Below are 72,089 nucleotides of genomic sequence, written 5' to 3' on the forward strand. Positions count from 1 at the left end.
CTAGAGACTTCAACCAAACCCGATGATTTGTTGAAGACTCTATACGCCTTTGTATTTGAGTCATAACCTAACAAAAACCCTTCTACAGCTTTGGGAGCAAACTTAGAGTTTCTACCCTTCTTCACTAAGATGTAGCATTTACTCCCAAAAACACGAAAGTATGATACATTGGGTTTGTTACCGGTTAGTAGCTCATATGACGTCTTCTTGAGGAGGCGGTGAAGGTAGACCCTGTTGATGGCGTGGCAAGCCGTGTTCACGGCTTCCGACCAAAAACGCTCGGGGGTCTTGAATTCTCCAAGCATAGTCCTCGCCATGTCGATTAGCGTCCTGTTCTTCCTCTCTACCACACCATTTTGCTGTGGTGTGTAGGGAGCGGAGAACTCGTGCTTGATCCCTTCCTCCTCAAGGAACTCCTCCACTTGAAAGTTCTTGAACTCGGACCCGTTGTCGCTCCTTATCTTCTTCACCTTGAGCTCAAACTCATTTTGAGCTCTCCTGAGGAAGCGCTTGAGGGTCCCTTGGGTTTCAGACTTATCCTGCAAAAAGAACACCCAAGTGAAGCGGGAAAAATCATCAACAATAACTAAACCATACTTACTTCCTCCTATGCTCAGATAGGCGACGGGTCCGAAGAGGTCCATATGTAGCAGCTCCAGGGGTCTTGATGTTGTCATCACATTTTTGGTGTGATGAGAGCCTCCCACCTGTTTCCCTGCTTGACAAGCTGCACAAGGTCTATCTTTTTCGAAATGAACATTGGTTAGACCTATCACGTGTTCTCCCTTTAGAAGCTTGTGGAGGTTCTTCATCCCCACATGTGCTAAGCGGCGATGCCACAGCCAGCCCATGCAAGTCTTAGCCATTAGGCATGCATCTAGACCGGCCTCTTCTTTTGCAAAATCAACTAAATAAAGTTTGCCGTCTAATACACCCTTAAAAGCTAGTGAACCATCACTTCTTCTAAAGACAGACACATCTACATTTGTAAATAGACAGTTATACCCCATGTTGCATAATTGACTAACAGATAGCAAATTATATCCAAGAGACTCTACTAAAAACACATTAGATATGGAGTGCTCATTAGAAATTGCAATTTTACCTAACCCTTTTACCTTGCCTTGATTCCCATCACTGAATATAATTGAATCTTGGGAATCCTTATTCTTGACGTAGGAAGTGAACATTTTCTTCTCCCCCGTCATATGGTTTGTGCATCCGCTATCAATAATCCAGCTTGAACCCCCGGATGCATAAACCTGCAAGGTAAATTTAGGCTTGGGACTTAGGTACCCAACTCTTGTTGGGTCCTACAAGGTTAGTGCAAATATCCTTAGGGACCCAAATGCAAGTTTTGTCTCCCTTGCATTTTGCCCCTAACTTCCTAGCAACTATATTCCTATCCTTTCTACAAATAGCAAAGGAAGCATTTAGGGCATGATAAATTGTAGAAGGTCCATGAACTTTCCTAACAACATTTCTCCTAGGCATATTGTGAATAACATTTCTTCTACCAACCTTTCTATCATGCATAACATGAGAACTAGAAGCAGTCATAGCACAAGAATCATAAGCATGTGAATTAAAAGCATCATAACTTCTAAAAGCATTTCTAGAATTTTTCCTATCATGATACAAAAAGGCATGGTTCTTTTTAGCACTAGTAGCCATAGGGACCTTCCCTTTCTCCTTAGCGGGAATGGGAGCCTTATGGCTTGTTAAGTTCTTGGCTTCCCTTTTGAAGCCAAGTCCATCCTTAATTGAGGGGTGTCTACCAATCGTGTAGGCATCCCTTGCAAATTTTAGCTTATCAAATTCGCTTTTGCTAGCCTTAAGTTGAGCATTAAGACTAGCCACTTCATCATTCAATTTAGAAATTGAAACTAGATGTTTACTACAAGCATCAACATTAAGATCTTTACACCTAGTGCACATTTCAACAATTTCTACACAAGATGTTGATTTACTAGCTACTTCTAGTTTAGCATTTAAGTCATCATTAACACTCTTTAAAGTAGCAATGTTTTCATGACAAGAAGATAATTCACTAGAAAGCACTTTATTTCTTTTAACTTCTAAAGCATAGGATTTTTGTGCCTCTACAAACTTATCATGTTCATCATACAACAAATCCTCTTGCTTTTCTAAAAGCCTATCCTTTTCATTCAAGGCATCAATCAATTCATTGATTTTATCAATTTTATTTCTATCCAATCCCTTGAACAAACTAGAGTAATCTATTTCATCATCACTAGACTCATCGTCACTAGAAGAATCATAAGTGGCATCATTACTAGTGATTACCTTCTTCTCTCTTGCCATGAGGCAAGTGTGACGCTCGTTGGGGAAGAGGGATGACTTGTTGAATGCAGTGGCGGCGAGTCCCTCATTGTCGGAGTCAGACGAGGAGCAGTCCGAATCCCACTCCTTGCCAAGATGAGCCTCGCCCTTTGCCTTCTTATAATTCTTCTTCTTCTCCCTCTTACTCCCTTGGTCCTGATCACTATCATTGTCGGGACAGTTAGCAATAAAATGACCAAGCTTACCGCATTTGAAGCACGAACGCTTCCCTTTGGCCTTGGTCTTGCTTGGCTGTCCCTTGCGACCTTTAAGCGCCGTCTTGAATTTTTTGATGATGAGGGCCATCTCTTCATCATTAAGTCCGGCCGCCTCAATTTGTGCCACCCTGCTAGGTAGCGCCTCCTTGCTTCTTGTTGCCTTGAGAGCAAGGGGTTGAGGCTCGTTGATCAGACCATTCAAGGCGTCGTCCACGTATCTTGCCTCCTTGATCATCATCCTCCCGCTTACGAATTTTCCGAGTACCTCCTCGGGCGTCATCTTCGTGTACCTGGGATTCTCACGAATATTGTTCACGAGATGAGGATCAAGAACGGTAAATGACCTTAGCATTAGGCGGACGACGTCGTGATCCGTCCATCGCGTGCTTCCGTAGCTCCTTATTTTGTTGATAAGGATCTTGAGCCGGTTGTATGTTTGCGTTGGCTCCTCGCCCCTTATCATCGCGAATCGTCCGAGCTCGCCCTCCACCAACTCCATCTTGGTGAGTAAGGTGACATCATTCCCCTCATGAGAGATCTTGAGGGTGTCCCAAATCTGCTTGGCATTGTCCAAGCCGCTCACCTTGTGATACTCGTCCCTGCACAAAGAGGCTAGCAACACAGTAGTAGCTTGTGCATTTTTATGGATCTGTTCATTAATGAACGAAGGACTATCCGAGCTATCAAATTTCATTCCACTTTCCACAATCTCCCAAATGCTTGGATGGAGAGAAAATAGGTGTGTACGCATTTTGTGACTCCAAAATCCGTAGTCCTCTCCATCAAATTGAGGAGGCTTGCCAAGTGGAATGGGGAGCAAATGAGCATTTGAGCTGTGCGGAATGCGCGAATAATCAAAAGAAAAGTTTGAGTTAACCGTTTTTTGTTTGTCGTAGTTGATAGTCGCCTAGAGGGGGGGTGAATAGGGCGAAACTGAAATTTACAAAAATAATCACAACTACACGCCGGGGTTAGCGTTAGTAATAATAAATGAGTCCACTAGAGAGGGCGCAAAACAAATCGCAAGCAATTAAGGAGAGTGACACGCGGATTTGTTTTACCGAGGTTCGGTTCTTGCAAACCTACTCCCCGTTGAGGAGGCCACAAAGGCCGGGTCTCTTTCAACCCTTCCCTCTCTCAAACGGTCCCTCCGACCGAGTGAGCTTTCCTTCTTCTCAATCAACCGGGAACAAAACTTCCCCGCAAGGGCCACCACACAATCGGTGCCTCTTGCCTTGGTTACAATTGAGTGTTGATCACAAGAACACAAGAGAAAGAAAGAATGCGATCCAAGCGCAAGAGCTCAAAAGAACACGGCAAATCACTCTCTCTAGTCACTAGGGTTTTGTGTGGAATTGGAGAGGATTTGATCTCTTTGAATGTGTCTAGAATTGAATGCCTAGCTCTTGTAAGTGGTTGAGAAGTGGAAAACTTGGATGGCAATGAATGTGGGGTGGTTGGGGTATTTATAGCCCCAACCACCAAATGTGGCCGTTGGGGAGCCAGTCTGCTCGATGGCGCACCGGACAGTCCGGTGCACACCGGACATGTCCGGTGCCCCTGCCACGTCATCAGTGCCGTTGGAATCTGACCGTTGGAGTTCTGACTTGTGGGCCACCCTTGATGTCCGGTGGCGCACCGGACAGCTCCTGTTCATTGTCCGGTGCGCCAGTATGGGCAAACCTGACGTCTGCGCGCGCTGCGGCGCATTTAATGCCTCTGCAGGTAGCCGTTGGCGCGGGATAGCCGTTGCGCTGGAGTCACACCGGACAGTCCGGTGCACACCGGACATGTCCGGTGAATTATAGCGGACGAGCCGTTGGCTTTTCCCGAAGCTGAAGAGTTCCTGAGGCCGCTTCTCCATGGCGCACCGGACACTGTCCGGTGTACACCGGACAGTCCGGTGAATTATAGCGCGAGAGCCCCTGGAAATTCCCGAAGGTGACGAGTTCGAGCTGGAGTCCCCTGGTGCACCGGACACTGTCCGGTGGTGCACCGGACACTGTCCGGTGGCACACCGGACAGTCCGGTGCGCCCAGACCAGAGGGCCTACGGTTGGCTCTTTGCCCTTTTGTTGAACCCAACACTTGGTCATTTTATTGGCTATGTTGTGAACCTTTGACACCTGTATAACTTATACACTAGAACAAACTAGTTAGTCCAAAGATTTGTGTTGGGCAATTCAACCACCAAAATTATATAGGAACAAGGTGTAAGCCTAATTCCCTTTCAATCTCCCCCTTTTTGGTGATTGATGCCAACACAAACCAAAGCAAATATAGAAGTGCATAATTGAACTAGTTTACATAATGTAAGTGCAAAGGTTACTTGGAGATGAGCCAATATAACTACTTACAAGATATGCAAGGAATGTTTCTTTCTTATATAACATTTTGGACCACGTTTGCACCACTTGTTTTGTTTTTGCAAAACCTTTTTGTAAATCCATTTCATAGATCTTTTGCAAATAGTCAAGGTAAATAAATAAGAGTTTGCAAAAGCATTTTCAAGATTTGAAATTTCCTCCCCCTATTTCAAATGCTTTTCCTTTGACAAAACAAAACTCCCCCTAAAAGAGATCCACCTCTTAGTGTTCAAGAGGGTTTTGATATACCATTTTGAAATACTACTTTCTCCCCCTTTTGAACACAATAGGATACCAAATGATAAAGACTTTTGGAAAGCACTAAGTTTTTGAATTTGGTGGTGGTGGTGCGGTCCTTTTGCTTTGGGCTCATTTCTCCCCCTTTTTGGCATGAATCGCCAAAAACGGAACCATTAGAGCCCTCGAAGTGCAATCTTCCCCTTTGGTCATAAATAAGTGAGGTAAGATTATACCAAAGACGAAGTCCTTTTGCGTTTGAGCTTTTACTCTTTCCCCCAAGGATGAAGTCCTTTTCCTTGATGCTCATTTCTCCCCTGAAGAAGAGAGAGTTGCTCGGAGTGGTGGCGAAGTATGAGTTACGGAGTGGAAGCCTTTGTCTTCGCCGAAGACTCCAATTCCCTTTCGATATACCTATGACTTGGTTTGAAATAAACTTGAAAACACATTAGTCATAGCATATAAAAGAGACATGATCAAAGGTATTCAAAAGAGCGATGTGTGCAAGCTTAGCAAAAGAAGTTTCTAGAATCAAGAATATTGAGCTCATGCCTAAGTCTGGTAAAGGATTGTTCATCAAGTGGCTTGGTAAAGATATCGGCTAATTGATCTTTAGTATTAATGTAAGAAATCTCGATATCCCCCTTTTGTTGGTGATCCCTAAGAAAATGATACCGAATGGCTATGTGCTTAGTGCGGCTATGCTCGACGGGATTGTCGGCCATTTTGATTGCACTCTCATTATCACATAGCAAAGGGACTTTGGTTAATTTGTAACCGTAGTCCCGCAGGGTTTGCCTCATCCAAAGCAATTGCGCGCAACAATGTCCTGCGGCAATGTACTCGGCTTCGGCGGTGGAAAGAGCGACGGAATTTTGCTTCTTTGAGGCCCAAGACACCAAGGATCTTCCCAAGAACTGGCAAGTCCCCGATGTGCTCTTCCTATTGATTTTGCACCCTGCCCAATCGGCATCCGAATAACCAATCAAATCAAACGTGGATCCCCGAGGGTACCAAAGCCCAAACTTAGGTGTATAAGCCAAATATCTCAAGATTCGTTTTACGGCCGTAAGGTGGGATTCCTTAGGGTCGGATTGGAATCTTGCACACATGCAAACGGAAAGCATAATGTCCGGTCGAGATGCACATAAATAAAGCAAAGAACCAATCATCGACCGGTATACCTTTTGATCCACGGACTTACCTCCCGTGTCGAGGTCGAGATGCCCATTAGTTCCCATGGGTGTCTTGATGGGTTTGGCATCCTTCATCCCAAACTTAGCAAGAATGTCTTGAGTGTACTTCGTTTGGCTAATGAAGGTGCCCTCTCGGAGTTGCTTGACTTGGAATCCTAGAAAATACTTCAACTCCCCCATCATCGACATCTCGAATTTCTGTGTCATGATCCTACTAAACTCTTCACATGTAGACTCGTTAGTAGACCCAAATATAATATCATCAACATAAATTTGGCATACAAACAAGTCATTTTCAAGAGTTTTAGTAAAGAGTGTAGGATCGGCCTTGCCGACTTTGAAGCCATTTGCAATAAGGAAATCTCTTAGGCATTCATACCATGCTCTTGGGGCTTGCTTGAGCCCATAAAGCGCCTTAGAGAGCCTATAGACATGGTTAGGGTACTCACTGTCTTCAAAGCCGGGAGGTTGCTCAACATAGACCTCTTCCTTGATTGGTCCATTGAGGAAGGCACTCTTCACGTCCATTTGATAAAGCTTGAAGCCATGGTAAGTAGCATAGGCTAATAATATGCGAATTGACTCAAGCCTAGCTACGGGTGCATAGGTTTCACCAAAATCCAAACCTTCGACTTGTGAATACCCTTTGGCCACGAGTCGAGCTTTGTTCCTTGTCACCACACCATGCTCATCTTGCTTGTTGCGGAAGACCCATTTGGTTCCTACAACATTTTGGTTAGGACGTGGAACTAAATGCCATACCTCGTTCCTCGTGAAATTGTTGAGCTCCTCTTGCATCGCCACCACCCAATCCGAATCTTGGAGAGCTTCCTCTACCCTGTGTGGCTCAATAGAGGAAACAAACGAGTAATGTTCACAAAAATGTGCAACCCGAGATCGAGTAGTTACCCCCTTATGAATGTCGCCGAGGATGGTGTCGACGGGGTGATCTCGTTGGATTGCTTGGTGGATTCTTGGGTGTGGCGGTCTTGGTTCTTCCTCATCCTCCTTTTCTTGGTCATTTGCATCTCCCCCTTGATCATTGCCGTCATCTTGAGGTGGCTCATCTTCTTGATTTTGCCCTTCATCAGCTTGAGCCTCATCCTCATTTTGAGTTGGTGGAGATGCTTGCGTGGAGGAGGATGGTTGATCTTGTGCATTTGGAGGCTCTTCGGATTCCCTAGGACACACATCCCCAATGGACATGTTCCTAAGCGCTATGCATGGAGCCTGTTCTTCACCTACTTCATCAAGATCAACTTGCTCTACTTGAGAGCCGTTAGTTTCATCAAACACAACGTCACATGAGACTTCAACTAGTCCAGTGGACTTGTTAAAGACCCTATATGCCCTTGTGTTTGAGTCATAACCAAGTAAAAAGCCTTCTACAGTTTTAGGAGCAAATTTAGATTTTCTACCTCTTTTAATAAGAATGAAGCATTTGCTACCAAAAACTCTAAAATATGAAATGTTGGGCTTTTTACCGGTTAGGAGTTCATATGATGTCTTCTTGAGGATTCGGTGAAGATATAACCGGTTGATGGCGTAGCAGGCGGTGTTGACCGCTTCGGCCCAAAACCGGTCCGGTGTCTTGTACTCATCAAGCATGGTTCTTGCCATGTCCAATAGAGTTCGATTCTTCCTCTCCACTACACCGTTTTGTTGTGGCGTGTAGGGAGAAGAGAACTCATGCTTGATGCCCTCTTCCTCAAGGAAGCCTTCAATTTGTGAGTTCTTGAACTCCGTCCCATTGTCGCTTCTTATTTTCTTGATCCTTAAGCCAAACTCATTTTGAGCTCGTCTCAAGAATCCCTTTAAGGTCCCTTGGGTTTGAGATTTTTCCTGTAAAAAGAATACCCAAGTGAAGCGAGAATAATCATCCACAATAACTAGACAGTACTTACTCCCGCCGATGCTTATGTAAGCGATCGGGCCGAATAGATCCATGTGTAGGAGCTCCAGTGGCCTGTCAGTCGTCATTATGTTCTTGTGTGGATGATGAGTGCCAACTTGCTTCCCTGCTTGGCATGCGCTACAAATCCTGTCTTTCTCAAAATGAACATTGGTTAGTCCTAAAATGTGCTCTCCCTTTAGAAGCTTATGAAGATTCTTCATCCCAACATGGGCTAGTCGACGGTGCCAGAGCCAACCCATGTTAGTCTTAGCAATTAAACATGTGTCGAGCTCAGCTCTATCAAAATCTACTAAGTATAGCTGACCCTCTAACACACCCTTAAATGCTATTGAATCATCACTTCTTCTAAAGACAGTGACACCTATATCAGTAAAAAGACAGTTGTAGCCCATTTGACATAATTGGGAAACAGAAAGCAAGTTGTAATCTAATGAATCAACAAGAAAAACATTGGAAATGGAATGGTCAGGTGAAATAGCAATTTTACCCAAACCTTTGACCAACCCTTGATTTCCATCCCCAAATGTGATAGCTCGTTGGGGATCTTTGTTTTTCTCATATGAGGAGAACATCCTTTTCTCCCCGGTCATGTGGTTTGTGCACCCGCTGTCGAGTATCCAACTTGAGCCTCCGGATGCATAAACCTACAAAACAAATTTAGTTCTTGACTTTAGGTACCCAAACTGTTTTGGGTCCTTTGGCATTAGATACAAGAACTTTGGGTACCCAAACACAAGTTTTGGAGCCCTTGTGTTTGCCCCCAACAAATTTGGCAACTACTTTGCCGGATTTGCTAGTAAGCACATAAGATGCATCAAAAGTTTTAAATGAAATGGCATGATCATTTGATGCATTAGGAATTTTCTTCTTAGGCAACTTGGCACGGGTTGGTTGCCTAGAACTAGATGTCTCACCCCTATACATGAAAGCATGGTTAGGGCCAGAGTGAGACTTCCTAGAATGAATCTTCCTAATTTTGCTCTCAGGATAGCCTGCAGGGTATAAAATGCAACCCTCGTTATCCTGAGGCATGGGAGCCTTGCCCTTAACAAAGTTAGATAAGTTCTTTGGAGGGGCATTAAGTTTGACATTGTCTCCCCTTTGGAAGCCAATGCCATCCTTGATGCCAGGGCGTCTCCCATTATAGAGCATGCTTCTAGCCAATTTAAATTTTTCATTTTCTAAGTCATGCTCTCTAATCTTAGCATTTAGTTGAGCTATGTGATCATTTTGGTTTTTAATTAAGGCTAGGTGATCATGGATAGCATCAACATTAATATCTCTACATCTAGTACAAATGGAAATATGCTCAACATTAGATGTAGAGGGTTTGCAAGATTTTAGTTCAACAACCTTAGCATGCAACATATCATTTTCAGTTCTAAGGTCGGAAATAGTAGCATTGCAAACATCAAAATCCTTAGCCTTAGCAATTAGTTTCTCATTCTCATTTCTAAGGCTAGCAATGGAAACATTTAACTCATCAATCCTAGCAAGCAAATCAACATTATCATTTCTAGGATCAATGCAAACATGAGAATCTACCTTAGCAATTAATTTAGCATTTTCATTTCTAAGGTTGGCAATAGTGTCATGGCACATGCTTAGCTCACTAGATAATTTGTTACATTTTTCTACTTCTAGAGCATAAGCATTTTTAACCTTAACATGTTTCTTATTCTCCTTGATTAGGAAGTCCTCTTGGGAGTCCAAGAGATCATCCTTCTCATGTATAGCACTAACTAATTCATTCAACTTTTCTTTTTGTTGCATGTTGAGGTTGGCAAAAAGAATCCTTAAGTTATCCTCCTCATTTTTATCATCCTCATCACTAGATGTTTCATATTTAGTGGAGGACCTTGATTTTACCTTCTTTTTGCCGTCCTTGGCCATGAGACACTTGTGGCCGACGTTGGGGAAGAGAAGGCCTTTGGTGACGGCGATGTTGGCGGCGTCCTCGTCGTCGGAGGAGTCGCTTGAGCTTTCGTCGGAGTCCCACTCCCGACAAACATGGGCATCGCCGCCCTTCTTCTTGTAATACCTCTTCTTCTCCTTTCTTCTTCCCTTCTTGTCGTCGCCCCTGTCACTGTCACTAGACATAGGACATTTTGCAATGAAGTGACCGGGCTTACCACACTTGTAGCAAACCTTCTTGGAACGGGGTTTGTAGTCCTTCCCCTTCCGTTGCTTGAGAATTTGCCTAAAGCTTTTGATGATTAGGGCCATCTCCTCATTGTCGAGCTTGGAGGCGTCAATTGGTTGTCTACTTGGTGTAGACTCCTCCTTCTTCTCCTCCGTTGCCTTAAAGGCCACCGGTTGCGCCTCGGATGTGGAAGGCTCGTCAAGCTCGTTGATCTTCTTGGAGCCCTTAATCATGCATTCAAAACTAACGAAATTCCCGATGACTTCCTCGGGGGTCATTAGTGGATATCTTGGATTACCACGAATTAATTGAACTTGTGTGGGGTTAAGGAAAATAAGAGCTCTCAGAATAACCTTAACCACTTCGTGGTCATCCCATTTTGTGCTCCCGAGGTTGCGCACTTGGTTCACCAAGGTCTTGAGCCGGTTGTACATGTCTTGTGGCTCCTCCCCTTGGCGAAGACGGAAGCGACCGAGCTCCCCCTCGATCGTTTCCCGCTTGGTGATCTTGGTGAGTTCATCACCCTCGTGCGCCGTCTTGAGTAGGTCCCAAATCTCCTTGGCGTTCTTCAATCCTTGTACTTTGTTGTATTCCTCCTTGCTTAGGGAGGCAAGGAGGATGGTTGCGGCTTGGGAGTTGAAGTGCTCGATTTGGGCCACTTCGTCCGTGTCATAGTCCTCATCCCCTATTGATGGTACCTGTACACCATACTCAACAACATCCCATATTCTTTTGTGGAGAGAGGTTAGATGAAATCGCATCAAATTACTCCACATAGCATAATCTTCACCATTAAAAGTTGGTGGTTTGCCTAATGGGACGGAAAGTAAAGGTGTATGTTTAGGAATGCGAGGGTAGCGTAGGGGGATCTTACTATACTTCTTGCGCTCTTGGCGCTTAGAAGTGACGGAGGGCGCATCGGAGTCGGAGGTAGAAGTTGATGAAGTGTCGGTCTCGTAGTAGACCACCTTCCTCATCCTCTTATGCTTATCGCCTTTCCGATGCGGCTTGTGGGAAGAAGATTTTTCCTTCTTCTCTTTGTGGTGAGAAGAAGATTTCTTCTCCTTCCCTTTGTTGGAGGAGCTCTTCTTCTTCTCCCTCCTTTTGGTGCGGGACTCTTCCGATGAAGTGCTCCCGTAGCTTGTAGTGGGCTTTTCGCCGGTCTCCATCTCCTTCTTGGCGTGATCTCCCGACATCACTTCGAGCGGTTAGGCTCTAATGAAGCACCGGGCTCTGATACCAATTGATAGTCGCCTAGAGGGGGGGTGAATAGGGCGAAACTGAAATTTACAAAAATAATCACAACTACACGCCGGGGTTAGCGTTAGTAATAATAAATGAGTCCACTAGAGAGGGCGCAAAACAAATCGCAAGCAATTAAGGAGAGTGACACGCGGATTTGTTTTACCGAGGTTCGGTTCTTGCAAACCTACTCCCCGTTGAGGAGGCCACAAAGGCCGGGTCTCTTTCAACCCTTCCCTCTCTCAAACGGTCCCTCCGACCGAGTGAGCTTTCCTTCTTCTCAATCAACCGGGAACAAAACTTCCCCGCAAGGGCCACCACACAATCGGTGCCTCTTGCCTTGGTTACAATTGAGTGTTGATCACAAGAACACAAGAGAAAGAAAGAATGCGATCCAAGCGCAAGAGCTCAAAAGAACACGGCAAATCACTCTCTCTAGTCACTAGGGTTTTGTGTGGAATTGGAGAGGATTTGATCTCTTTGAATGTGTCTAGAATTGAATGCCTAGCTCTTGTAAGTGGTTGAGAAGTGGAAAACTTGGATGGCAATGAATGTGGGGTGGTTGGGGTATTTATAGCCCCAACCACCAAATGTGGCCGTTGGGGAGCCAGTCTGCTCGATGGCGCACCGGACAGTCCGGTGCACACCGGACATGTCCGGTGCCCCTGCCACGTCATCAGTGCCGTTGGAATCTGACCGTTGGAGTTCTGACTTGTGGGCCACCCTTGATGTCCGGTGGCGCACCGGACAGCTCCTGTTCATTGTCCGGTGCGCCAGTATGGGCAAACCTGACGTCTGCGCGCGCTGCGGCGCATTTAATGCCTCTGCAGGTAGCCGTTGGCGCGGGATAGCCGTTGCGCTGGAGTCACACCGGACAGTCCGGTGCACACCGGACATGTCCGGTGAATTATAGCGGACGAGCCGTTGGCTTTTCCCGAAGCTGAAGAGTTCCTGAGGCCGCTTCTCCATGGCGCACCGGACACTGTCCGGTGTACACCGGACAGTCCGGTGAATTATAGCGCGAGAGCCCCTGGAAATTCCCGAAGGTGACGAGTTCGAGCTGGAGTCCCCTGGTGCACCGGACACTGTCCGGTGGTGCACCGGACACTGTCCGGTGGCACACCGGACAGTCCGGTGCGCCCAGACCAGAGGGCCTACGGTTGGCTCTTTGCCCTTTTGTTGAACCCAACACTTGGTCATTTTATTGGCTATGTTGTGAACCTTTGACACCTGTATAACTTATACACTAGAACAAACTAGTTAGTCCAAAGATTTGTGTTGGGCAATTCAACCACCAAAATTATATAGGAACAAGGTGTAAGCCTAATTCCCTTTCAGTAGTCGTCGTCCTTGTGGGAAGAAGTAGACTCGTCGCTGTCGTAGTAGACGATCTCCTTGATACGTCTTGTCTTCTTCTTCTTCCCATCTTTACGTCTGTGGCCCGAGCCAGAGTCGTTGGATTTGTCATCTTTTGGCTCGTTGACGAAGGACTCCTTTTCCTTGTCGTTGATCACGATTCCCTTCCCCTTAGAATCCATCTCTTCGGGCGGTTAGTCCCTTTCTTGAAGAGAACGGCTCCGATACCAATTGAGAGCACCTAGAGGGGGGGTGAATAGGTGATCCTGTAAAACTTAAGCTTATAGCCACAAAAAACTTGTTAAGTGTTAGCACAATAAATGCCAAGTGGCTAGAAAGGAGTCTCAACAAAACACAATACCACAAGAGATCAATCACAGAGATGACACAGTGGTTTATCCCGTGGTTCGGCCAAGACCAACGCTTGCCTACTCCACGTTGTGGCGTCCCAATGGACGAGGGTTGCAATCAACCCCTCTCAAGCGGTCCAAAGACTCACTTGAATACCACGGTGTTTTGCTTGCTTTTTCTCAATCCCGTTTGCGAGGAATCTCCACAATTTGGAGCCTCTCGCCCTTACAATTGAAGTTCACAAAGAAGCATAGAGTAAGGGAGAATGAGTAACGCACACAAGACTTCAAAAGATCAGAGCAACAACACGCACACAAGTCGCAACAAGAGCTCGCAACACAACTCCAAGAGTTCGCAACTCAACAAGAGCTCTAGATGCTATCACAATGAAACGAATGCGTGAGATCGATGTCTTGGTGCTTAGGAATGTTGTAGGAATGCTTGGTATTCTCCTCCATGCGCCTAGGGGTCCCTTTTATAGCCCCAAGGCAGCTAGGAGCCGTTGAGAACAATTCTGGAAGGCTGATCTTGCCTTCTGTCATCGGGCGCACCGGACAGTCCGGTGCACACCGGACACTGTCCGGTGCCCGATTTCTTTCCTTAAATGGCGCAGCCGACCGTTGCAGATCTGGGAGCCGTTGGCGCACCGGACAGTCTGGTGCACACCGGACAGTCCGGTGCCCCCTTCCGACCGTTGGCTTGGCCACGTGTCGCGCGCAGAATCCGCGGCCGACCGTTGGCCCGGCCGACCGTTGGCTCACCGGACAGTCCGGTGCACACCGGACAGTCCGGTGAATTTTAGCCGTACGCCGTCAGCAAATTCCCGAGAGCGGCCTCTTCGGCCGAGGCAGCCTGGCGCACCGGACACTGTCCGGTGCACCACCGGACAGTCCGGTGCCCCAGACCGAAGCAGCCTTCTAGCCAACTTTTTCTTTTCTTTTTCCTCCTGTTTCCAATACTTAGACAAGTATATTAGTACACAAAACCAATGTACTAAGACTTAGAAACATACCTTTGCTCTAGATTTGCACTTTGTTCATCCATGGGCATTGATTCACTTTTAAGCACTTGAGTTGGCACTCAATCACCAAAATACTTAGAAATGGCCCAAGGGCACATTTCCCTTTCAAGAGGTTGAATCTGACCACCCACTAAAAATCAGAGGTTTATATAGACTTATTTCAAACTAATTTTGTATAGTAGACAATGTTTTTTTATAAGAGGAGATCTCCAATTCTATTATTTTTCATAATAGAAATACAATAGTTCACATAGAAAGGACTAGACCAACAGACTAACCCCTTAAGTCAGAAACCGGTTACCATAACCTAACTGCTAGTTTGGGAGTCATAAAATTGAAAGGGATTTTAGCCCCTACAACCTGTTTCGGTTTTATGGCTCCTAAACTAGCACTAAATGCTATTTTGGAAACTCAAATTCTCTTCGAGATTGAAAGGATGTAATAGGAAATTAGTTTATTTTCAACTCAATCTCCTCCAATAACGAAAGAGATTTAAGGCTTCCAAAGTAGCCTTAAGGGTATTGTCGAGAGGAGAATAGACCCTGATTCAGGGCGCCAAAAAATCACGACAAAGTCTAACTAAGTTTTTAAAGTGCCACGTCCACATGAGACAACATGCTGTTCAGCGGTTATCACTAAATTTCTCCCCCTATATGCCACTCACATGCCACGTCAGCGTTCTCTTCCCCCTATATCTCCACCCTGTACAACGATTCCCCCTAAATCCTTCCCCTATACCCCACTATAATCATAAAATACCATTTTCATCTCTATTCACCATCTATTATCAATTTTTTCCCAACTAATAAATACTTCTGTGCACAGAAACCGAGTCAAGAGGAGCGCTTGTGGTATCTCTTCATCTAGCGTGCACAACACCCATCCGCTACTACTGTAGTAGCCGTAGGGGGCACCGTTGAAGTAGAGGCAGTACTGGCGCCGTCACAGGGAGGGGAGAGGCCACCGTTGAAGCCAGTCTAACTGAAAGGCTCACACAGGAGCTAACCAACAACATGCAAAAGAGAAAACTCCACGACCACCATCCATCCAGCAGGGGAACTACTCTTCACTTGCTTCATGTTCTTCAATGTCCCCATAGTCAGACAATAATGGTAGATTCATGCGACTATGGAATGGAGGACACGTTCTTAGATTCTTTTTTTTCCTATTATAAAAAATGGTTTGTGAAATACTTCGACGCGGCATGCAGTTTTCTGATTTTTCTGCTGTGTTTTCACGCTGTCGATTCTGGATTGAATGAAACTGTTCGGTGCCCAGCTACAGCTGCTGCCTATTGGGTATTGGCCTACTGTTCGTCGGGACAATCAATGAAAGAGCAATGAACAATGGTTTGAGAAGAGCATCGTTTTCAAGCAATTCATATAAGCATTGGTTTCATCAAATTAATTCGGACTCCATCTACATTTTGCGTTCTTTTATTGCTTACACCACATATAGATAGGCCAAATTCTCTCTATTCATTTCACAACTCATTTTTATCTCTTATGTCCATAAGAAAAACATAAATAGTTTAAACATGCAAGCTCTATTTTTATAGTGTTAAACATACAAATAGACACATATTTTTTTACAAAAGAAGTTTAGATTTAACTGTTAAACTTCAAACCTAGGTATCTTCAACATAGAGCTATTAAAATTTAGATATACTTGGTTCACCAAAAGACCTTCAAATATACTTCATATGTTCCTTTTTATTTGACGTGGTTGTTTTTTTAAAAAAACTTCAATCATTTGTCTTATTTAAAAAACAATATGTTCTATAAAAACTACTCCCTCCGTCTGAGTATATAGTTTTGAAGTTCAATTGTTAAATCTAAACTTTCTCTTTTACAGAACATCTGTGTTTATTTGTATGTTTAACACTATTTTTAATAATATAAAAATAGTGCTCATATATTTGTTTGTATTTATGTTGTTCTTATGGACTGAATAGATAAAAAATAAGATTGGGAAATGATAGGGGCAATTTAGTCCATTTTCTTGTGAGCTGAGAAATAAAAGAATGAAAATTTTAGATGAAGTGTTGTTTTCTGAATTCATTTAATGAAACTGATACTGTTTTTGAATTACTTGAAAACAAGTGTTATTTTTCTGAAAACTGTCTCAAATTAGTGCTCTTCCGTGGATTCCCCCACTGTTCGTCTGTTCATACCTTTTGTTCCTCCCGCTTCCTTCCCTACGCGCAGGTAAGGTAACACCCAAGATGCCAAGACCCAATCCCCATGGAGTCATGGACAAGGCAGGCTCCACGTCCTTTGTCCCTGTCCACGCCGAGGACAAAGTCACGACACCAAATCCCTCCCAGGCATCACAGACCCCATTCTCCCCCCACATCAGCACAGCTCAGGAAGCTTCCCATCCTCCATGGCCTAAATCATGTCTGACACTTGACAGTTCACAAAAAGGTCCCGTTTCGTGGACCAATGTCTTGCTTCGGTTGAAAGGCGCGGTATCTGCTGCTGCTTCTGTGGAGTTATTAGGCTTCGATTTGGGGGTGGGGGCCGGTGGTTTCAGCGTGGGAGGACCGCGAAAGGCGATGCTTTCAGCAGCATGATCCAGGAGATGAAGGGCGAGATCGGCGCCATCTCGTCGCGCGGCGTGCTACGGCTCCGGCCGGGGAGCCACGCCGGGGCCGGGCGAGCGCCGGCAGCCGAGCCGGACGAGGCGCCGCGGGAGGGCTGCTGGGCGCAGTTGCCTCTCGAGCTTCTGCGTATGGTGCTGGTCAGGGTCGAGGACCAGGAGCCGCGGTGGCCGGGCCGCAGCGCCGTCGTGGCGTGCGCCTGCGTCTGCCGCTGCTGGAGGGCCGCCGTCAAGGAGATCGTGCGCGTGCTGGAGGCGTCTGGGAAACTCACCTTCCCCATCTCTCTCAAGCAGGTTGTTTTGGTTCCCTCTCATCAACTCTGAACCCGAATAAAAAATTGTGATTTTGCCACTCACACACCTTTGCTATTATGCCATCTGAGTGGGCAAATTATCCAATGCACATAGACTACTTATGCTGTCATGCACATATGCACACATAAAATCCAGATCCTCCATCTAGAATCCAACGGCACCTGACTCTTTTACAAAAAGAACCTCCCCCAACAGCTGCCAACGGTTGTTGCAAAAAGAACCTCCCGTACCGTTCGATTCAATATGTACGATCTGGATGTTACGTGTGCACATGTGCATTTCTTGGCTATGTGCATTCGATACTTTGCCAGTGTGTATGATTTGTTTGGGCCTGGAATTCTATTCATCGATTTATTCGGGTTTTATTAACTTGCAATTTCAAATCTGTAACCTGCAACCTGGCCCAAGGGATGCCCCTCTCAAATGTTTCATCAGGAGGAACCGGGCTGCTCAGTCGTATTCTTTGTGCCTTGGAGTCACTGATGGTATACTCTTTTCACCCCCTATGTATGCAATGTCTGTTGGGCAAAACACGGCGTGGATGTGATCATCGTCGATGGGGCGCTTTTTTTTCTCTCTCTCTTGCTCTGCAGGGTTAGCTGATGATGGGAAATTTTCTACTTGCTGCACGCAAATGCCGTAGGCCTGCATGCACTGAATACCTGATCTCGCTTGATGCGAAGAACACATCAGCTGGTTCCTACATTGGCAAGCTAAGGTGAGCATTCAAGAAAGCGTCTAGAAATCGTAACTTGTTTCGTGCGTCAGATAAAAAGTATCAAATTATGACAGAGACCTTGGTTTAACATTTTCTTCTCTGTTAATCAGATCAAACTTCTTGGGAACAAAGTTTACCGTCTATGATGCCCATCCACCTTGTGCCAGAGCTGCGGTTTCAAAGGGGTACATGATCGGCTCAGCCCATGTTTCTCCTGGGGTACCTGCTGGGAATTATCCGGTTTCTCACATTTCTTACTATGCGACTTTGGGTTCTAGGTATGGCAAGGCATTTTTTATTCTTCCAATGTTAGGTTCATGTTTCTTTCCAAGAAAACGTAATACACACCATCATGTGAATACATTTCCACCCCCTTGAGAATTACAGATTCAATGGGAAATACTGCTAAACTTTTTTTTCCTACTGATTATTATTGCATCCCCGTTTTTATACTGTTAATCTAGAAGGATGTCTGAGTTTATGTGAACCTAATAATTTATGCGGATTCAAAGCCATATATTGGAACAGTTATATTCCAGGACCTGCTTAGGATTATACATGAGTAAACAAAACCTTATATATATATATATTTTTTTTTTCTTCTTATAGAATGTAAATCCAGAACTTGGTGTTTAGAAAGTAGCTATGGGTTTAATGCCGAAAATTATATTAGCGGCTGACTGCTGGTCTATATATTACAATGAGAGGTTACAGTTTGTCTGACTACTATCCTTTGGCACACTCAAAAATGTTTTGCAGGGTGCCAAGAAAGATGAAGTGTGTCATGGACAGCATCCCCGTCTCAGCGATTAAAGGAGGAGGGACTGCTCCCACGCAGACCGAGTTCCCATCCATGAGCTCCAGCTCCTTCGCATCGGTTCCATTCTTCACTAGGAAACCAGGCCACCGTCCGGACAGTTGTCCAGGTGTTCCGCCGGGTACCCAGAACGAAACCAAGACGGTGCTGAAGAACAAGTCCCCCAGGTGGCACCAGCCGCTGCAGTGCTGGTGCCTCAACTTCCACGGGCGGGTCACGGTCGCGTCTGTGAAAGAACTTCCAGCTGGTGGTGGCTTCGGGCGAGAGTAAGGCTAGCTGCAGCGGCATCCGCCACACTCGCACTCCTTAGCCCTGTAGCCATTTAGGATGACGCCTGAAGCTCTGTAGCCATTTAGGGTGACGCCTGAGCTGTAACGGCGTGCGCTAAACGGGTCCCTACCTGCTACAGCCGTAGGTGAAGACGCGCACGTCCCCCAGATAAGGGAAGCACTGTAGCGCCCCCACAGTGCTCTCCTATTTAATAGTTGAACAAAAATAGAAATAAAAGATGAATAGGGTTAGATAATAATATTTTATAGTTGTAGTGGGGTATAGGGGATAATATAGGGAGAACCGCTGCGGGAGATGAAAATTTAGGGGGTGAAATGTTGATGATGTGACACAAAAAAGTGATATAAGAGGAAAAATTTAGAGAAAGCCGCTGCGGATAGCCTAACCAGGACGACGACGTGATACTCCAGTTCGGGAAGGACCTGTTCACCATGACTTCCGGTATCCGATCTCCGCGTTCCAGGCATTCGCCATCTGCCTGAGCAGCTTTGACACCAAAATCACTCGCGAGTGAGTTTGTCTCCCAGAGAGACACGCTCTAGCACCCTGCTTTGACACAGAATGTCCGTATTGGCACTGATGATCTGCGCTGTTTACCACTGTCCTCCACTAGTACTTTTCAGGGGTATCCAAGTCATTTATTACTTTTGATCCTATAGTGTCTTGTCTTTTATTCGTGGGAGTGTGTTCAAGCTGCACCATTTTTGTTTACTTCCACGTCTCATTTCTCAGCAGGTGAACCAGCTAGCAGATACAGCAAGGAATTAATAGCCTAATATAGACTTACCTGAGCTTTATGCCGGAGAGTTTGGTGATCAAGTATACTTTTGTTCAGTACAATCGTGATGTAAATAGCAATCTAGCTGGACCAGATCATACTTGTATCTATCTATGCAACCCTACAGTTGTATCCTAAAGCATTTATTTTGTACAGTTCTTTCTTAAAATGACCCTTCTGAGGCGCCAGACGAGTATATACATACATTTGCAAGTATTTTGGCACTCTAAAAAAAATACTGAGACGGCTGGCTAAGGTGGCATGGTGGTGATGAGTTCAAAGTTGAAGCTTCAAACGGCCTCCTGGCCTGGCTGCAGATGATTGTGATATAGAGTAATGAATTTTGCTAACAAGTATATAATATTATTTTTAGGGTAGAAATTTAGAGTAATATGAGTGAGGATAGTCTAAGTATCCTAGATTTATTATCTTCCTATTTGACTACAGTCAGTTATGCACAAATTTGAAATCGAGATGAAACTTGGTGGTGGATCGGAGCTGAATGTGCAAGAGTAGACGACGACAACATAGGTCAGGGCCAGCCAGCCAAGGAAGCCGAATGTACTCAACGCAGACTAGTAAGTAGTACAGTGCACTACAGTACGTCGTGGATTTATTTCTGCTGCACAGAGAGAGGAGGACAGTGAAGTATCGCCGTCCTCGCGAGCGACCGGCCGGCGGCAACAACACGTGCGAGCAGCGACCGACCTGCAACACCAAACCAACCAAGCAACCCACGAGACGAGACGAGAAGCACATGCTGCGCTGTCGCCCTGGTAGAGCGAGCGAGGCACGGGCCACGCCACGGTCCCCCTACTCCTCCGGATCGATCGGGGGAGTAGTGTCTCAGACCTCGCCGGACTTGGCGAACCGCCCCTTGATCCGCATCCGGCCGTCAGCGCGGGCCTTGCGCGACTCGTACCGGATCTGCTTGCCGAACCTGTGCGCAAGCAAGAGCAGCGAGAGCTAGCGACGTGAGAGCGACTGTGGTGTCGATCGGAGCTACCACTACTCCGGCTCGCCCGCTCACCTCCTGTTCTTCCGCTTCTCCTTGTAGCGCGAGATCACCGTGCCGCGGTCGGGGTGGGCCACGTCGTAGCCGCCCTTCTTTTCCGTCACCGGCACCAGCGCCGTCGTGGCCAACAGCTGCGGTCGCGGGGCCGTTTCCTCGTCTGGCTTGTTGCCGCTATTGTCCACGTCGCCGCCGCTGCTGAGCGTGACGCTGGCGGGGAAGATCTCCGACATGTCCACGAACGAGGACAGGCACGGCTCGTCCGGCGCCGGAGCAGCCTGCTCGCGCGCCTCCTCCACCTCCACCTCCGCCCGGCGCGCGTCGACGTCACAGGCGGTCGCGATCCACGCCTCCTGCTCCTGTCACCAGTTCATGCATGTCGTTGCTTAGAAATTTGATGAGATCCTGTTGCCCTTGGAAATATGTAGTTTAGAATTGCCATATATAAACTAGTAGATGCTGTAATGTGTGCAGCTGCAGCAGAGAAGTGACTGAACACTGAACCAAACCTCGTGGGAAGGCACTGCTGCGAAAGCCATGGTCGCTGCATCATGCCAGGCGGCGTCAGCGTCAGCAGCGTCGAGAGCCCCGAAGTCTGCGGCGGCTCCAATGTCGAGCTCCGGCGACGCCCATGGAGGCAGCTGCTCGCCGTCACCCGGCTCCAGCTCCGCGTAAGACGCCGCCACGGCCGCCGCCTCCGACTTGGCGAGCTCCTCCAGCTGCCGGATTACCACGTCAGCCAGCTCACCGCCGGAGCTCCGGTTCTAGGTCGCCATATCAAGACAACCATTAGAGAAGAGGAAAAAGAATCCCGTTTTTTTTTTGTTTGGTTTCATTTAACAATGGCTCTTGTAGCAGGGCAGCAGCCGAAGCAGCACCGTACCTTTGGGGACGGCGGTGCGAGGAGCGGATGGAGGCCATGACAAGATGTGGTAGGAACGACCACGTCCTCCAAGCACACCACCTGGGGCTCCTCCCAGGTGGACCACCAACCGACGTCCCCGCCCGCCGCCGCCGCCTTCTCGTCGTACCCGGCGACGCCGAGGATGGCCGCGAGCTCGGCGATCGAAGGGCACCCGGCGTACTCTTCCACCGCGTCATGGTCGTGGTGGAGCGGCCGCGGGTCCCGGTGCTCCTCCCCCTTCTCCTCGTCCTCCTTCTCCAAGCAGTAGCAGTCGGCGCAGACGAAGCCGCCGCCGCCGCCGCGGGGGGACGCGACGGCGGTGGCGGCGGCTGCGCGGCACCTGGCGCAGAGCGGCGCCCGGGCGTGGCGGGTGGACACCGTGTTGGCGCCGTGCACGTGGCGGTCGCACGGCAGGCACAGCCTCGCGGAGTCGGCCCGGCAGTACACCACGGCCGGCAGGCCCATGCAGTAGTCGCATCTCGGCGCCTCCTTGCTGCCGGCCGCGTCCGCGTCGGACATGGCTTCCGCCACCTGCGGCGGATCACGGCAGCGGACAAGACCCCGGGGGATCTGGTTGGGACGAGCGCGATTTGTTGCAGTGAGGACGGAGGAGGCACAGGATTGATGGCGCGAAAGGGAGAGGGGACGATAGAGGCCTACAACTCGCACGGTCGTCACCCTCACTCGTCGCTACTGTCTTGTAGTTGTTGTAGGTCGATGGTGGGTGCCAGTACAAAGACACTCTGTAGTCTGTAGATGGCCATGCAGCAGCAGCAGCACGCCGCCCCGTAGTTGAGCGCGAAGCCCGCTATTTTGGCTCAGCGTTTACCAGAGCTGTATGTATTCTACATATATGTCTACTGTTGATATTTGATTTTCTAAAGGTGTCGAAAACAAGTTAAGTATTTGGACCTTCGTCCTTTGATTTAATGCGTAGGATGAAGGTTCTTAAAGGAGATGGAAATAAAAACGATAACATGCCATATAAGCCAAAAAGATAATATGTCATACAATTTAATGAAGAGAGATATAAGAGAGTTTAACGAGAGATGTGAGAGTACGATAAAACCCTCCAATAAAAATTGCCTTAGACCGTCTCCAGCAGGCGAGAAAAAATAGTGAATACGAAACTGTAGATGACATTGTTTACAGAGTGAAGTTTAAAATAAGAAATAAAATTGTGGAGGATACTGTTTACAAAGTGAAGTTTAAAATAAGGAATGAAATAGAAAATCTGCTGGAGATATCCTTAGTAACAGCTATTGACAGAGACGTAGGAGTGTGCAACTGTCAGCCGAGGACCCAATTATACAGTGGCTAAGCTAAATAGTTTAGCAGGCTTTTCAGCTCCAACTAACAACTATACTTGGGTAGACAGACCCATGTCCACACAGCCTGTCTGTCCATCCGTCGTTGAAAGAGTTTATTTATATCGAAAGAAAGGAAATACCTCAAATAGTCCCTCCATTGTGAAAAAAAAAATGTGCCGGAAGAAAGAGTCGCCCTGCTTTCATGGTGAAAAAGTTGATGTCGAAAGAAAAGAGGAAGACCGCGAATCGTGTTACAGTAAGTGTTAACAGTTGAAAATTGGGTCACAGGAAGTGTTGATATTTAGATTGGGTCTCGACCAATTTTAAAAAGACCCATGTTTAATTTTGGTCGGATCTAACAAAAAACTCTATAAACGCCTCACAGACATGGCGTGCGGTTATGTATAGTCATGAACTGCTGAAACAAGGCTTGATTGCGACTAGAACAAGAATCCTCATAAATTGCAACAGAAACCGTAGTGTAGGGGCTAGTGGTCACGACTCACCAAGGGAGTGAGGCGGCATATGCAATGCTCCAAAGTGGAGACACATCAAATTATTGCCCAGCCACCCAGTCCCAGGAAGTAAATCGATTCTGGACAAAGAAACAAGACAATTTAGCATTGATGTTGCCAGCTTTCAAGTCCTGCAACAAGGTAAGTATTGTTGTAACGGGTAAAGAGGGTTCAAGAATCCTATGACAAAAATACCAAAGTCATCAGACGCCTGTGCGGCTGTGCCATGCATAGATATCTTTGAAAACATGATGCATCATCGTCACAGGCTGATAGCACATGTCTCAAATCTCAAATCACATGGCATGCCTGAATGAGAAAAAGTTGCAGCATGACTGCATGAGGAGAGTCTGAGTCTGAAACAGAGCATGCTGATTAACAACAACAACAACTTAACAAAGACTTCGCTAAAATGCCAGTGATAACTGAATAATAACTTAGCATCACCCCAATTGATGCTGGTCATTAAATTAATTGATCGTTTCACATTATTCTCTGGCACCAGCAAGATATTGAACACGTACCTGCTGTGCAAACACGAATGGTTGTGGTGGAATATATTGCTAACACACATGCATATGCAAATGATCAGCAAATTGACACGGAAATTCTCTATTCTAATTTTAAGTCAACACCCCAAGAGAAACAGTTTGATAAAACATTAATTTAAGTTAATCCTATGGCCACATCTGCTCACCACAACACTGTAGCATAACAAAGCACTTTCTTGTCAGCAGGGACTTCCATAAGAAAACATGAATACTGATTGTAAATAAAAAACATTACACCCCCGCCTGGTGATACAATTCTAGTTTGACCATGGCAGACACTTTCAAACTGACATAGAATACGAGTTTGACATCGGTGACAAAGTATATATATAGTACTTATGACAAATTGAGCTAGTTAAGCTGAAGCATTCAGCAAATACCCGCTTGATGTAACTTGTGGGAAGAAGGACAAGAATTCGAGAGAGGAAGAGAAATTATCCCTCATGTAATCAACTTTGCATCTCGGGAACCATAATATTTGTCAAAGAAAAGATAAACAGAGTCCTGAATCCTGTAATGCACAAATCCAGAAGCTTATGCCATATATGGATATATGATGTGTCATCGTAATAGGCTTACATGAGGGGGGAAAAAGATGGTATGCTAAGCTGAGCATATGGAGTATTTAAATAAGTGCATGACGTATACAAAACTTAGCTTTAAACACTAATGATAATTGAATAACAGATGTACACCATCCCAAACCTAATGAAACGATAAGAGACTAGTGGTCCACCTAGAAATAATATTCCCATTAATCTTTTGTACCATTCAGTGTTATTAAAACTACGTTTAAACGATGTTTAAACTACGTTTAAACGTCAAAACTCTAATTAGAGGTTGAAACCACGTTTTTGCGTTTTCGCGTTCTAAACTGTAAAACGCAGTGTTTTATGCATTTTAGACTATTAGCTACTTTTGGGCCCAGTCTATTAGTTACTTTTGGGGTTCAATCCAACTCATGGGTGAAGTTTTGGTAAGCCAGTAACCTCTCTATTTTGGTATTTAACTTCATATTATTGTCTGAAATTATGATGTATTGGTATTTTTCCTATGTTGTTTAAAACTACGTTTAAACAAAGTTTAAAAGTTTAAAAGTCAAAATTTCACCCATGAGCGTTCCAACGTTTTATCGTTTTAATAACCTTGGTACCATTATAATTAAGGTAAAAATATATCCTATATGCAAACACAAATGATTCAACTCAAATATATTGACAACTTGCATATGGAAGTCCTATGGCACCAGGAAAAATATGACGATTGACACAATTGAAGAAACAATTTGATAAAAACACAAGGTATACAATGGACAGGGATACACTGTAACTGTAAATTGACAAAATCATATGCCTGCAAATACTCACCAGGATACAGCAGCATAAAAATGTGCATGCTCTATAAAATGCAAAAACAAGACAACCAAAGTTATCCTTGTTACAGCTTACAAAACCATGTGTGCTCGTAAGAGTCTATTTTGGCCACAGCCCACAGAGGTAGCTTTCGGAATAGAAGCATGTATCCTACTGCTTTGACATCAGCTACCCACATAGTTTCTACCAGAAATGTTACTGAAGTTATAGAACATACAGTAATCGGTGCTAATAAAAACTAAAGCCTTCATCCACCACTCACCGAATGAAACTGGGAAGACACACTGAAGCACCACAGCATTGCTCAATCATGACTTTTGGTGTATATGCATATGCTTGAATTAGGCACCGAGCGAACATCAATCTCAATCTCAAGTCAGGTCCCAGTAGTGTTCAAACAGTACAAGGCATGGCTTAATCTGTGCTTGAAACTGCCAAAATTGCATCACAGAAGCCAACCACTCTCTCTTTCTGTACCATCAAGATCTAAACTTTTGGCCTGCGGAATTCAAACCAGACCTCGTAGTGGTTAAACAACAAGCTATCATGAGTGTGCTTCCCCACATACTCAAGGCCCAATTTGGCAAGCCGTCGTGTGCACTCATCGCCTCCCAGTCTTGAGCAAAACTTAATGTTATGTGAGACAAAAATCCGGCCTCTATGTGGCCTCAGCTTCCCCGCAAGCCTCTCAAGCCCAGTCCAAACAAGCTTGTCTGGGATATGGAGGAACACGGCGCTCGCATAGATGAGATCATACATAACTGTGTCCCCAAACTTGCTGAAGTCCATATCCTCCCCTCTCACAATCATCGGCCGCTTGTAAAGCAGCCCCTGCGCCGGCAGTTCGTACCGGAGCGCAGCCATGAGGGACAGCTCGTCCCGCTCCAGGCAGTGGAACCTCCCAGCCTCAAGGTACCGGATGAAATGCAGGCCGACACGAAGCGTACCACATCCGATTTCAAGGACCTGCTCCGTTGGCGTCAGCACGGAGGCGTTAGCGAGGAACTCGAAGACGTCACGGCCACCGGCCCAGGGCTCGCCGTAGTTGCTGTGGTGCTCTTCCACAAGGAGCTCGCCGGGGCACGGCAGCGCGGTGTGGTTGGTTGCCTCTTCGTCCGGATAGTGAGAGATGCCATGGTGTCTACAGTGCGGTTGTGCAACACTAAGATGTCAACTCCACGGACAAGAGTAGCAGCGATTCGGGACTAGGAGTGCAGGTGCAGGCCAGGCATACCTGTTGATGTCGAAGAGCTGCTGCTCTCGTGTGCGGGGGTTGATGCCCTTGCGCAGGCGGTGCCAGGCGTCGTGGCCGCCGCCAGCGGCGAGGAGGAGGGAGTTGGACGCGAGCTGGGCCTTCAGCCAGGCGACGTCCGCGGGGGAGGTGGTGACGGGCGCAGGGGAGGCGGTGGTGGTGGTGGTGGTGACGGTGGTGGTGGTGTGGGTGGCGGGGGGCGAGCAGGCACAGAGGTGCCCGGAGGCGGCGGAGGAGGAGGCCGAGGAGGGGGAGAGCGAGGGGAGGACGAGGAAGACGAGCAGCGCGGCGGAGGACAACAGCAGAAGCAGCGCCGGCACGGTGAGCAGCCGCAGCCGCGCCGAATGCGAGGCGCTCGACGGCAGCGCCATCGGCGGCGGAAGGGGAGGGGCGACTCGGAGTGGATCGCGAGGTTGGGATCTCGTCTTGTGCGCTGCTACCTGGTCTGGTTCCACCGTCGCCCACCGACTGAGAACGAGGGGCTTATTTGAAAATATTTGCAATGAATATTAAGGGGTCTCTTCTTTTTAGTCCTTTTTATCTAAAAAAATAAAGATTCCACTCAATATGGAACCTCATCAAGTTTATTTTGGCTTTCATTTCGACTCAATATGGAATGTCATCAAGTTTACTTTTATTGTTGAACTTTTGGTACATTTCCAATGATTTAACATTTCATATTTTCATGTGTATAATATATAATCAAATTTCTACTTTAATTATACTTAACAAACTTATTAGTATTTTAGCCGTGTTGTCATTTAATCAACCAAAGCCCACTAAGGCTAGATGCAATTAGAAAGGAGAAGCTAAGTGCTAAAGAGAAACATGAGTAAAATTGCTCTATGCTCATTGGCAGAAGTTCTGGCTCCCCGAATCCCTGAATGTCCCTATAAATCCCTTTATGCCGAACAACCCTTAAACCTTTATTCGGTTGTATATGGATTGGATGGGATTGCGTGAGATTAAATCCCTTTCTATTTGATTCTGTAAGGGATTCAACCCCCTCCAATACCCTTGAACCTTCTTATAACTGAACAAGCCTTAGAAATACTAACATGTACCCTATGTTCATTGCCAAGTAAACATATCCAAGATACCCCAAGTGGAGATGTCCCCGGTGTCTTGATGTGCTATAGTAAGATACAACATCCATCCAATTGACTAGTTATATTGGCAGAGCCACCAATATTTTGACTGAATGTTTGACATGTTGGATGAACTATTTATCATAGAATCGATGACTCAGCACATGTAATGTCATCATCTTCTGCACCTTTGGCACTACATGTGAAAGGGAAATAGGCTTACACCTTTTCCTAATTGATTTTGGTGGTTGAATTGCCCAACACAAATAATTGGACTAACTAGTTTGCTCTAGATTATAAGTTTTACAGGTGCCAAAGGTTCACAATTGACCAATAAAATGACCAAGAAAGAGTTCAAACAAAGAGAGCAAAAGACAACCGAAGCGTGCCCTGGTCTGGCGCACCGGACTGTCCGGTGTACCAGGGAACTCAGCTCCAAACTCGTCACCTTCGGGAAAATCAGAGGGCGCTCCGCTATAATTCACCGGACTATCCGGTGGTGCACCGGACCGTCCGGTGTGCCAGCGGAGCAACGGCTACTTCAGCGCCAACGGTCGACTGCAACCGCATTCAATGCGCTATAGTGCGCGCCAGAGTCAGAGCAATGTCAGAAGGCGCACCGGACAGTCTACAGTACTTGTCCGGTGCACCACCGGACAGCTAGAAGACCCCACCTGTCAGAGCTCCAACGGTCGAACCCTAACGGCCGGGTGACGTGGCTGGCGCACCGGACAGTGTCCGGTGGCACACCGGACTGTCCGGTGCGCCATTCGACAGTAGCCTCCACCAAACGGCTAGTTTGGTGGTTGGGGCTATAAATACCCCAACCACCCCACCATTCATTGCATCCAAGTGTTCCACCTTCCAACCCCTTACAAGAGCTATAGCATTCAATTCTAGACACAACCAAAGAGATCAAATCCTCTCCCAAGTCCGGAATCACTCCAAATCAAATAGTGACTAGAGAGAGTGACATTTGTGTTCATTTGAGCTCTTGCGCTTGGATTGCTTCTTTTCTTTCTCATTCTTTCTTGTGAACAACTCAATTGTAACCAAGGCAAGAGACACCAATTGTGTGGTGGTCCTTGCGGGGACTTAGTGTCCCGTGTGATTGAGAAGAGAAGCTCACTCGGTCTAAGTGACCGTTTGAGAGAGGGAAAGGGTTGAAAGAGACCCGGTCTTTGTGACCACCTCAACGGGGAGTAGGTTTGCAAAAACCGAACCTCGGTAAAACAAATCCTTGTGTCTCACTCTTTATTTGCTTGCGATTTGTTTTTCACCCTCTCTCTCGAACTCGCTTATATTTCTAACGCTAACCCGGCTTGTAGTTGTGCTTAAACTTTGTAAATTTCAGATTTGCCCTATTCACCCCCTAGGCGACTTTCAATTGGTATCAAAGCCGGTTCTTCATTAGAGCCTAACCGCTCGAAGTGATGTCGGGAGATCACGCCAAGAAGGAGATGGTGACCGGCGACAAGCCCGCTACAAGCCACAGGAAGGCTCCATCGGGAGAGTCCCGCAACAAAGGGAAGGAGAAGGAATCCTCCTCACAAAAGTCGCATCGGAGTGGCGACAAGAAAAAGAAGATGAGGAAAGTGGTCTACTACGAGACCGATTCTTCATCGCCATCCACCTCCGGCTCCGACGCGCCGTCCATAACTTCTAAGCGCCATGAGCGCAAGAAGTTTAGTAAGATTCCCCTACACTACCCTCGTATTTCTAAACGTACTCCTTTACTTTCCGTTCCATTAGGCAAACCACCGGTTTTTGATGGTGAAGATTATAATATGTGGAGTGACAAAATGAGGCATCATCTAACCTCACTCCACACAAGCATTTGGAACGTTGTTGAGTTTGGTGTACAGGTACCATCCGTAGGGGATGAAGACTATGATTCGGATGAAGTGGTCCAAATTCATCACTTCAACTCCCAAGTCACTACTATACTCCTCACCTCTCTCAGTCGAGAGGAGTATAATAAGGTGCAAGGGTTGAAAAGCGCAAAGGAAATTTGGGACGTGCTCAAGACCGCGCACGAAGGAGACGAGGTGACCAAGATCACCAAGCGGGAGACGATCGAGGGGGAGCTCGGTCGCTTCATGCTTCACCAAGGAGAGGATCCGCAAGCCATGTACAACCGCTTGAAGACCTTGGTGAACCAAGTGCGCAACCTCGGGAGCACCAAATGGGATGACCATGAGATGGTCAAGGTTATTCTTAGATCCCTCATTTTTCTTAACCCTACGCAAGTTCAATTAATTCGAGGTGATCCTAGATACACGCTAATGTATCCCGAGGAGGTTATAGGAAAGTTTGTGAGCTTTGAGCTAATGATTAAAGGCTCAAAGAAAATCATCGAGCAAGGCACCTCCTCCACGCCCGAGGCACAACCCGTCGCATTCAAGGCAACGGAGGAGAAAAGGAAGAGTCTACATCAAGTAGGCTCCCCATCGACGCCTCAAAGCTCGACAATGAGGAGATGACTTTAATCATCAAAAGCTTTCGACAAATCCTCAAGCAAAGGAGGGGGAAGGACTACAAGTCCCGCTCCAAGAAGGTTTGCTACAAGTGTGGTAAGCCCGGTCACTTTATTGCAAAATGTCCTATTTCTAGTGACAGTGACAGGGGCAACGACAAGAAGGGGAGAAGAAAGGAAAAGAAGAGGTACCACAAGAAGAAGGGCGGCGATGCCCATGTGTGCCGCGAGTGGGACTCCGACGAGAGCTCCACCGACTCCTCCTTCGACGAGAACGCCGCCAACATCGCCGTCAACAAGGGACTTCTCTTCCCCAACGTCAGCCACAAGTGCCTCATGGCAAAGGATGGCAAAAAGAAGAAGGTTAAAACCAATTCCTCCACTAAATATGCAACCTCTAGTGATGAGCATAATTCTAGTGATGATGAGGACAATTTGCTTACTCTTTTTGCCGATCTTAACATGCAACAAAAGAAAAAATTGAATGAATTAATTAGTGCTATTCATGAGAAGGATGAACTCTTGGACTCCCAAGAGGACTTCCTAATTAAGGAAAACAAGAAGCATGTTAAGGTTAAAAATGCTTATGCTCTAGAGGTAGAAAATGTGAAAAATTATCTAGTGAGCTAAGCACTTGCCATGATGTTATTGCCAACCTTAGAAATGAAAATGCTAGATTAATTGCTAAGGTTGATTCAAATGTTTGTGATGATTCATATGCCAATCTTAGAAATGATCATGCTATTTCTATTGCTAAGATTGAAAAATTAAATGCCTCTCTTGCTAGTCTTAGCATTGAAAATGAAGAATTGATTGCTAAGGCTAAAGACTTAGATGTTTGCAATGCTTCCATTTCCGATCTTAGAAGTGAAAATGACATTTTACATGCTAAGATTGTTGAACTAAAAATTTGCAAACCCTCTACATCCACCATTGAGCATATTTCTATTTGCACTAGATGTAGAGATGTTGACATTGATGCTATTCATGATCACATGATTTTAATTAAACAACAAAATGATCATATAGCAAAATTAGATGCTAAAATTGCTGAGCATGAACTAGATAACGAAAAATTTAAATTTGCTCGTAGTATGCTTTATAGTGGGAGACACCCTGGCATCAAGGATGGCATTGGCTTCCAAAAGGGAGACAATGTCAAACTTAATGCCCCTCCTAAAAAATTATCTAACTTTGTTAAGGGTAAGACTCCCATGCCTCAGGATAACGAGGGTTACATTTGTACCCTGCCGGTTATCCCGAGCATAAGATTAGGAGAATTCATTCTAGGAAGTCTCACTCTGGCCCTAATCATGCTTTTATGTATAAGGGTGAGGCATCTAGCTCTAGGCAATCAACTCGTGCTAAATTGCTTAAGAAGAAAACTCCTAGTGCATCAAATGAACCTAGCATTTCATTGAAAACTTTTGATGCATCTTATGTTTTGACTAACAAATCCGGCAAAGTAGTTGCCAAGTATGTTGGGGACAAACACAAGAGTTCAAAGACTTGTGTTTGGGTACCCAAAGTTCTTGTATCTAATGTCAAAGGACCCAAAACTGTTTGGGTACCTAAAATCAAGAATTAAATTTGTTTTGTAGGTTTATGCATCCAGGGGCTCAAGTTGGATCATCGACAGCGGGTGCACAAACCACATGATAGGGGAGAAGAAGATGTTCTCCTCCTATGAGAAAAACCCGAATCTTCACAAGCTTCTAAAGGGAGAGCACATTTTGGGACTAACAAATGTGCATTTTGAGAAAGACAGGATCTGTAGTGCATGCCAAGCAGGGAAGCAAGTTGGTGTTCATCATCCACATAAGAACATCTTAACGACTGACAGGCCACTCGAGCTCCTCCACATGGACCTATTCGGCCAGATCGCTTACATAAGCATCGGCGGGAGTAAGTACTGTCTTGTTATTGTGGATGATTATTCTCGCTTCACTTGGGTATTCTTTTTACAGGAAAAATCTCAAACCCAAGAGACCTTAAAGGGATTCTTGAGACGGGCTCAAAATGAGTTCGGCTTGAGGATCAAGAAAATTAGAAGCGATAATGGGACGGAGTTCAAGAATTCACAAATTGAAGGCTTCCTTGAGGAGGAGGGCATCAAGCATGAGTTCTCTTCTCCCTACACGCCACAACAAAATGGTGTAGTGGAGAGGAAGAATAGAACTCTATTGGACATGGCAAGAGCCATGCTTGATGAGTACAAGACTTCGGATCGATTTTGGGCCTAGGCAGTCAACACCGCGTGCTACGCCATCAACTGGTTGTATCTACACCGAATCCTCAAGAAGACATCATACGAACTCCTCACCGGTAAAAAGCTAAATGTTTCATATTTTATAGTCTTTGGTAGCAAATGTTTTATTCTTGTTAAAAGAGGTAGAAAGTCCAAATTTGCTCCTAAGGCTGTAGAAGGCTTTTTACTAGGATATGATTCAAACACAAGGGCATATATAGTATTTGAAAGGGAATTAGGCTTACACCTATTTCCTAATTGATTTTGGTGGTTGAATTGCCCAACACAAATATTTGGACTAACTAGTTTGCTCTAGTCTATAAGTTATACAGGTGCCAAAGGTTCACAAAAGGCCAATAAAAAGACCAAGAAAAGGGTTCAACAAAGAGAGCAAGGGATAACCAAAGTGTGCCCTGGTCTGGCACACCGGACAGTGTCCGGTGCTCCAGGGGACTTGAAGCTAAACTCATCACCTTCGGGAAAACTTAGAGGCGCTCCACTATAATTCACCGGACTGTCCGGTGTACACCGGACAGTGTCCGGTGCCCCAGGAGAGAGCGACTCTGAACTCGCCAGCTTCGGGAATCCACTCCGCTATAATTCACCGGACATGTCCGGTGCACACCAGACTGTCCGGTGAGCCAGCGGAGCAACGGCTACTTCGGCGCCAACGGTTACCTGCAGAGGCATTAAATGCGCGCCAGAGCGCGCAGAAGTCAGGCACGCGCGAGACGGCGCACCGGACAGTCTACAGTACCTGTCCGGTGCACCACCGGACAGCCAGGCGACCCCACCAGTCAGAGCTCCAACGGTCAAACCCTAACGACCGGGTGACGTGGCTGGCGCACCGGACTGTCCGGTGCGCCATGCGACAGCAGCCTTCACCAAACGGCTAGTTTGGTGGTTGGGGTTATAAATACCCCCAACCACCCCACATTCAAGTTATCCAAGTTTTCACACTTCTACACCTTACAAGAGCTCTAGCATTCAATTCTAGACACACCAAAGTGATCAAATCCTCTCCAATTCCACACAAAGCTTTAGTGACTAGTGAGAGAGATTTGTTGTGTTCATTTGAGCTCTTGCGCTTGGATTGCTTCTTTCTTTCTCATTTGTTTTTGTGATCAAAACTCAATTGTAACCGAGGCAAGAGACACCAATTGTGTGGTGGTCCTTGCGGGGAAGTTTTGTTCCCGGTTGATTTGAGAAGAGAAGCTCACTCGGTCCGAGGGACCGTTTGAGAGAGGGAAAGGGTTGAAATAGACCCGGCCTTTGTGGCCTCCTCAACGGGGAGTAGGTTTGAGAGAACCGAACCTCGGTAAAACAAATCCTTGCGTCTCACTTCTTCATTCACTCGCGTTTTGTTTTTACGCTCTCTCTCGGACTCGTTTCTATTTCTAACGCTAACCCGACTTGTAGTTGTGATTAATTTTGTAAATTTCAGTTTCGCCCTATTCACCCCCTCTCTAGGCGACTTTCAGTATTTAACAAGTCCACTGGACTAGTTGAAGTTTCTTGTGACATTGTGTTTGATGAGACTAACGGCTCTCAAGTAGAGCAAGTTGATCTTAATGAATTAGATGATGAAGAGGCTCCGTGCGTCGCGCTAAGGAACATGTCCATTGGGGATGTGTGTCCTAAGGAATCCGAAGAGCCCATTCAAGCACAAGATCAACCATCCTCCTCCATGCAAGCATCTCCACCAACCCAAGATGAGGATGAGGCTCAAGATGATGAAGAAGAAGATCAAGAAGATGAGCCACCTCAAGAAGATGGCAATGATCAAGGGGGAGATGCAAATGTTCAAGACAAGGAGGATGAGCAAGTTGCAAGGCCGCCACACCCAAGAGTCCACCAAGCAATCCAATGAGATCACCCCGTGAACACCATCCTCAGTGACATCCATAAGGGGGTAACCACTAGATCTCGTGTTGCACATTTTTGTGAGCATTACTCTTTTGTTTCCTCTATTGAGCCACACAGGGTAGAGGAAGCTCTTCAAGATTCGGATTGGGTGATGGCGATGTAAGAGGAGCTAAAGAACTAGATGTTTGCAATGTTACAATTTTCGATCTTAGAGATAAAAATGATATATTGCGTGCTAAGATTGTTAAACTTAATTCTTGCAAACCCTCTACATCTACCATTGAACATGTTTCTATTTGCACTAGATGTAGAGATATTGATATTAATGCTATTCATGATCATATGGTCTTAATTAAACAACAAAATGATCATATAGCAAAATTAAATGCTAAAATTGTCGAGCATAACTTAGAGAATGAAAAGTTTAAATTTGCTAGAAGTATGCTCTATAGTGGGAGACGCCCTGGCATCAAGGATGGCATTGGTTTCCAAAAGGGGGACAATGTCAAACTTAATGCCCCTCCTAAAAGATTATCTAACTTTGTTAAGGGCAAGACTCCCATACCTCAGGATAACGAGGGTTACATTTTGTACCCTGCCGGTTATCCCGAGAGCAAAATTAGGAGAATTCACTCTAGGAAGACTCACTCTAGCCCTAATCATGCTTTTATGTATAAGGGTGAGACATCTAGCTCTAGGCAACCAACCCGTGCTAAGTTGCCTAAGAAGAAAACTCCTAATGCATCAAATGGTCATGACATTTCATTTAAAACTTTTGATGCATCTTATGTTTTGACTAACAAATCCGGCAAGGTAGTTGCCAAGTTTGTTGGGGGCAAACACAAGGGCTCCAAGACTTGTGTTTGGGTACCCAAAGTTCTTGTTTCTAATGCTAAAGGACCCAAGACCGTTTGGGTACCTAAAGTCAAGAACTAAAATTGTTTTGTAGGTTTATGCATCCGGGGGCTCAAGTTGGATCATCGATAGCGGGTGCACGAACCACATGACAGGGGAGAAGAAAATGTTCTCCTCCTACGAGAAAAACCAAGATCCCCAACGAGCTATCACATTCGGGGATGGAAACCAAGGTTTGGTCAAAGGTTTGGGTAAAATTGCTATTTCACCTGACCATTCCATTTCCAATGTTTTTCTTGTTGATTCATTAGATTACAACTTGCTTTCCGTATCTCAATTATGCAAAATGGGCTACAACTGTCTATTCACTGATGTAGGTGTCACTGTCTTTAGAAGAAGTGATGATTCAATAGCATTTAAGGGAGTGCTAGAGGGTCAGCTATACTTGGTAGATTTTGATAGAGCTGAACTCGACACTTGCTTAGTTGCTAAGACTAACATGGGTTGGCTCTGGCACCGCCGACTAGCCCATGTTGGAATGAAGAATCTTCATAAGCTTTTAAAGGGAGAGCACATTTTAGGATTAACAAATGTTCATTTTTAGAAAGACATGATCTGTAGCGCATGCCAAGCCAGGAAGCAAGTTGGTGTTCATCATCCACACAAGAACATCATGACGACTGACAGGTCACTGGAGCTCCTACACATGGACCTATTCGGCCCGATAGCTTACATAAGCATCGGCGGGAGTAAGTACTGTCTAGTTATTGTGGATGATTATTCTCGCTTCACTTGGGTATTCTTTTTGCAGGAAAAATCTCAAACCCAAGAGACCTTAAAGGGATTCTTGAGACAGACTCAAAATGAGTTCGGCTTAAGGATCAAGAAAATAAGAAGCGACAACGGAACGGAGTTCAAGAATTCACAAATTGAAGGCTTCCTTGAGGAGGAGGGCATCAAGCATGAGTTCTCTTCTCCCTACACGCCACAACAAAATGGTGTAGTGGAGAGGAAAAATCGAACTCTATTGGACATGGCAAGAACCATGCTTGATGAGTACAAGACTTCGGATCAGTTTTGGCCCGAGGCAGTCAACACCGCCTGCTACGCCATCAACCGGTTGTATCTACACCGAATCCTCAAGAAGACATCATACGAACTCCTAACCGGTAAAAAGCCCAATATTTCATATTTTAGAGTCTTTGGTAGCAAATGCTTTATTCTTGTTAAAAGAGGTAGAAATTCTAAATTTGCTCCTAAGACGGTAGAAGGCTTTTTACTAGGATATGATTCAAACACAAGGGCATATAGACTCTTTATCAAGTCCTCAGGACTAGTTGAAGTTTCTTGTGACGTTGTGTTTGATGAAACTAACGGCTCTCAAGTAGAGCAAGTTGATCTTGATGAGATAGGTGATGAAGAGGCTCCATGCATCGCGCTAAGGAACATGTCCATTGGAGATGTGTGTCCTAAAGAATCCGAAGAGCCTCCAAATGCACAAGATCAACCATCCTCCTCCACGCAAGCATCTCCACCAACTCAAAATGAGGATGAGGCTCAAGTTGATGAAGGAGAAAATCAAAATGATGAGCCACCTCAAGATGACGGCAATGATCAAGGGGGAGATGCAAATGATCAAGACAAGGAGGATGAAGAACCAAGGCCGCCACACCCAAGAGTCCACCAAGCAATTCAACGAGATCACCCCGTCGACACCATCCTCGGCGACATTCATAAGGGGGTAACCACTAGATCTCGTGTTGCACATTTTTTGTGAGCATTACTCTTTTGTTTCCTCTATTGAGCCACACAGGGTAGAGGAAGCACTTCAAGATTCGGATTGGGAGATGGCGATGCAAGAGGAGCTCAACAATTTCACTAGAAACGAGGTGTGGCATTTAGTTCCACGTCCTAATCAAAATGTTGTAGGAACCAAATGGGTCTTCCGCAACAAGCAAGATGATCATGGTGTGGTGACAAGGAACAAAGCCCGACTCGTGGCCAAAGGGTATTCACAAGTCGAAGGTTTGGATTTCGGTGAAACCTATGCACCCGTAGCTAGGCTTGAGTTAATTCGTATATTATTAGCCTATGCTACTTACCATGGCTTCAAGCTTTACCAAATGGACGTGAAGAGTGCCTTCCTCAACGGACCAATCAAGGAAGAGGTCTATGTTGAGCAACCTCCCGGCTTTGAAGACAGTGAGTATCCTAACCATGTCTATAGGCTCTCTAAGGCGCTTTATGGGCTCAAGCAAGCCCCAAGAGCATGGTATGAATGCCTAAGAGATTTCCTTATTATTAATGGATTCAAAGTCAGAAAGGCCGATCCTACTCTATTCACTAAAACTCTTGACAATGATTTGTTTGTATGCCAAATTTATGTTGATGATATCATATTTGGGTCTACTAACGAATCTACATGTGAAGAATTTAGTAGGATCATGACACAGAAATTCGAGATGTCAATGATGGGGGAGTTGAAGTATTTTCTAGGATTCCAAGTCAAGCAACTCCAAGAGGGCACCTTCATTAGCCAAACGAAGTATACTCAAGACATTCTAAACAAGTTTGGGATGAAGGATGCCAAGCCCATCAAGACACCCATGGGAACCAATGGGCATCTCGACCTCGACACGGAAGGTAAATCTGTCGATCAAAAGGTATACCGGTCGATGATAGGTTCATTACTCTATTTATGTGCATCTCGACCGGACATTATGCTTTCCGTATGCATGTGTGCAAGATTCCAAGCCGACCCTAAGGAATCTCACCTTACGGCCGTAAAACGAATCTTGAGATATTTGGCTTATACTCCTAAGTTTGGGCTTTGGTACCCTCGGGGATCCACATTTGATTTAATTGGTTATTCCGATGCCGATTGGGCAGGGTGCAAAATCAATAGAAAGAGCACATCGGGGACTTGCCAGTTCTTGGGAAGGTCCTTGGTGTCTTGGGCTTCAAAGAAGCAAAATTCTGTGTCTCTTTCAACCGCCGAAGCCGAGTACATTGCCGTAGGCCATTGTTGCGCGCAATTGCTTTGGATGAGGCAAACCCTACGGGGCTATGGTTACAAATTAACCAAAGTTCCTCTTCTATGTGATAATGAGAGTGCAATCCGCATGGCGGATAATCCCGTTGAGCATAGCCGCACTAAACACATAGTCATTCGGTATTATTTTCTTAGGGATCACCAACAAAAGGGGGATATCGAGATTGCATACATTAACACTAAAGATCAACTAGCCGATATCTTTACCAAGCCACTAGATGAACAAACTTTTACCAAACTTAGGCATGAGCTAAATATTCTTGATTCTAGAAATTTCTTTTGATATCTTGCACACATAGCTCATAAATCTACCTTTGATCATGTCTCTTTTATATGCTATGACTAATGTGTTTTCAAGTGTATTTCAAACCAAGTCATAGGTGTATTGAAAGGGAATTGGAGTCTTCGGCGAAGACAAAGGCTTCCACTCCACTCCATTAACTCATCCTTCGCCGTCGCTCCAAGCAACTCTCCAACTTTGGTATAATCTTCACTCATATTATTTGTTTACCAAAGGGGGAGAAAATGGTTAGTAAAGGGCCTATATTTCACTCTAAATATCCGTTTTTGGCGATTCATGCTAAAGGGGGAGAAAGTATTGGCCCAAAGCAAAAGGACCGCACCACCACCTAATTTTTAAAACTAATTATTTTCAATTGGTAAGTTTCAAATTGGTATCTTATTGTGTTCAAAAAGGGGGAGAAAGTAGCACTTTCAAAAACTGGTATCTCAAAACCCTCTTGAACACTAAGAGGAAAATTTCATCGAGGGGAAGTTTTGTTTAGTCAAAGGAAAAGCATTTGAATCAGGGGGAGAAAATTTCAAATCTTGAAAATGCTTCGCAAAATCTTATTCATTTGCCTTTGACTAGTTGCAAAATGTCTTTGAAAAGATTTTATAAAAGTATTTGCAAAAACAAAACATGTGGTGCAAGCGTGGTCCAAAATGTTAAAAATGAAAGAAACAATCCATGCATATCTTATGAATTTCTATTGGCTCAATTCTAAGTAACCTTTGCACTTTCAATTATGCAAACTAGTTCAATTATGCACTTCTATATTTGCTTTGGTTTGTGTTGGCATCAATCACCAAAAAGGGGGAGATTGAAAGGGAATTAGGCTTACACCTATTTCCTAATTGATTTTGGTGGTTGAATTGCCCAACACAAATATTTGGACTAACTAGTTTGCTCTAGTCTATAAGTTATACAGGTGCCAAAGGTTCACAAAAGGCCAATAAAATGACCAAGAAAAGGGTTCAACAAAGAGAGCAAGGGATAACCAAAGTGTGCCCTGGTCTGGCACACCGGACAGTGTCCGGTGCTCCAGGGGACTTGAAGCTAAACTCATCACCTTCGGGAAAACTTAGAGGCGCTCCACTATAATTCACCGGACTGTCCGGTGTACACGGGACAGTGTCCGGTGCCCCAGGAGAGAGCGACTCTGAACTCGCCAGCTTCGGGAATCCACTCCGCTATAATTCACCGGACATGTCCGGTGCACACCGGACTGTCCGGTGAGCCAGCGGAGCAACGGCTACTTCGGTGCCAATGGTCACCTGCAGAGGCATTAAATGCGCGCCAGAGCGCGCAGAAGTCAGGCACGCGCAAGACGGCGCACCGGACAGTCTACAGTACCTGTCCGATGCACCACCGGACAGCCAGGCGACCCCACCAGTCAGAGCTCCAACGGTCGAACCCTAACGGCCGGGTGACGTGGCTGGCGCACCGAACACTGTCCGGTGGCGCACCGGACACTGTCCGGTGGCGCACCGGACTGTCCGGTGCGCCATGCGACAGCAGCCTTCACCAAACGGCTAGTTTGGTGGTTGGGGTTATAAATACCCCCAACCACCCCACATTCAAGTTATCCAAGTTTTCACACTTCTACACCTTACAAGAGCTCTAGCATTCAATTCTAGACACACCAAAGTGATCAAATCCACTCCAATTCCACACAAAGCTTTAGTAACTAGTGAGAGAGATTTGTTGTTTTCATTTGAGCTCTTGCGCTTGGATTGCTTCTTTCTTTCTCATTTGTTCTTGTGATCAAAACTCAATTGTAACCGAGGCAAGAGACACCAATTGTGTGGTGGTCCTTCCGGGGAAGTTTTGTTCCCGGTTGATTTGAGAAGAGAAGCTCACTCGGTCCGAGGGACCGTTTGAGAGAGGGAAAGGGTTGAAATAGACCCGGCCTTTGTGGCCTCCTCAACGGGGAGTAGGTTTGAGAGAACCGAACCTCGGTAAAACAAATCCTTGCGTTTCACTTCTCCATTCACTCGCGATTTGTTTTTACGCTCTCTCTCGGACTCGTTTCTATTTCTAACGCTAACCCGGCTTGTAGTTGTGATTAATTTTGTAAATTTCAGTTTCGCCCTATTCACCCCTCCTCTAGGCGACTTTCAGTCTTTAACAAGTCCACTAGACTAGTTGAAGTTTCTTGTGACATTGTGTTTGATGAGACTAACGGCTCTCAAGTAGAGCAAGTTGATCTTAATGAATTAGATGATGAAGAGGCTCCGTGCGTCGCGCTAAGGAACATGTCCATTGGGGATGTGTGTCCTAAGGAATCCGAAGAGCCCATTCAAGCACAAGATCAACCATCCTCCTCCATGCAAGCATCTCCACCAACCCAAGATGAGGATGAGGCTCAAGATGATGAAGAAGAAGATCAAGAAGATGAGCCACCTCAAGAAGATGGCAATGATCAAGGGGGAGATGCAAATGTTCAAGACAAGGAGGATGAGCAAGTTGCAAGGCCGCCACACCCAAGAGTCCACCAAGCAATCCAACGAGATCACCCCATGAACACCATCCTCAGTGACATCCATAAGGGGGTAACCACTAGATCTCGTGTTGCACATTTTTGTGAGCATTACTCTTTTGTTTTCTCTATTGAGCCACACAGGGTAGAGGAAGCTCTTCAAGATTTGGATTGGGTGATGGCGATGCAAGAGGAGCTCAATAACTTCACGAGGAATGAGGTATGTGAAAGGGAAATGTGCCTTTGGGTCATTTCTAAGTATTTTGGTGATTGAGTGCAAACACAAGTGCTTAAATGTGAAAATATGCCCATGGATGAACAAAGTGCAAATCACAAGTTAAGGTATGTTTCTAAGCCTTAGTACATTGGTTTTGTGTACTAATATTCTTGTCTAAGTGTTAGAAACAGGAAGAAGAAGAGGAGTGGAGGGCTGCTTCGGGCTGGGGCACCGGACTGTCCGGTGTGCACCGGACAGTGTCCGGTGCGCCAGACCAGCGCGGAGCAAACCAGCCGCTCTCGGGTTTTTCTCCGGCGACTTCGGCTAAAATTCACCGGACTGTCCGGTGTGCACCGGACTGTCCGGTGAGCCAACGGTCGGCCGGGCCAACGGTCGGCCGCGTGATCGGCGCGCGACACGTGGCCGAGCCAACGGTCAGAAGGAGGCACCGGACTGTCCGGTGTGCACCGGACTGTCCGGTGCGCCAGATCTGCAACGGTCGGCAACGGTCGGCTGCGCTGTTTATGGAAATAAATCGGGCACCGGACAGTGTCCGGTGTGCACCGGACTGTCCGGTGCGCCCGACGACAGAAGGCAAAGATGGCCTTCCAGATTTGTTCTCAACGGCTCCTAGCTGCCTTGGGGCTATAAAAGGGACCCCTAGGCGCATGGAGGAGAACACCAAGCATTCCTTGAGCACTCTTGATCACTCACACATCAATCTTGCACACTTGTTCGATATTCTAGTGATTTGAGCTCCGTTCTAGTGTGCTAGTCTTTTGAGCTCAAGTCTGGGTCTTGTGTGTGCGTATTCGCTGTGATCTTTGTGTTGTGTGTGAGTTGCTAATCCCTCCCTTGCTCCGTGATTCTCTGTGAACATCTTTTGTAAGGGCGAGAGGCTCCAAGTTGTGGAGATTCCTCGCAAACGGGATTGAGAAAAGAAAAGCAAGAACACCGTGGTATTCAAGTTGATCATTGGATCACTTGAGAGGAGTTGAGTGCAACTCTCGTCCGTTGGGACGCCACAACGTGGAGTAGGCAAGTTTTTGTACTTGGCCGAACCACGGGATAACCACCGTGTCATCTCTGTGATTGATTTCTTGTGGTTATTGTGTTTTGACTCCTCTCTAGCCACTTGGCCATACTTGTGCTAACCCTTAACAAGTTTTTGTGGCTTAAGTTTTGAAGTTTTACAGGATCACCTATTCACCCCCCCTCTAGGTGCTCTCAATTGGTATCAGAGCCGTTCTCTTCAAAAAGGGACTAATCGCCCGAAGAGATGGATCCTAAGGGAAAGGGGATGGTGGTCGACAATGAGAAGGAGTCTATCTTCAACGAGCCGAAGAATGACAAGTCCACCGACTTGGGCTCAAGCCACAAGCACAAAGATGGGAAGAAGAAGAAGACAAGGCGCATCAAGGAGATCGTCTACTACGACAGCGATGAATCCTCTTCTTCCCAAAAGGACGACGACCACGACAAACAAAAGACGGTCAACTCAAACTTTTCTTTTGATTATTCACGCATTCCACATAGCTCAAATGCTCATTTGCTCCCCATTCCACTTGGCAAGCCTCCTCACTTTGATGGAGAGGACTACGGATTTTGGAGTCACAAAATGCGTACTCACCTATTTTCTCTCCATCCAAGCATTTGGGAGATTGTGGAAAGTGGAATGAAATTTGATAGCTCGGATAGCCCTTCATTCATTAATGAACAAATCCATAAGAATGCACAAGCTACCACTGTTCTTCTAGCTTCATTGTGCAGGGATGAATATAACAAAGTGAGCGGCTTGGATAACGCCAAGCAGATCTGGGACACCCTCAAGATTTCTCATGAGGGGAATGACGTTACCTTGCTCACCAAAATGGAGTTGGTGGAAGGCGAGCTTGGACGATTCGCGATGATAAGGGGCGAGGAGCCAACTCAGACATACAACCGGCTCAAGACCCTTATCAACAAAATAAGGAGCTACGGAAGCACGCGATGGACGGACCACGACGTCGTCCGACTAATGCTCAGGTCCTTTACCGTTCTTGATCCTCATTTGGTGAATAATATTCGTGAGAATCCCAGGTACACCAAAATGTCGCCCGAAGAAGTCCTAGGAAAATTCGTCAGCGGGCGAATGATGATCAAGGAGGCAAGGTATGCGGACGACGCCTTGAATGGACCGATCAACGAGCCGCAACCTTTTGCTCTCAAAGCCACAAGGAGCAAGGAGGCGCTACCCAGCAAGGTGGCGCAAATTGAGGCAGCCGGTCTTAATGATGAAGAAATGGCCCTCATCATCAAGAGATTCAAGACGGTGCTAAAGGGTCGCAATGGACAGCCGAGCAAGACTAAGACCAAGGGGAAGCGATCATGCTTCAAATGTGGTAAGCTTGGTCATTTTATTGCTAACTGTCCTGATAATGAAAGTGACCAGGAAAAGGGGAACAAAAGGGAGAAGAAGAAGCACTACAAGAAAGCCAAGGGCGAGGCGCATCTAGGCAAGGAGTGGGATTCGGATTGCTCCTCCTCCGACTCCGACAATGAGGGACTCGCCGCCACCGCCTTCAACAAATCGGCCCTCTTCCCCAACGAGCGTCACACGTGTCTCATGGCTAAGGAGAAGAAAGTAAGTACTCGAAACTCTACTTATGCTTCCTCTAGTGATGATGATTCTAGTGACGATGATGAAATAGACTATTCTAGTTTATTTAAAGGTCTAGATAGAATTACAATTGGCAAAATTAATGAATTAATTGATGCATTGAATGAGAAGGATAAACTCTCAGAGAAACAAGAGGATTTATTGTATGAAGAGCATGATAAATTTTTAGAAGCTCAAAAATCTCATGCTCTAGAAGTTAAAAGAAATGAGATACTTACTTGTGAATTATCTTCATGCCATGAAACAATTTCTAAATTAAAGAGCATTAACGATGAGTTGAATGTTAAGATAGAAATAGCTAGTAAATCAACAACTTGTGTAGAAAACGTTGCTATTTGCAATAGATGTAAAGAATTTGATATTGATGCTTGTAGTGAACACATAGCCTCTATTGCAAAGTTAAATAATGAAGTGGCTAGTCTTAATGCCCAACTTAAGACTAGCAAAAGTGAATTTGATAAGTTAAAATTTGCAAGGGATGCCTACACAATAGGAAGACATCCCTCAATTAAGGATGGGCTTGGCTTCAAGAGGGAAGCCAAGAACTTAACAAGCCATAAGGATCCCATTCCCGCCAAGGAGAAAGGGAAGGCCCCTATGGCTACTAGTGCTAAAAGGAACCATGCATTTTTGTATCATGATAGAAGACAAACTAGAAATGTAAGTCATGATGCTTTTGATTCATATGTTTATGATTCTCATGCCATGTTTGCTCCTAGTTCCTCTTATGTGTATGATAGAAATGTTACTAGGAGAAATGTTGTTCCTAAAAGAAATGCTATTCATCATGTGCCTAGAAGGAATGTTATTCATGCTCCTAGGAAAATAGCAAATGAACCTTCTACAATTTATTGTGCTTTAAATACTTCCTTTGCAATTTGTAGAAAGGGTATGAAGGTAATTGCTAGGAAGTTAGGGGCAAGATGCAAGGGAGATAAAACTTGCATTTGGGTCCCTAAAGATATATGTGCTAACCTTGTAGGACCCAACATGAGTTGGGTACCTAAGACCCAAGCCTAAATTTGCCTTGCAGGTTTATGCATCCGGGGGTTCAAGCTGGATTATCGACAGCGGATGCACAAACCATATGACGGGGGAGAAGAAGATGTTCACCTCCTACGTCAAGAATAAAGATTCCCAAGATTCAATTATATTCGGTGATGGGAATCAAGGCAAGGTAAAAGGTTTAGGTAAAATTGCAATTTCTAATGAGCACTCAATTTCCAATGTGTTTTTAGTTGAGTCCTTGGGATATAATTTGCTATCTGTTAGTCAATTATGCAACATGGGGTATAACTGTCTATTTACAAATGTAGATGTGTCTGTCTTTAGAAGAAGTGATGGTTCACTAGCTTTTAAGGGTGTATTAGACGGCAAACTTTATTTAGTTGATTTTGCAAAAGAAGAGGCCGGTCTAGATGCATGCTTAATAGCTAAGACTAGCATGGGCTGGCTGTGGCATCGCCGCTTAGCACATGCGGGGATGAAGAACCTTCACAAGCTTCTAAAGGGAGAACACGTGATAGGTTTGACTAACGTGCATTTCAAAAAAGATAGACCTTGTGCAGCTTGTCAAGCAGGTAAACAAGTGGGAGGAGCGCATCACAGCAAGAACGTGATGACCACTTCAAGACCCCTGGAGCTGCTGCATATGGACCTCTTCAGGACCTGTCGCCTATCTGAGCATAGGAGGGAGTAAGTATGGTCTAGTTATTGTTGATGACTTTTCCCGCTTCACTTGGGTGTTCTTTTTGCAGGATAAGTCTGAAACCCAAGGGACCCTCAAGCGCTTCCTCAGGAGAGCTCAAAATGAGTTTGAGCTCAAAGTGAAGAAGATAAGGAGCGACAACGGATCCGAGTTCAAGAACCTTCAAGTGGAGGAGTTCCTTGAAGAGGAAGGGATCAAGCACGAGTTCTCCGCTCCCTACACACCACAGCAAAATGGTGTGGTAGAGAGGAAGAACAGGACGCTCATCGATATGGCAAGGACGATGCTAGGAGAGTTCAAGACCCCCGAGTGCTTTTGGACGGAAGCCGTTAACACTGCTTGCCACGCCATCAACAGGGTCTACCTTCATCGCCTCCTCAAGAAGACGTCGTATGAGCTACTAACCGGTAACAAACCCAATGTATCGTACTTTCGTGTTTTTGGGAGTAAATGCTACATTCTAGTGAAGAAAGGTAGAAATTCTAAGTTTGCTCCCAAAGCTGTAGAAGGGTTTTTGTTATGTTATGACTCAAATACAAAGGCGTATAGAGTCTTCAACAAATCATCGGGTTTGGTTGAAGTCTCTAGCAACGTTGTATTTGATGAGACTAATGGCTCTCCAAGAGAGCAAGTTGTTGATTGTGATGATGTAGATGAAGAAGATGTTCCGACGGCCGCTATACGGACCATGGCGATTGGAGAAGTACGGCCACAGGAACAAGATGAACGAGATCAACCTTCTTCCTCAACTATGGTGCATCCCCCAACCGAAGATGACGAACAGGTACCTCAAGTGGAGGCGATTGATCAAGGGGGAGCACAAGATGATCAAGTGATGGAGGAAGAAGCGCAACCGGCACCTCCAACCCAAGTTCGAGCGATGATTCAAAGGGATCATCCCGTCGATCAAATTCTGGGTGACATTAGCAAGGGAGTAACTACTCGATCTCGATTAGTTAATTTTTGTGAGCATTACTCCTTTGTCTCTTCTACTGAGCCTTTCAGGGTAGAGGAGGCCTTGCTAGATCCGGACTGGGTGTTGGCCATGCAGGAGGAGCTCAACAACTTCAAGAGGAATGAAGTTTGGACACTGGTGCCTCGTCCGAAGCAAAATGTTGTGGGAACCAAGTGGGTGTTCCGCAACAAACAAGACGAGCACGGGGTGGTGACGAGAAACAAGGCTCGACTTGTGGCAAAAGGTTATGCCCAAGTCGCAGGTTTGGATTTCGAGGAGACTTTTGCTCCTGTGGCTAGGCTAGAGTCAATTCGAATCTTGCTAGCATATGCCGCTCACCATTCTTTCAGGTTGTACCAAATGGATGTGAAGAGCGCTTTCCTCAACGGGCCGATCAAGGAGGAGGTGTACGTAGAGCAACCCCCTGGCTTCGAGGATGAACGGTACCCCGACCACGTGTGTAAGCTCTCTAAGGCGCTCTATGGACTTAAGCAAGCCCCAAGAGCATGGTATGAATGCCTTAGAGATTTCTTAATTGCTAATGCTTTCAAGGTTGGGAAAGCCGATCCAACTCTTTTTACTAAGACTTGTAATGGTGATTTGTTTGTGTGCCAAATTTATGTCGATGACATAATATTTGGTTCTACTAACCAAAAGTCTTGTGAAGAGTTTAGCAGGGTGATGACGCAGAAATTCGAGATGTCGATGATGGGCGAGTTGAACTACTTCCTTGGGTTCCAAGTGAAGCAACTCAAGGACGGCACCTTCATCTCCCAAACGAAGTACACGCAAGATCTGCTAAAGCGGTTTGGGATGAAGGACGCCAAGCCCGCAAAGACTCCGATGGGAACCGACGGACACACCGACCTCAACAAAGGAGGTAAGTCCGTTGATCAAAAAGCATACCGGTCAATGATAGGTTCTTTGCTTTACTTATGTGCTAGTAGACCGGATATTATGCTTAGCGTATGCATGTGTGCTAGATTTCAATCCGATCCTAAGGAGTGTCACTTAGTGGCGGTGAAGCGAATTCTTAGATATTTGGTTGCTACGCCTTGCTTCGGACTCTGGTATCCAAAGGGGTCTACCTTTGACTTGGTTGGATACTCAGACTCCGACTATGCTGGATGTAAGGTCGATAGGAAGAGTACATCAGGGACGTGCCAATTCTTAGGAAGGTCCCTGGTGTCATGGAACTCTAAGAAACAAACCTCCGTTGCCCTATCCACCGCTGAGGCCGAGTACGTTGCCGCAGGTCAGTGTTGCGCGCAACTACTTTGGATGAGGCAAACCCTCCGGGACTTTGGCTACAATCTGAGCAAAGTCCCACTCCTATGTGACAATGAGAGTGCTATCCGCATGGCGGAAAATCCTGTTGAACACAGCCGCACAAAGCACATAGACATCCGGCATCACTTTTTGAGAGACCACCAGCAAAAGGGAGATATCGAAGTGTTTCATGTTAGCACCGAGAACCAGCTAGCCGATATCTTCACTAAGCCTCTAGATGAGAAGACCTTTTGCAGGTTGCGTAGTGAGCTAAATGTCTTAGATTCGCGGAACTTGGATTGAATTGTAGCATACATGTGTCTATGCAATTGATCGGGTTCATTCTGCATTTTGTTGCTTATTATGGTGCTCAAGTTGTACCAACACTCCCTGGACCTCACAAGTCCGTTGCAAAGTAATGCACATGTTTTGGGGGAGATGTGTTACAACTTGACCCTTTGAGACTAACCATTTGCTTGAGTTTGATAATTTAGTCTCGAAGGAGGATTGAAAGGGAAAAGGTGGACTTGGACCATGAAAGACTTCCACTGCACTCCGATGAGAGGGTAACTAATTCCAAGTTCATCTCATGAAATCTTATTGCCATTTGCTCTTAATTGAAGACTTTGGTGAGGCAATGGGGTTAAAAGGGCCAAGATTGATCCCGTTTTGGTGCTTGATGCCAAAGGGGGAGAAAATAAAGGCCAAAGCAATAAATGGATCAGCTACCACTTGAGAAATTTTGAAAAAGTATAATAGAGCTTTTGGTTTGTCAAAACTCTTGTATTGTCTCTTTTGTCAAAAGTTGGCTTCTTGTGGGGAGAAATGTTGATTATGGGAAAAAGGGGGAGTTTTTGAAATCCGTGGTCAAATTCTTTGGAATGACTCTCTTTATGCTTCAATATGTGTGTTTGACTTAGAGATAGAGATTTGAGTTTGATTTGCAAAAACAAACCAAGTGGTGGCAAAGGATGATCCATATATGTCAAAATTGAATAAAACTCAAAGTTAGTTTTTATTTGAAGTGATTTTGCACTTGTTCTAGTTGCTTTATGTTGTGTTGGCATAAATCACCAAAAAGGGGGAGATTGAAAGGGAAATGTGCCTTTGGGTCATTTCTAAGTATTTTGGTGATTGAGTGCAAACACAAGTGCTTAAATGTGAAAATATGCCCATGGATGAACAAAGTGCAAATCACAAGTTAAGGTATGTTTCTAAGCCTTAGTACATTGGTTTTGTGTACTAATATTCTTGTCTAAGTGTTAGAAACAGGAAGAAGAAGAGGAGTGGAGGGCTGCTTCGGGCTGGGGCACCGGACTGTCCGGTGTGCACCGGACAGTGTCCGGTGCGCCAGACCAGCGCGGAGCAAACCAGCCGCTCTCGGGTTTTTCTCCGGCGACTTCGGCTAAAATTCACCGGACTGTCCGGTGTGCACCGGACTGTCCGGTGTGCACCGGACTGTCCGGTGAGCCAACGGTCGGCCGGGCCAACGGTCGGCCGCGTGATCGGCGCGCGACACGTGGCCGAGCCAACGGTCAGAAGGAGGCACCGGACTGTCCGGTGTGCACCGGACTGTCCGGTGCGCCAGATCTGCAACGGTCGGCAACGGTCGGCTGCGCTGTTTATGGAAATAAATCGGGCACCGGACAGTGTCCGGTGTGCACCGGACTGTCCGGTGCGCCCGACGACAGAAGGCAAAGATGGCCTTCCAGATTTGTTCTCAACGGCTCCTAGCTGCCTTGGGGCTATAAAAGGGACCCCTAGGCGCATGGAGGAGAACACCAAGCATTCCTTGAGCACTCTTGATCACTCACACATCAATCTTGCACACTTGTTCGATATTCTAGTGATTTGAGCTCCGTTCTAGTGTGCTAGTCTTTTGAGCTCAAGTCTGGGTCTTGTGTGTGCGTATTCGCTGTGATCTTTGTGTTGTGTGTGAGTTGCTAATCCCTCCCTTGCTCCGTGATTCTCTGTGAACATCTTTTGTAAGGGCGAGAGGCTCCAAGTTGTGGAGATTCCTCGCAAACGGGATTGAGAAAAGAAAAGCAAGAACACCGTGGTATTCAAGTTGATCATTGGATCACTTGAGAGGAGTTGAGTGCAACTCTCGTCCGTTGGGACGCCACAACGTGGAGTAGGCAAGTTTTTGTACTTGGCCGAACCACGGGATAACCACCGTGTCATCTCTGTGATTGATTTCTTGTGGTTATTGTGTTTTGACTCCTCTCTAGCCACTTGGCCATACTTGTGCTAACCCTTAACAAGTTTTTGTGGCTTAAGTTTTGAAGTTTTACAGGATCACCTATTCACCCCCCCTCTAGGTGCTCTCAGTATGGCATTTAGTTCCACATCCTAACCAAAATGTTGTAGGAACCAAGTGGGTCTTCCGCAACAAGCAAGATGAGCATGGTGTGGTGACAAGGAACAAAGCCCGACTTGTGGCCAAGGGATATTCACAAGTCGAAGGTTTGGATTTTGGTGAAACCTATGCACCCGTAGCTAGGCTTGAGTCAATTCGCATTTTACTTGCCTATGCTACTTACCATGGCTTTAAGCTTTACCAAATGGACGTGAAAAGTGTCTTCCTCAATGGACCAATCAAGGAAGAGGTCTATGTTGAGCAACCTCCCGGCTTTGAAGACAGTGAGTATCCTAACCATGTTTATAGACTCTCTAAGGCGCTTTATGGGCTCAAACAAGCCCCAAGAGCATGGTATGAATGCCTAAGAGATTTTATTATTGCTAATGGATTCAAAGTCGGAAAAGCCGATCCTACACTCTTTACTAAAACTCTTGAAAATGATTTGTTCGTATGCCAAATTTATGTTGATGATATCATATTTGGGTCTACTAACGAATCTACATGTGAAGAGTTTAGTAGGATCATGACACAAAAATTCGAGATATCTATGATGGGGGAGTTGAAGTATTTCTTAGGATTTCAAGTGAAGCAACTCCAAGAGGGCACCTTCATTAGCCAAACGAAGTACATTCAAGACATTCTAACCAAGTTTGGGATGAAGGACGCCAAGCCCATCAAGACACCCATGGGAACAAATGGGCATCTCGACCTCGACACGGGAGGTAAATCCGTCGATCAAAAGGTATACCGGTCGATGATAGGTTCTTTACTCTATTTATGTGCTTCACGACCGGATATTATGCTTTCTATATGTATGTGTGCTATGACTAATGTGGTTTCAAGTTCATTTCATACTAGTCATAGATTAAAAGGGAAAAGGAGTCTTCGGCAAAGACAAGGCTTCCACTCCGCTCCATCGAATCATTCATCCTTCGCCGTCGCTCCGCACTAACTCTCCAACCTTGGTATAATCTTCACTCCTTTACTTCCGCCCAAAGGGGGAGAGAGTAGTCTCAAAGGGCTTATATTTCACTCAAATATCCGTTTTTGGCGCTTCATGCCAAAGGGGGAGAGAGTATTAGCCCAAAGCAAAAGGACTGCACCACCACCAATTTCAAAAAATGTAGTCTTTCAATTGGTATTAAAAGAAGTTTTTCAATTGGTATCTTATTTTGATATAATTTCAAATTGGTATACCCTCTTCAAAATTAATATCTAAAACCCTCTTGAACACTAAGAGGAGGATTTCATTAAGGGGGAGTTTTGTTTAGTCAAAGGAAAAGCATTTGAACCAGGGGGAGAAAATTTCAAAACTTGAAAATGCTTCTCAGAATCTTATTCATTAACCTTTGACCATTTGCAAAAGAACTTTGAAAAGAATTTCCAAAACATTTTGCAAAACAAAACATGTGGTGCAAGCGTGGTCCAAAATGTTTATAAGAAAAAATAGTCATCCATGCGCATCTAGTAAGTAATATTTATTGGTTTCATTCCAAGCAACCTTTGCACTTACATTATGCAAACTAGTTCAATTCTGCACTTCCATATTTGCTTTGGTTTGTGTTGGCATCAATCACCAAAAAGGGGGAGATTGAAAGGGAAATAGGCTTACACCTTTTCCTAATTGATTTTGGTGGTTGAATTGCCCAACACAAATAATTGGACTAACTAGTTTGCTCTAGATTATAAGTTTTACAGGTGCCAAAGGTTCACAATTGACCAATAAAATGACCAAGAAAGGGTTCAAACAAAGAGAGCAAAAGACAACCGAAGCGTGCCCTTGTCTGGCGCACCGGACTGTCCGGTGTGCCACCGGACAGTGTCCGGTGTACCAGGGAACTCAGCTCCAAACTCGTCACCTTCGGGAAAATCAGAGGGCGCTCCGCTATAATTCACTGCACTGTTCGGTGAGGCACCGGACAGTGTTTGGTGGCGCACCGGACTGTCCGGTGTGCCAGCGGAGCAACGACTACTTCAGCGCCAACGGTCGACTGCAATCGCATTCAATGCGCTACAGTGCGTGCCAGAGTCAGAGCAGCGTCAGAAGGCGCACCGGACAGTCTACAGTACTTGTCCGGTGCACCACCGGACAGCCAGAAGACTCCACCTGTCAGAGCTCCAACGGTCGAACCCTAACAGCCGGGTGACGTGGCTGGCGCACCGGACAGTGTCCGGTGGCGCACCGGACTGTCCGGTGCGCCATTCGACAGCAGCCTCCACCAAACGGCTAGTTTGGTGGTTGGGGCTATAAATACCCCAACCACCCCACCATTCATTGCATCCAAGTGTTCCACCTTCCAACCCCTTACAAGAGCTATAGCATTCAATTCTAGACACAACCAAAGAGATCAAATCCTCTCCCAAGTCCGGAATCACTCCAAATCAAATAGTGACTAGAGAGAGTGACATTTGTGTTCATTTGAGCTCTTGCGCTTGGATGCTATTTTTCTTTCTCATTCTTTCTTGTGAACAACTCAATTGTAACCAAGGCAAGAGACACCAATTGTGTGGTGGTCCTTGCGGGGACTTAGTGTCCCGTGTGATTGAGAAGAGAAGCTCACTCGGTCTAAGTGACCATTTGAGAAAGGGAAAGGGTTGAAAGAGACCCGGTCTTTGTGACCACCTCAACGGGGAGTAGGTTTGCAAGAATCGAACCTCGGTAAAATAAATCCTTGTGTCTCACTCTTTATTTGCTTGCGATTTGTTTTTCACCCTCTCTCTCGGACTCGCTTATATTTCTAACGCTAACCCGGCTTGTAGTTGTGCTTAAACTTTGTAAATTTTAGATTCGCTCTATTCACCCCCCTCTAGGCGACTTTCAACATGCTAACTTATGGAAGCCTCCCTAGCCACTAGAACCCTCTCTCCACACCACTCTCTACACCACTATCCTTCCTCCCAGGGACGGAGCCAGCGGTAGGACCAGCGTGCTCGAGCCCCCCCTTACCGCTCCTGAGTTTATGGAGTTTCATTGGAGCCTCTCCTAAAATTTAAAATATATATACATAGTATAAGGCTATTTTCAGCTTCTTATCCATCCACATATCCATAGTCAAACTCCACTCTGCGAACAGTGCAAAACAATATTTTGGGTGACCATATAGGTGAACTGTTAGACACGGTCTAATGTAGAAGGGGCTCCTATAGTATGGGAGTTTAGTTCAGTCCTTACTACAAAAATTTCTGGCCCCGTCTCTGCTTCCTCCCTTTATAGAACCAATAAGAAAGAAAGCTACATATGAGGAAGACAAAGTAGAGATGAGAAGGATGACCATGGATGAAGTTGGTGTAGCTCAAGAAGAAGCCACGGTCCTCCCCTTCCTTGCGGTGTAAGCTAGACCCCTGGTGTTATAGCCCTGAATCCCTCTTTATGTCTCTCCAATCCCTAATCTATCTTTGTTTGCATAAAATAAATCACCCAATCTCAAGTTACATATTCATATCTAATCAAATTCCCTCTTCTTGTTGGATCTTTCTCTCATGTATACGGGGAGGGACTACATGAGAGGTGAGATTGAGATAGGTGAAGCCCATGTCGCCAAGTGCCGTTAGGTAAGACGTCTCTTCCTCTTTATTAACATTGTGTACATACCATGGTGCCTTGCTGATTAGTAAATGTAGATTCGCACGTATTTATCTGGATGGATTAGTACTTGAGGACTTGGGATTATATATACTAGGTGAGTACCCGTGCGTTGCAACGGGAACAAATAATAACATGATAACTTATATATAAAATGTGTCTTATATTGTTATAAGAAAATGTTTCATAATTCATTTGTAATCCTGGTCATACATAAATTTTGTTATTTTAATTTAGCTGTTTCACTACTACATTGCAACCATCAGTATCATGCAGACTTCGATATATGTCACGATTTGCATGGTCTCATCATTGAAGAGCATGTGCCACACCTGTCGGTACAAGTTCCCTCGTACATTGTCAGTCATCAGGTACGCACCACCATACACGCTTGCTTAAACAAAAAAGGCAAGTGTATGTGTCTGCGAAGAGAATTAAAGGCAGGCCGACACAAAAGCTACTCTGACGATGGCAAGTGGTCATTTCTGTCAGTCCTCCTCTGCGTCACCTCTGGCGCCAAGATGACGCCACATACCTTGATATAGTAGTCGTCGAACGTGCACGACATGGCGAGTACCGATGACTCTTGGCTAGGCTGCCAAACGAATTGCACCTCAGGCTTATCAGTAAGGTATACACCTAGTCATTGCACCACCGGATGTGCTACTCCTCTACATACATCTTGTTCGAGGACACTCACACAACGTCAGCAACGGCCGTCGTCCCAGCGCACAAGAATTCATGGCCGGCCAGTATCGACTTACGTGGCAGGTTGAGCTTCAGATAGATGATGAGCTGGACGGCGTGACAGCGCCGTCGTCAATTGTGGTGCCTAGAACAACCCGAGAGTCGCCAGTGTTGGGGACGACCATGAGGTCCCCCTGTTTGAAGATGGACAACATGGTGCAGCCGCTCTGGACCACGTCCAAGCGGCGGCTGCGCCGGAGCTTACCGAACACAGCGGCACATGCGGACACGTAGGACTGTTTCCAGAGGTCGAACTGGCAGTCACCAACACTACACCAAAATCATACACTTCCTACGGTTTTTTAACTTCCTACAGCTTTTATAATAAACCATAGAAAATAAATAACTTCTGAGAGGCAACTGGTACCTCTAGGAAATAAACATAACTTCCTCTCCACACAAAGAATATGTGATAGGACAGTCCAGGTTCAATTTAGAGCACCAAGTTAATTATATTACCGATTTTGGTTTGATTATATAAGATTTTGATGTTCGTGCTACAGCAGCAGCTCATATTATTAGTTCTACCGCAGTGAAGAAACTATCTAGTGGACTATATCGAGTATCTTGCCTAAGCAGAATGAGTTACATAAGTACTTCAAATGGATCTTTGAATTTTTGTTTATGAACTGCGTATTGCAATATATTCTGGTGAATTGATTCACTAAAATATATTTAATTTAATTCATTTTTTTAGAAATTGTTGTTTTCGCGTGGGAACATGGTTGGTAAAGATCATCTCGTGCCTGCAATTTCCAAATCAGAGTTCACTATTATTTGTGACTTCCCATCAGAAATAACATTGATAGCAAATGAAAATGGTACTTTCTTGTTCTTTTCATTAAAATTCAGTTTAATAGTCCTTAAAAGTACAACATGTCTGTGTTGAAAGTTTTTGTACTGTTCCCAGCCTACTAAATGGTTTCTGTTGACTGTACAGAAAACCGACTTGATATATTGGAAGCTGCTAGGAAAGCTGACCGTGGTCCAGATAGATTGCAAGCATCACCCATTGTAATCTCCAACGGAAGAAATATACGTCTAGCTGCTGCGAGTATACATGTAAATGGAAGATTTTTCGCTAATTCATCTTCTCTTCGCTTGAATACTTTTTATCAATTTCGCTAAGTTCTTGTCTCACTCAGCTTATGTTTATACAGATTGTTTCTTCCTTAAGAGTCACCCCTGAATATGTCTTGTTAGTTTTCCATCCTGAAGCACAGGTGAACTTTTGCTCACTTCTTGTATATCCTATTCATGGTCTGAAGTAATTTAAGCCCCCTTTGCTATTTATGCTCTTATACATTTGAGCCACAGGAAAATCTGATTGTAAGTGGTGGAACATGCTCTCTAGATGCTTCTACCAATGACACATGTGGTGCAAATAGTTACACATCCAGGAAAAGCCTTTTGTTCTCAATTGATTCTTGCGGCTAAAGGTTGAGGCGAAGCGATAATCATAATCCAGGATGTTGGCCTTTCTCCAAGAGCAACTACTCATTCTTTGGTACATCACTTTGGCGCTTATCTTCCTAATTCTCCTGATACTTTTTATACTTGTTACAATTCAATCAAGTGACTTATGTTGCATACTATGTTTATACTATTCAAATGGTTGCCAACATTGAAAGGGAAATGTGCCCTTGGGCCATTTCTAAGTATTTTGGTGATTGAGTGCCAACACAAGTGCTTTTGTGTCAATCTATGCAAAGTGGTGGACAAAGTGCAAATCATGACAAAAGGTATGTTTCTAGACTTAGTACATTGTTTTATGGACTAATGTATTGTGTCTAAGTGCTGGAAACAGGAAAAATCGAGTTGGAAATGAGATGGCTTTGTTCAGCCAAAGTCTGCTCAGTCTAGGTGCACCGGACTGTCCGGTGGTGCACCGGACAGTGTCCGGTGTGCCAGACTGGCTCTGGCGAACTTGCTGCTCTCGGGAGTTCGACGGCGGTGTACGACTATAAATCACCGGACTGTCCGGTGGTGCACCGGACTGTCCGGAGAGCCGTTCACAGGCGAACTCGTCGCTCTCGGGAAACCATCAACGGCGTACGGCTATAATTCACCGGACTGTCCGGTGGTGCACCGGACTGTCCGGTGAGCCAACGGTCAGCCGGGGCAACGGTCGGTCGAGGATTCCGCGCGTGACGCGTGGCCGAGCCAACGGTCACATTGGGGCACCGGACTGTCCGGTGTGCATCGGACAGTGTCCGGTGCGCCAACGGCTCTCAATCAGCAACGGTCGACTGCGCCATAGAAGGAAAGAAATCCGCACCGGACAGTGTCTGGTGGTGCACCGGACTGTCCGGTGCGCCAGGCGACAGAAGGCAAGATCAGCCTTCCTGGAATGCTCTCAACGGCTCCTAGCTACCTTGGGGCTATAAAAGGGACCCCTAGGCGCATGGAGGAGCACATCAAGCATACTCAAAGCATTTCTAAGCACCAAGACTTCGATTCCACGCATTTGTTTCTTCGTGATAGCATCTAGAGCTCTAGTTGAGTTGTGATCTCGTCGGGTTGTGTTGCGAGCTCTTGTTGCGACTTGTGTGCGTGTTGACATTCTGATTTTGTGTCTTGTGTGCGTTGCTCATCCCTCCCTTACTCCGTGCTTCTTTGTGAACTTCAAGTGTAAGGGCGAGAGGCTCCAAGTTGTGGAGATTCCTCGCAAACGGGATATAGAAAAGCAAAGCAAAACACCGTGGTATTCAAGTGGGTCTTTGGACCGCTTGAGAGGGGTTGATTGCAACCCTCGTCCGTTGGGACGCCACAACGTGGAGTAGGCAAGCGTTGGTCTTGGCCGAACCACGGGATAAACCACTGTGCCATCTCTGTGATTGATATCTTTGTGGTTATTGTGTTTTGTTGAGACTCCTCTCTAGCCACTTGGCATTATTGTGCTAACACCTAATCAAGTTTTTGGTGGCTTAAGTTTAAGTTTTACAGGATCACCTATTCACCCCCCTCTAGGTGCTCTCAATTGGTATCGGAGCCGTTCTCTTCACAAAGGGACTGATCGCCCGAAGAGATGGATCATAAGGGGAAGGGAATCATGATCAACGATAAGGAGAAGGAGTCCTTCGTCAACGAGCCGAAGGATGACAAGCCTACCGACTCGGGCTCGGGCCATAAACGGAAAGATGGGAAGAAGAAGAAGACAAGGCGCATCAAGGAGATCGTCTACTACGACGACAGTGACGAGTCTACTTCTTCCCAAAAGGACGACTACGACTACGAGAAACGAAAGACGGTTAATTCGAACTTTTCTTTCGATTACTCTCGTATTCCGCAGAGTTCAAATGCACATTTGCTTTTCATCCCTCTTGGCAAACCTCCACACTTTGATGGGGAGGACTACAGATTTTGGAGTCACAAAATGCGTAGTCACTTGTTCTCTCTCCATCCAAGCATATGGGAGATTGTTGAGAATGGAATGAAATTTGATAGCTCGGATAGTCCTATATTTATTAATGAACAAATTCATAAAAATGCACAAGCTACTACTGTGTTGTTAGCCTCTTTGTGCAGGGACGAGTACCATAAGGTGAGCGGCTTGGACAATGCCAAGCAGATCTGGGACACCCTCAAGATCTCTCATGAGGGGAACGATGTCACCTTGCTCACCAAGATGGAGTTGGTAGAGGGCGAGCTTGGAAGATTCGTGATGATAAGGGGCGAGGAGCCAACCCAAACATACAACCGGCTCAAGACCCTTATCAATAAAATAAGGAGCTACGGAAGCACGCGATGGACGGACCACGATGTCGTTCGTCTAATGCTAAGGTCCTTTATTGTACTTGATCCACATTTGGTGAACAATATTCATGAAAATCCTAGGTACACCAAGATGTCGCCCGAAGAAGTCCTTGGGAAATTCGTAAGCGGGCGAATGATGATCAAGGAGGCGAGATACGTGGACGACGCGTTGAACGATCCAATCCATGAGCCTCAACCCATTGCTCTCAAGGCAACGAGGAGCAAGGAGGCGCTACCTAGCAGGGTGGCGCAAGTTGAGGCGGCCGGGCTCAATGATGAAGAGATGGCCCTCATCATCAAGCGCTTCAAGACGGCGCTAAAGGGTCGCAAGGGACAGCCAAGCAAGACCAAGACAAAGGGGAAGCGATCATGCTTCAAATGTGGTAAGATTGGTCATTTTATTGCTAACTGTCCCGATAATGAAAGTGACTAGGAAAAAGGGAACAAAAGGGAGAAGAAGAAGAATTACAAGAAGGCCAAGGGCGAGGCACATATCGGAAAGGAGTGGGATTCGGATTGCTCCTCTTCCGACTCCGACAATGAAGGACTCGCCGCCACCGCCTTCAACAAGTCATCCCTCTTCCCCAACGAGCGTCACACATGCCTCATGGCGAAGGAGAAGAAGGTATGTACTCGAAACAATGCCACTTATGATTCTTCTAGTGATGATGAGTCTAGTGATGAAGAAATAGATTACTCTAGTTTGTTCAAGGGATTGGATAGAACTAAAATAGATAAGATTAATGAATTGATTGATGCCTTAAATGAAAAGGATAGACTTTTAGAGAAACAAGAGGACCTTTTATATGAAGAGCATGATAAATTTGTTAGTGCACAAAATTCACTTGCTCTAGAAGTTAAAAGAAATGAAATGCTTTCTTGTGAACTATCTACTTGTCATGAAACCATTTCTACTTTAAAAGGTGTTAATGATGATTTAAACGCTAAACTAGAAGTAGCAAGTAAATCTAACTCTTGTGTAGAACATGTTATGATTTGCAATAGGTGTAAAGAATTTGACATTGATGCTTGTAGTGAACACCTAGTTTGCATTTCTAAATTAAATGATGAAGTGGCTAGTCTTAATGCCCAACTTAAGACTAGCAAGAATGAATTTGACAAGCTAAAATTTGCAAGGGATGCCTACACGATTGGTAGACATCCCTCAATTAAGGATGGACTTGGCTTCAAGAGGGAAGCCAAGAACTTGACAAGCCATAAGGCTCCCATATCCGCCAAGGAGAAAGGGAAGGCCCCTATGGCTAGTAGTGCTAAAAAGAACCATGCTTTTATGTATCATGATAGGAGACAGTCTAGAAATGCTTATAGGAGTTGTAATGCTTTTGATTCTCATGCCATGTTTGCTTCTAGTTCTTCCTATATGCATGGTAGAGATATGTCTAGGAGAAATGTTGTTCATCATATGCCTAGGAGAAATGTTGTTAATGTTCCTAGGAAAGTTAATGAACCTTCGACAATATATCATGCTTGCAATGCTTCATTTGCCATTTGTAGAAAGAATAAGAAGGTGATTGCTAGGAAGTTAGGGGCAAGATGCAAGGGAGATAAAACTTGCATTTGGGTCCCTAAGACAATTGTGACTAACCTTGTAGGACCCAACAAGAGTTGGGTACCTAAGACCCAAGCCTAAATTTGTCTTGCAGGTTTATGCATCCGGGGGTTCAAGCTGGATTATCGACAGCAGATGCACAAACCATATGACAGGGGAGAAGAAGATGTTCACCTCCTACGTCAAAAACAAGGATTCCCAAGATTCAATAATATTCGGTGATGGGAACCAAGGCAAGGTAAAAGGGTTAGGTAAAATTTCTATTTCATCCGAGCACTCTATATCTAATGTGTTTTTAGTTGAGTCTCTTGGATATAATTTGTTATCTGTTAGTCAATTATGCAATATGGGATATAATTGTCTATTCACAAATGTAGATGTGTCTGTCTTTAGAAGGTGTGATGGTTCACTAGCTTTTAAGGGTGTACTAGACGACAAACTTTATTTGGTTGATTTTGCAAAAGAAGAGGCCGGTCTAGATGCATGTTTAATTGCTAAGACTTGCATGGGCTGGCTGTGGCATCGCCGCTTAGCACATGTGGGGATGAAGAACCTCCACAAGCTTCTAAAGGGAGAACACGTGATAGGTCTAACTAATGTGCATTTCGAAAAAGATAGACCTTGTGCAACTTGTCAAGCAGGGAAACAGGTGGGAAGCTCTCATCACACCAAAAATGTGATGACCACATCAAGACCCTTGGAGATGCTTCATATGGACCTCTTCGGACCCGTCGCCTATCTAAGCATAGGAGGAAGTAAGTATGGTCTTGTTATAGTTGATGATTTTTCTCGCTTCACTTGGGTATTCTTTTTGCAGGATAAATCTGAAACCCAAGGGACCCTCAAGCGCTTCCTCAGGAGAGTTCAAAATGAGTTTGAGCTCAAGGTGAAGAAGATAAGGAGCGACAACGGGTACGAGTTCAAGAACCTTCAAGTGGAGGAGTTCCTTGAGGAGGAGGGGATCAAGCACGAGTTCTCCGCTCCCTACACACCACAGCAAAATGGTGTGGTAGAGAGGAAGAACAGGACGCTCATCGATATGGCGAGGACGATGCTTGGAGAGTTCAAGACCCCCGAGCGTTTTTGGTCGGAAGCCGTGAACACGGCTTGCCACGCCATCAACCGGGTCTTCCTTCACCGCCTCCTCAAGAAGACTTCGTATGAGCTTCTAACTGGTAACAAACCCAATGTGTCTTACTAAAAGTTCCCTTTGACCCGGGAACAGGATCTGGATGTCGCCTAGAGGGGGGGTGAATAGGCGAATAAAACTTATTTCTTTAAAACTTAAATTCTTACTATACTCGAAGACTTAGTACGCAGTGGAGTGAGAAGACCCTTCGAGTAGGTTGCAGTGGAATAGAAGATCCTATCTCAAAATGTCCTGCACTTCAAATAAAGCTTATACCACAGATAAGTGTTGAAGTGCAGATATAAAAGCGAATAAGACAGAGAGTCAGAATACAATACGGAACAGAGCACACAGACGCAAGGATTTATCCCGAGGTTCGGCCAAGCCTGAAATGCTTGCCTAGTCCTCGTTGGAGTTAGCCACACCTGGGCTTGGAGTCTATTTCAACTCCTTCCTCCGTTTGCTCAGATCTGTCAATATGACAGATAGAGCCTTTCACTATTGAGTTGGGTTACAACAAAACCGCGGCTGCTTACAAACTTCTTGACAGCACCTCGACAGAGTAACGATACGCTCAAGACCTTGCTCTAGCTCTTAGCAGCACTTCTTCTCTCTCTAAAGGCTTATAGTTGTGCCTTCTACACAAACTATAGAGTTACACACAAGAGGGAGAGTGAGAATTGATTCGAGTGATGTCTACACTTGTTGGCTGCACTTATTTATTGCTTGAGGCGCCTAGGGGTCCCTTTTATAGGCACAAGGGGCCTAGGAGCCGTTGGAAGCAATCCAGGAAGGCAAATCTTGCCTTCTGTCGGGTGGCGCGCTGGACAGTCCGGTGCACCACCGGACACTGTCCGGTGCCTGATTTCCTTCCATAAATGGAGGAGTCGACCGTTGCAGTCCTAGAGCCGTTGGCGCACCGGACACTGTCCGGTGCACACCGGACAGTCCGGTGCCCCCATCTGACCGTTGGCTCGTCCATGCGTCACGCGCGGATTGCGCGGCCGACCGTTGGCTCACCGGACAGTCCGGTGCACCACCGGACAGTCCGGTGAATTATAGTCGTACGCCGCCGGCTTCTCCCGAGAGTGGCCTGTTCACCAGAGTTCAGCCTGGCGCACCGGACACAGTCCGGTGTGCCAAGCCGAGCTGAGTCTTGGCTGAACACAGCCAAGCCTTTTCTTCTTCCTTCTGTTTCTAACACTTAGACAAGTATATTAGTACACAAAACCAATGTACTAAGTCTAGAAACATACCTTCTCTTAATTATTACATCTATAGCATTTGACATGCTTGAGCTTTGATGTTGGACTCATAAATCATCAAGTCAGCTTGACTTGATCTAGATTGACATTTCTTAGCTCCAACATCCTGCAAAGGTCACATAGAACATCTCCAAACATAGGAACAACCCAAACAAAAGATCAAGGTGAACTTAGCTCTTTTGGGCTGCTTCCAGTTCTGGTTTTGACACTTGTTCTCCTTCTAGTGACCTTGATCTCCTTCTTAGAGCTTGATCTTGAGCCTTATGACTTACACCACATAACTGTAGCTGTTACCTCATTGGTTGTAAGTCACGTCTTTATGTAGTGATCCTTGATGTGCCATAGCTGTTCTCAACTCGATCACCCTTGACTTTGCAAGCCTTCTTCTTCACCCTTGGCTTTGGGTTCCTCAGCCTCCTTGACCTTCTCCCGTGCACTTGGTACCTCGAAGCTCTTCTTGCCTCCGTCCTTGGCTTGATCAGTTGTCTCCGAGCTACGCACCCGAGTATCACTTTTGCAATGTCCATCTTACTTGTGATGCCCATTATCTATCATCATCTAGTCCTTGGACCATCACACTTGTTTACTTGTGTTGAACCCTGTTAGTTTTACATTAAGCACCTGTTCAACACTTAGCACACTTGTTAGTCCTTTAATTGAGTTGTCATCCAAACACCAAAACCCACAAGAGAGCTTTCAATCTCCCCCTTTTTGGTGATTGATGGCAACACAATTAAAGCTTACATAAGAGTGAAATTTACAGCACAAATTGAGTTCTAAGATTGTAGAATGCTCCCCCTAAATATGTGCTTGCATTAAAAACTTAGCTTTGACCTTAAATGCCAAAATGCACATACTTAGGCTAAATCGAAACATTGCTACACCTTAGCACCTGTGGGATGCATTGTGTCAAGGATCAAACCATGATGCATATTGTGGGGGACAGATATCCCCCGGGTCCACTAAAAGAGTAAAAGACCTCACGAAAGGCCCAAGGGCCCAATAAATCGTAAGGCCATTCTTTCGTGGGCCTGGGGAGGAACAATTAGCAAAGCAGGTTGATACGAGGCCGGATTGGTGCAAACCTGGATGGCCCACAACGCCGAGCGAGCGACCACAACAGAGATCCAACCTTCCCGCGCCGGAGCCCCCATGCAACGGAGCCACACGAGGATAGGTCGGCGGAACTACAGGGAGATAAACTCAAGCAAGTACTGATCCTTTAGCTACGCATTGTTATCATATCCACGTGTATTGCCCCACGGTCGAGTATATAAGGCCTAGGGGGCACCCCTTCAGATCGATCGACCCTATTACCGAGCCACCCACTTCAACTCTCTGCAGTCTCGATTCAGAGAGCTCTCTTGTAACCTCATTCACCAAGCATACTCACCAGGACGTAGGGTGTTACGCATCCCTGAGTGGCCCGAACCTGTAAACACCGTCCACTGTCCCTCGTGCAACTAGCACGAACCATTCTGCTACAGTCGTTGATACCGCCCTACTCCTAAAAACACCTTGAGGGGCAACCCCGGGTGTGCGGTCGGATCCAAAACACCGACAGCTGGCGCGCCAGGTAGGGGGGTGTCAACGATCTAAGCTAGCTCAATGGCCGTCACCATCAACAGCAGGATCACCTTCCGTCCTGGATCCATGTTCTGCTTTGGTACGATCTCATCCATAGCCGACGAAAAGGGAATTCTACACCGCGTTGCAGATCCACCGGGAAGGAAGCCTCCTCCAACGAACTCCGAAAATACCGGGGAAGCATTACCCTCAGCTCTCCGAAAGAAGATCGCCACGACAGCTATGCCATTCTACCCCGACGTTCTCTTCATCGGAAGAGCGGAGTCACCTCCCGTCTCTGACGACGAGCCGACCGCGTCTGGGGAAGAACCACCTCAGCGGGAATCCCGTCGATGAAGAAATCGGCGCCGAAACATCCGGAGACATCACCAAGCCGGAGAACGGGATCCGGAGCAGCCCGTCTCGCGAGACGAGGTCTCGGAGATGGGACAAACTCCGGAAGAACGCGTCTTCAGGGAACGAAGGAACTCCCGACGACGTGATCGTCGACGAGCTCAGGAACAAGCCGAGCAAGACGCGAGGCAGCGCCGAGAAAATCCACTACTCGGTCGTAACCTGAACCCCGACTTCGCCCGAGCCATGAACACGCCGAGTGAAGTCGGAGGAGTGCTAGCTCGGATAGCTGACGGACTCCCTCGGACTCCAGACGCCGAGGGCTATCGACGCCTGCTCACCCAGGCAGCCAACCATCTTCTACCTCTCGCTCACCCGCCGAACGACTTGCGGCACGCCATCAACAGTCGCTGGGACGCGCGGAGTTCTATCAACGCTTCGCGCGAACGACGGCATGAGAACGAGATACGCCGCCGGGAGGAATACGACAGGGATCATGGCATCCCCACTCGGAGTCAAGCCACCAGAACCGAATCAACGACGGCCTCGACTGGTGGAACTGCCCGGGGACGACCGAGGAACCACAACAACTACTCCCCTCCCCGGGACAGACATCATCCCCGACGACAGGAGGACACATGTGGAGTGTCAGCCCTCACTCCACGCCTTAGGGCCATTCAATGGCCCCCAAACTTCAAGGTATCCAATGTCGATAAATATGAACCTAAGCAGGACCCAGGAGGCTGGCTGGCCGTCTACACTACCGCCGCTCGAGCCGCCGGAGCATCCGAAGACGTGATGATCGCGTACTTACCCATTGTCCTTGGGCAAGACGTGCTACAATGGCTGCGACATCTACCCCGACACTGCATCGACGACTGGAGCGACTTCAGTCGGCGCTTCACTGCCAATTTTTAGTCCCTCTCCGACAAACCGGCGCAACCATGGAACCTCAAATCCATCAAGCGCCGGGGGGATGAAACTCTCCGATCGTACCTCAAAAGGTTCCAGACCATGAGAAATCGTATCCCTGAGATCACGGAGGCGGCCATGATCGAGGACTTCTACAGAGGATCCAATGACTCGGCCTTCGTCCGAGCCATACTACAGAAGGCACCAACTACCTCCGAGGAGCTGTTCCGGGAAGCCGACCTCTACATCACCGCCGACGAGCGAGCCCGGGACCTCATCAGAGGAGCAAAGCCCGCACCGGCAGCACCACGACGCGACACGAACCAGCAACCTGACAAACGCTGGGAGAAGAGACCGCGCGAAGAGGTGCACGCCACCGGACCACCTGCCTCTCGCGCCCGGGGAGGACCTCGCGGAGGTGAGCGCACGCTGGATGACATCCTTGACGCCCAGTGCCCGTACCACAAGGACATGCGCCACACTCTTTAGAACTGCCGGGACTTCAAGCATTCCGTTGGGCACGGCCGACCCTTCCAACCTCTACCCCCTCCTCCACCGCGAGGAGGACCAGAAGAACCACGACAACCCCAGCAGTAGGAGGAGGGAGGAGGAGGAGCCTTCCCGCGCGTTGACAGGGAGGTCAACGTCATCTTCGGCGGACACGGATCGCAGGAGAACAAAAGATAGCAAAAGCTCAACGATCGCCAGATACTAGTGGCGACCACCGGCCCTCCCGCCCCATACCGGTGGTCGGAGCACCCGATCACCTTCACTCGGGCGGATCAATGGCTCAACTTCGACCATCCGGGCAAATACCCGCTCCTCGTCGATCCGGTGATCCGAGAGAGCCGGGTGAAGAAAGTGTTAGTGGACGGGGGAGCAGCATCAACGTCACCTTCCCCCGGACACTCCGAGGCTTGGGAGTTCACCTCAAAGAACTCCACGAGTCAGACACTCCCTTCTTTGGCATCGTGCCAACTGAGGGAGAATACCCGTTGGGCCACATCTACATGCCTGTCACCTTCAGGACTCCGGAAAACTACAGAACCGAGTTCCTGAGGTTCGAAGTGGCGAACTTCGACTGCGGGTACAACGCAATCATCGGGAGGGCGGGACTGGCAAAATTCATGGCCATTCCGCATTACATGTACATGATATTGAAGATGCCGGGACCGCAAGGGATCATAACTGTGCGTGCTGACCTCCAAGGCGCCGCAGAATGTTTCCGAGTGGCCATCCAGGCGGCCCTCACTGCCAAACCGTTGGCAACTTCTTCGACCCAGGCAAACTCTAAGCCTGAGGAAGACCACACAGCACCGGCAAAGGAAGCTCAAGCCGCGACCTCTATGCGGCTGACTGAAGAAACTAAAAGGATCAATCTGGGATTTGCTGATGAACGCAAAACTGCTATCATCAGCTCTAGCCTGGATGATAAATAGGAAAGCGCGCTCATCCAGTTTCTGCAAGACAACCGAGATGTATTCGCATGGCAACCTGCGGATATGCCGGGAGTCCCGAGAGAGCTGGCCGAGCACAAACTGAAGGTCTATCCACAAGCAAGGCCGATCCGGCAGAAATTATGTCATTTCACGCCCGACAAGAGAGAGGCCATTTGCGCTGAGCTGGCTCGCTTGGTCACGGCTGGGTTCATTAGAGAAGTGTTACATCCCAAGTGGTTAGCGAACCCTGTTCTTGTACTCAAAAAGAATAAAGTGGACTGGCGCATATGTGTTGATTATACTGATCTCAACAAACATTGTCCGAAGGATCCCTTCGGGCTCCCGAGGATAGATCAGGTGGTAGACTCCACCGTAGGATGTTCTGTGCTGTCTTTCCTGGATTGCTATTCAAGATACCATCAGATCAGCTTGGCGAAAGAAGACGAGGAAAAAACGGCGTTTATCACTCCGTTTGGTGCTTTCTGTTATACCTCCATGCCGTTCAGCCTCAAAAACGCTGGAGCGACTTATCAGAGAGCCATCCAAACATGCTTAGCCGATCACTAGGGCAAGCGTGTGGAAGCCTACGTAGACGATGTGGTAATCAAAACAGAGAACTCAGAAAACTTCATCGAATACTTGCAGCTGGTTTTCAACAGTCTACGGCGGTATCGGTGGAAGCTTAATCCCGAAAAATGTGTTTTTGGGGTACCAGCAGGGAAGCTACTCGGATTTATTGTCAGCCACCGGGGAATTGAAGCTAATCCAGAAAAGATTGAAGCTATCATGAAAATGGAGGCTCCACGATCACAAAAGAAGGTTCAACGACTTACCGGATGTATGGCAGCTCTGAGCAGATTTATATCTAGGCTGGGAGAAAAGGGTTTACCGTTTTACAAGCTACTCAAGAAGGTGGACAAGTTTCAGTGGACCTCAGAAGCGCAGGAAGCCTTGGATGCACTGAAAAAATTCTTGACAACCCCACCAGTACTAAAACCACCACGACGAGCCACGTCAACTCAACCAGCTGAAGACCTGCTGCTATATATCTCTTGCACGACTCACGTGGTAAGCACCGCGTTGGTAGTCGAGCAAGCAGAAGAAGGACACGCCTACCCTGTGCAACACCCAGTTTATTTCATCAGTGAAGTTCTGGGTCCCTCGAAGAAAAAGTATCCTCAAGTGCAGAAGCTATTATACATGGTACTTCTAACTGCCCGCAAGCCGCGTCACTACTTTGATGACCACAAAGTCATAGTAGTCACCGGTTTTCCGATAGGAGATATTCTCCACAATAAGGAAGCCATTGGCCGAATAGCCAAGTGGGCCTGTGAACTGGGATCTCATGACATTGAATTTCGACCTCGTACTGCCATTAAGTCCCAAGCATTGGTTGACTTCGTATCAGAATGGACTGAACAACAAATACCAGAGAACCCGGAAACTGCAGAAGTATGGAGGATGTATTTCGATGGCTCGCTGAAGCTGCAGGGGGCAGGCGCAGGAATTCTCTTCATCGCGCCTGGAGGCGAACACCTCAAATATGCCCTCCAACTGTTATTTCCAGCCTCTAACAATGCAGCCGAGTATGAAGCTCTGAACCATGGACTAAACATCGCCATATCATTGGGCATCAAGAGATTAATGGTATACGGAGATTCTCTGGTGGTCATAAGTCAGATAAACAAGGAATGGGACTGTTCAAAGGATTCAATGGGAAAATACTGCACTGCCGTCCGGAAACTAGAAGATAAGTTTGAAGGTCTAGAATTTCATCATGTGGAGAGAGATCGAAACACGGCAGCTGATGTATTGTCAAAGTTAGGATCCAGCCGAACTCAGGTTCCACCCGAAGTCTTCGTGCAAGAAATACCACGACCGAGCATCTCAACAGATCAAGCAGAAGAATGTAATATCGTGGATCAACCCGGGTCAGACCCTGATGACTGGAGAAGGCCGATCATCAGATATATAAAGAATGAAGAGGAGCCAGATGACAAAAACGCAGCCGAACGCATCGCCAGACAGTCAGCCCATTACACACTCATTGGAGAAACATTATACAGAAGGGGTGCATCAGGCGTCTTCATAAAGTGCATTCTCCCATCTACTGGGAAACGACTTCTGGAGGAGGTCCATGCTGGGCAATGTGGAGTACATGCGGCATCCAGAACACTAGTCGGGAAGGTCTTCAGGTCAGGATTCTATTGGCCAACAGCGAAGAGTGATGCATCCGAGTTAGTTCAGAGGTGCGAAGCTTGCCAATACTTGTCAAAACAACAACATCTACCAGCACAGCAACTGCAGACCATACCAGTAACTTGGCCTTTCGCATGCTGGGGACTGGATATGATTGGACCTTTCAAGAAAGCTCAAGGAGGATACACTCATGTATTGGTAGCAATCGATAAATTCACTAAATGGATAGAGTTTAAGCCCATTGCCTCTTTGACCTCAGCTAAGGCCGTGGAATTCATACAAGACATAATATTCAGATTCGGGATACCAAACAACATCATAACCGACCTAGGATCCAATTTCACAAGTTCAGAATTCTTCGATTTCTGCGAGCAAAAAGGCATTCAGATCAAGTATGCTTCGGTAGCGCACCCGAGAGCCAACGGGCAAGTTGAGCGAGCCAACGGGATGATACTGGAGGCACTCAGGAAAAAGGTCTTCGATAAGAATGAAAAGTTCGCAGGAAAATGGATAAGGGAATTGCCCTATGTCGTCTAGAGCCTAAGAACCCAACCTAGCCGAGCTCTGCATGGAAACACTCCTTTCTTCATGGTCTATGGGTCGGAGGCAATGTTACCCGCTGATCTCAAATTTGGAGCACCAAGGTTGATCTTTGAAAACATAGCAGAAGTCGAAGCCACTAGGCTGGAGGACATTGATGTACTCGAAGAAGAACGGCTGAACGCAGTAATTCAATCAACACGGTACCAGCAGACTCTGAGACGCTATCACGACAAAGCCGTGCAACAACGATCCTTCTCAGTAGGAGATCTCGTCCTCCGCCGAATTCTAACGGGGGAGGGACGGCACAAGTTGTCGCCCTTATGGGAAGGACCCTTCGTGGTAGCAGAAGTCACTCGGCCAGGATCATATCGTCTCACTCAGATGGATGGCACAGAAGTCGGGAACTCCTGGAACATAGAACACCTCAGGAAGTTTTATCCCTAGCTGTATTTCAAAAGCTATCGGGACGACGATGTGCTCTGTAAAATGGAAATATGTCATCAATAAAGAAAGGCTTCAAAGATACTCAGTTTGTTCACGGTTGACTTGCATTCTTACTTAACTCGGGGTGACCACTATGCCCTGCTAACGGAGCAATCGGCTTAAGTCGGCAACGACTTAAGGCGGTGCAACATGCTCACGCTTACTTGACTCGGGGTGACCACTATGCCCTGCTAACGGAGCAATCGGCTTAAGTCGGCAACGACTTAAGGCGATGCAACATGTTCATGCTTACTTAACTCGGGGTGACCACTATGCCCTGCTAACGGAGCAATCGGCTTAAGTCGGCAACGACTTAAGGCGGTGCAACATGCTCACGCTTACTTGACTCGGGGTGACCACTATGCCCTGCTAACGGAGCAATCGGCTTAAGTCGGCAACGACTTAAGGCGGTGCAACATGCTCACGCTTACTTGACTCGAGGTGACCACTATGCCCTGCTAACGGAGCAATCGGCTTAAGTCGGTAACGACTTAAGGCGGTGCAACATGCTCTCACCTACGCAATTCAGGGTGACCACTACGCCCTATTAGCAGAAGCAATCGACTTAAGTCAGTGGCGACTTAAGGCGATTTGACGAGATCACAATTACTCATATAAGGATGGCTTCTATATCCCGCAAACAAATTTCAAAACCATCGCACATCATTTTACTACTACAAATTTATGAACTGATGAATTCTGAAACAATATGAAAATAACAATATCGTCCAAATACTGAAATGACGTCCTCTAACAAATGTCTGACCATGCTAACCGCGCGCTCAAAGCACGCAAAGTGTTTTTCTATTTCGTGATATTTTTCTCAGGAGCAATCGACGAGGAAGGACGACTCGAGGAATCAGGGGCAGCATTCACATCAGCCCTTATATCTTCGGGAACAACCACGCCGGGTCTCCTCATCAAGATTCGCCCCGCCCGGATAGCCTTGTCCATGGCTCTATCACGCTGGGCTTTGAGAGTAACAGAAGTTTCTTCGGCGACCTTGGCAGCCAGCTGAGCAGTTTCTAACTCTTGGGCGATGGATTTCTTGGAAGCTCGGAGTTCTTTGATAGTAGCGTCCTTCGCTGATATCAACTGCTTGAGCCGGGTCACTTCATCCATAGATTCCTGCAGCTTACAGCGTTGGTTGTCTAACTCTTCCATGGTGAAGTGATGACTCCTCTCCAAGATAGTCAGCGAATTGCTGGAATCACGATACAATCTTTCAAGACTGTCGCGAGAAGCAGCAAGGATACGTTTTTCTTCCTGCAAACAGAAGTCAACTCCCTCAAACACCAAGCAAGTAATAGAAGCACAACAAGGCAAAGCACAGTTTCATAAATCACCTTTTCAGAATTGAGCTGAGCATGAAGAGAAGAACTCAGTGCATTGGCATCATCTAAGGCAGCGGAGACCTGACCCAGTTCAATCTGACTTTGAGAGTACTTTTCCTCAAAGTCAGTGCACCGCTGGGCCAATTCAGCCTGATCTCGGGAATGTTTTTCCTCAAGAGTGGAAATCTGCTGAGTCATACCTAGCAGGAGACAATCAAATAAAAGAAAAAGGGGTCAGAATGTAAAGCAGTCTATAACAAAGTCAGAGAAAAGCAAAAAGACACTAACCAGCGTTGGTCGCCTCCAATTCAGAGACACTGGATTCCAACATGCAAGTGACGAAGCTACTTCTGGGACAGAAGCACCCTGTAACCTCAGCTGGCCAGCCATCCCATTCACCAAAGCCTGATGAGGAGAGTAGATGAATGTAATGACAGTAGTTCATGCAATGTAAAAAGCCAAGCTAAAATACATCACAGTACCTGGAGGTTGGAAAAGAACGAAGGGATCCCCAAATCAGGAGAGATCAATTGATAACCGGGCGTAAGGTCACCACCCGAAGCAGCTTGCAACGAACCAGCAGGAATCAACTCGGTGCCATCAACAGAGCCCAACACTCGGTCAGTGGGGACGCTGCCCTCTAAAGCGACCTCCTGGTCCAAGGCTTGGGCTACCACCATACAGCCAGAGTGTGGAGGCGACCCCGCATGAACGTCCATGGAAGTACAAGAGGGAGACCCCGCTCGGACACCCACGGGGGCTGGGTCATAGTTTGCACTGCCCGCTTGAGCCGGATCATCCCCGGCAGCACCCTCGGGGGCTGGGCAATGGCTTACACTTCCCACCCGAATCAAGTCATCCCCGACAA

The 72,089-nt window shown here is 46.3% G+C and overlaps 2 protein-coding genes and 1 pseudogene across 2 annotated transcripts; 1 reads left to right on the top strand and 2 right to left on the bottom strand.

Moving 5' to 3' along the window:
* The first annotated feature begins 16,534 nt into the window (after positions 1–16,534).
* Positions 16,535–19,840, top strand: LOC103647918 (tubby-like F-box protein 11; annotated as a pseudogene).
* Positions 19,841–20,660: 820 nt separating this feature from the next.
* On the bottom strand, positions 20,661–22,523 carry LOC103647917 (zinc finger protein CONSTANS-LIKE 15-like). Its single transcript, NM_001394929.1, has 4 exons — positions 21,803–22,523; positions 21,429–21,683; positions 20,938–21,278; positions 20,661–20,847 (listed from the first exon to the last, which is right to left on the bottom strand). The coding sequence occupies exons 1-4, from the start codon at positions 22,340–22,342 to the stop codon at positions 20,754–20,756; spliced, it is 1,230 nt and encodes a 409-aa protein (NP_001381858.1). The 5' UTR covers positions 22,343–22,523; the 3' UTR covers positions 20,661–20,753.
* A 3,049-nt stretch (positions 22,524–25,572) lies between these two features.
* LOC100192629 (uncharacterized) lies at positions 25,573–27,258 on the bottom strand. The gene is made up of 2 exons (NM_001137843.1): positions 26,807–27,258; positions 25,573–26,713 (listed from the first exon to the last, which is right to left on the bottom strand). Exons 1-2 carry the CDS (start codon positions 27,193–27,195, stop codon positions 26,059–26,061), a joined length of 1,044 nt encoding a protein of 347 aa, NP_001131315.1. The 5' UTR covers positions 27,196–27,258; the 3' UTR covers positions 25,573–26,058.
* Positions 27,259–72,089: the final 44,831 nt, after the last annotated feature.

The sequence above is a fragment of the Zea mays genome, chromosome 2 (assembly GCF_902167145.1).
Source record: "Zea mays cultivar B73 chromosome 2, Zm-B73-REFERENCE-NAM-5.0, whole genome shotgun sequence".
NCBI classification, from domain to species: Eukaryota; Viridiplantae; Streptophyta; class Magnoliopsida; order Poales; family Poaceae; genus Zea; species Zea mays.

Coding starts and splice junctions, on each gene's coding strand:
- LOC103647917 (NM_001394929.1), bottom strand. CDS start 22,342: ATGTCCGACGCGGACGCGGCCGGCAGCAAGGAGGCGCCGAGATGCGAC. Junction 21,684..21,802: donor TCGCACCGCCGTCCCCAAAG/GTACGGTGCTGC, acceptor ATGGCGACCTAG/AACCGGAGCTCCGGCGGTGA. Junction 20,848..20,937: donor GAGAAGCGGAAGAACAGGAG/GTGAGCGGGCGA, acceptor GCTTGCGCACAG/GTTCGGCAAGCAGATCCGGT.
- LOC100192629 (NM_001137843.1), bottom strand. CDS start 27,195: ATGGCGCTGCCGTCGAGCGCCTCGCATTCGGCGCGGCTGCGGCTGCTC. Junction 26,714..26,806: donor CAGCTCTTCGACATCAACAG/GTATGCCTGGCC, acceptor ACCGCACTGTAG/ACACCATGGCATCTCTCACT.